We start from the raw sequence: 72,089 nt of genomic DNA, 5'->3' as shown, positions 1-72,089 counted from the left end.
CACACACACATATACATGTGCACACACTATATTTAGTTTACAGGTTCCTCATAAAAGCTAGTAAAATAATTAAAGATGGAAGTGCTTTTCATGCTGTAAACTATATAAAAATTAAGTTAATTTTAATACTTTGAATTTATGCTCTTATTGTGTTTTCACTAAACTTCTGTAATTCCATTTTGCTTGGGGCATGAGGTACAGGGAAATTTCTATTCATTTTTTTCCCAACAGGGATACTCAATTAACCCATCACCATTTTTATCAATGCCAAGCCCCATCCCACTGTTATGCAATGCTGCCTTTGTATTAAGTCAGGTGATATGTGTCTACAAGTCTGTCTTGGGATTCTGTTTCATTCCATTGATTTGTCTATACCTGTATTGATGCCACATAGCCTTAATTACTAAACCTTGAAAATAATCCTTGACACCTAGTACTGTTAGTCTACTAGATTTGTCCATTTTTTGGATTGCCTTAAAATATCTTCACAATATTCAGTTTATCAACCCCAAAATACGGGGTTTCACTCCATTTATGTATCTTCTTTAATTACTGATGATGATATTTTACAGTTTCCAGAGGGAAAATCTTGCATATTTTTCTTTAGATTTATTCCCACATGTTTTTAAAAAATGTTTTGACAAATATTTTTTTTTATTTAAAACTTTTCTTTTGTTTCTGGTCTATAGAGATACTGTCCATGGGGTTCTCCAGGCAAGAATACTTGAGTAGGTTGCCATTCCATTCTGCAGCGGACCACGTTTTGTCAGAACTCTTCACTGTGACCATTTGTCTTGGGTGGCTGTGCACAGCATGGCTCAGAGCTTCACTGCATGACACAAGCCCCATTGCCTGGAGTGAAATAGTCCATGGAGTCACAAAGAGTCGGACACAACTTAACAATGAACAACAGCAATATAGAGATAGATTAAAAAGTTGTTTGTTTTTTGTATTGACCTTGAACCCAGTACTCGGGTAAATTCACTAATTTTAGCACTTTGTTTGAAAATTCTTTGGATTTTATGTGCATATTTATATCTTGTATTAATAATTTTAGTTTCTTCATTTTTAATTCTTTTGACTTTTGTTTCTTATTCATGCCTTTCTGCACTGCCTAAAACAGATGGTTTATTCTGAACAGAAATAGTGACAGCGGATGTCCTTCCTTCCTTCTTGGTATCAAGGGTGATGTTATAATATTTGATTAATGAATATTGTATTTTCTTAGGTTTTTGATATATATCATTTATCAGATTTAGGAAGTTCCACTGTGTTCCTAGTGTGCTGAGATTAAAAAAAAAACAAAAAACAAAAACACCTACTCATCTTTTTAGAAAGTCTCATAAATCTTAAATAACACAACAGCCAAAGAACATCAGGTATATATATGGGGAGAGTTTGCAATGTAAAAGAAATAGACAGGCAGATAAAAACCGTAAATAAACAACATGCATTTCCAGACTGAAAAGATCCACCACTGACTTGCACAGTGTGTGAAAAGGAACCCATACTAATTCATGTTATTGTGAAATTTCAGAGTGCCAGTGACAAGGAAGATTCTAAAAATTTAGGGGGAGGGAGGGCTGAAGGGAGGGAGGGAGGGGTAAAGGAAGGAGGGAAGGAAGGGAAGAAGGAAGAAAGAAAGAAATAAAGACAAAGAAAGAAAGAAAAGATGAGCCAGAGGCATATATAAGCCCAGAATCAGAGTCTTTAGATTCTTTAAGCCCAATAGTGGAAATAAAAAGACTGAATAAATAAATAGAGCTATCACTTCAAAATCCTAAAGGAGAACTGTTTTCTCCTTGAATTCTATGCCTAGACAAACTATCAAGAAAGCTTGATGGTAGAATAGAGCGATTGTCAGACATTCAACAACTTCAAGAATTCATTCAATCCCATGGACTTTTCCGATGTCACTCCTCCATCCTGCCACTGTAGCTATCATCCTTCTTCCCTTCCTCCAAAATTATTACAATCGTCTTTCATAACATTTCAGCATCTCAATGCATTTCAGCATCTCAATGCATTTCAGCATTCCTGTGTGCAATACAATTAAAGATGTATTACTAGAAACAACAAAAAAGCCCAAATTTATTTGATTTAACAGACATTAAATCATATTTCAATAAAAATGGTCTGAACAAACCTAAGGAAAAAGGAATTTTAAAATCTGTATATGTTCACCATTAAAAATAGGTGTTCAGTTCAGTCCAGTTCAGTTCAGTTCAGTCGCTCAGTCATGTCCGACTCTTTGCATGGATTGCAGCACGCCAGGCCTCCCTGTCCGTCACCAACTCTTAGAGTTCACTTAAACTCATGTCTGTTGAGTCAGTGATGCCATCCAACCATCTCATCCTCTGTTGTCCCCTTCTCCTCCTTCCTTCAAACTTTCCCAGCATCAAGGTCTTTTCAAATGAGTCAGCTCTTTGTATCAGGTGGCCAAAGTATTGGAGTTTCAGCTTCAACATCAGTCGTTCCAATGAATATTCAGGACTGATTTCCTTTAGGATGATCTGGTTGAATCTCTTTGCCTTCATTACACTGGATAATTTTAGTTGCTCCACTTTTGTAACTTAAAAAATGTTAATAGCAAAACAGTGATTCCCTCTTTTAGAGACTTATATACATATATAATAGTTTAAGAAACAAAGTTTTTATCAATACTTAATGTTTTCAATGTCACAAATGTGCTTACTTATGCTTACTAATCTATCCATTCTGGGTTAGATTAATGACAACAGTATCCTAGGGTATATTTTGTGTTAATTACATTTGTTGGAGTAAAGATAGCCTTCAGAAATATGTGAATAAAAGGAAGAAGAGATTTCAAAGCAATTCTGACAAGCTAAGGATACTCCCTTATACCATTTATTTAAAATGAAGTATATGATGTTATATTTTTAACATTCATTTTAATTTTTAGTAATCGCTAGTTCCAAAAATCTGTCCTATAACGTTTCAGTTAAACTTAAGTTGTCTGTCAATGAAAGAAAGATTCCACATCCTTAATTAGATCAGATCAGTCACCAGTCATGTCCGACCCTTTGCGTTAACTAGTCTATTTTTGGAGAGATATATACATATACACATACATACGCGTGTATATATATATACACATATACATACATACATGTGTATATATATAAACATGTATATGTATATCAGTTCAGTTCAGTTCAGTTCAGTCTCTCAGTCGTGTCCGACGCTTTGCGACCCCATGAATCGCAGCACGCCAGGCCTCCCTGTCCATCACCATCTCCCAGAGTTCACTCAGACTAACATCCATTGAGTCCGTGATGCCATCCAGCCATCTCATCCTCGGTCGTCCCCTTCTCCTCCTGCCCCCAATACCTCCCATCATCCAAGTCTTTTCCAATGAGTCAACTCTTCGCATGAGGTGTCCAAACTACTGGGGCTTCAGCTTTAGCATCATTCCTTCCAAAGAAATCCCAGGGCTGATCTCCTTCAGAATGGACTGGTTGGATCTCCTTGCAGTCCAAGGGACCTTCAAGAGTCTTCTCCAACACCACAGTTCAAACGCATCAATTCTTCGGTGCTCAGCCTTCTTCACAGTCCAACTCTCACATCCATACATGACCACAGGAAAAACCGTAGCCTTGACTAGACGGACCTTAGTCGGCAAAGTAATGTCTCTGCTTTTGAATATACTATGTAGGTTGGTCATAACTTTTCTTCCAAGGACTAAGCGTCTTTTAATTTCATGGCTGCAGTCACCATCTGCAGTGATTTTGGACCCCAAAAAAATAAAGTCTGACACTGTTTCTACTGTTCCCCATCTATTTCCCATGAAGTGATGGGACCAGATGCCATGATCTTCGTTTTCTGAATGTTGAGCTTTAAGCCAACTTTTTCACTCTCCTCTTTCACTTTCATCAAGAGGCTTTTTAGTTCCTCTTCACTTTCTGCCATAAGGGTGGTGTCATCTGCATATCTGAGGTTATTGATATTTCTCCCGGCAATCTTGACTCCAGCTTGTGTTTCTTCCAGTGCTCTGCATATAAGTGCTCTGCATATAAGTTAAATAAGCAGGGTGACAATATACAGCCTTGACGTACTCCTTTTCCTATTTGGAACCAGTCTGTTGTTCCATGTCCACTTCTAACTGTTGCTTCCTGGCCTGCATACAGATTTCTCAAGAGGCAGGTCAGGTGGTCTGGTATTCCCATCTCTTTCAGAATTTTCCACAGTTTATTGTGATCCACACAGTCAAAGGCTTTGGCATAGTCAATAACGCAGAAATAGATGTTTTTCTGGAACTCTCTTGCTTTTTCCATGATCCAGTGGATGTTGGCAATTTGATCTCTGGTTCCTCTGCCTTTTCTAAAATCAGCTTGAACATCAGGGAGTTCACGGTTCATGTATTGCTGAAGCCTGGCTTGGAGAATTTTGAGCATTACTTTACTAGCTTGTGAGATGAGTGCAGTTGTGCGGTAGTTTGAGCATTCTTTGGCATTGCCTTTCTTTGAAGTTGGAACGAAAATTGACCTTCTGCAGTCCTGTGGCTACTGCTGAGTTTTCCAAATTTGCTGGCATATTGAGTGCAGCACTTTCACAGCATCATCTTTCAGGATTTAAAACAGCTCAACTGGTATTCCATCACCTCCACTAGCTTTGTTCGCAGTGATGCTTTCTAAGGCCCACTTGACTTCACATTCCAAGATGTCTGGCTCTAGATTAGTGATCACACCATCATGATTATCTGGGTCGTGAAGATCTTTTTTGTACAGTTCTTCTGTGTATTCTTGCCACCTCTTCTTAATATCTTCTGCTTCTGTTAGGTCCAGACCATTTCTGTCCTTTATCAAGCCCATTTTTGCATGAAATGTTCCCTTGGTATCTCTAATTTTCTTGAAGAGATCGCTAGTCTTTCCCATTCTGTTCTTTTCCTCTATTTCTTTGCATTGATTGCTGAAGAAGGCTTTCTTATCTCTTCTTGCTATTCTTTGGAACTCTGCATTCAGATGCTTATATCTTTCCTTTTCTCCTTTGCTTTTTGCCTCTCTTCTTTTCACAGCTCTTTGTAAGGCCTCCCCAGACAGCCATTTTGCTTTTTTGCATTTCTTTTCCATGAGGATTGTATATATATATATACATGTATATATGTAGTGGTAAAGAACTTTCCTGCCAAGACAGGAGACATAAAACACGTGGGTTGGATCCCTGGGTCAGGAAGATCCCCTGGAAGAGGGCAGGGCAACCCACTCCAGTATTATTTTCTTCCCTGAAGAATCTCATGGACAGAGGAACCTGGAGTGCTACAGTACCTAGGATCGCAAAGAGTTGGACATGACTGAAGTAACTTAGCACACGTGCACACATGGGCGTGCACACACACACACACATATATGGTAAAAATATTTTAACAAATTTATGAACAAAAATGTTCAGTGATAACTATTTCCAAATGTGCAAGATCAAGATTATCTCCTACTTCACTGACAATTGTGTTAAATTATAAAATAGAAGACTCTTGAGAATCCCTTGGACTGCAAGGACATCAAACCAGCCAATCCTAACGAACATCAACCCTGAAAACTCTTTAGAAGGACTTATGCTAAAGCTGATGCTCCAATACTTTGGCCAATTGATGCAAAGAACTGACTCATTGGAAAAGACCCTGATGCTGGGCAGGATGAGAAGGTGGCAACAGAGGAAGAGACGGTTGGATGGTATCACTGACTCAATGAATACGAGTTTGAATAAACTCAGAGACATAGTGAAGGACAAGGAAGCCTGGTATGCTGCAGTCCTTGGAGTTGCAAGGAGTCAGACATGACCAATTGAGTGAACAACAACAACAGCATGCATCAACTTGAAGTAAAAACTACTTGCTATGTTACTCTTTCCATACATCTCACCCTCTCCTCCTGTCTCCCCATCCAAAACTCTATTCTTTATGTCTGAGTAACTTGGAAACTTGTATTACCATATGTAAAATAGATAGCCAACAGGAATTTGCTGTATGGCTCAGGAAACTCAAACAGGGGCTCTCTATCAACCTAGAGTGGTGGGATGGGGAGGGAGATGGGAGTGAGGTTCAAAAGGGAGGGGATATATGTACACCTATGGATGATCCATGTTGAGGTTTGACAGAAAACAACAAAATTCTGTAAAGCAATTACCCTTCAATAAAAAATAAAAGAAGCAAAACAAAACTAATTGCTAACTTGATTTGTTCTAATGTTGGATTTGTATACTATGGATGTCCCAGTTCCTGAATATGGTGCATTGTCGTGAAACAGTAAAGTGATCCTTGATCTACCTTCTTCACATAACATTTACTTTCAAATATATTTCTTTGCACCTTTGCATGTAAACAAACTTCGTTGTTGAGAATGTTATTACTTCATTAGTCAGTGTATCTGTGCACCTTGCTTCTTGTGCTTTTCTCCATCTAGTCATTACTTAAAAAGAACAAACAACACATACTTATGACTGAACTAGTCTTCATTTCTTAGGAATTTCTTCCCTCTTATCTCTTGGATGACTTCCACTGCCATATTCAGAAAAGCTGTGGCTATTCTCAACAAGATATCTAATGAAACTTATTTTATCACTGAAAACAATAAAAAGTTTACCACCCATACTTAAGTGATAAGCTGTAGATTTAGAAAAGGCTTATTGCAATTAAAATTATTGCAAAGTAACAACTTAATACTCACTTTTTTCAGATTGGTTTGTACTTTTGGCTTACCTTGATAACTTAGAATGTTATTCCATGTGACACAGTCTTACTGCATCTGTCTCTTAGGTGTGTTACCATTTTGTTCAGTGGTATCTGAATAGGTCTATAGCTGGGTTAAAAGTGAATGGAGTATGAATTTCAAATTATTATCAATGCTCCCTAGTGATATTTGTTCTTATCACAAACTGTGGATGATAATCTGTGAATTAGAAGTGGTTTGCAGACTTCACTGAACATTAGAGGATGTATGCTGCAACAGCACAAAAAACAAAGACACACGAAGATCCAGAATAAATGAAGCTACAGGGAACAGCTGAGCAGCAGGCATAAACTGGACTTCCAAACTGGACAGGGACAGAGGACTCAGGGAAGAAGTTGAAAGTTGAAAAAGAAAAACAGTTGTATTGCTGGCTTACTGAAGCTTTTGACCATGTGACAGCGAGTATTCAAGCATCTTTTTAATGCACTTGGAGAGCCTGGGAAGCATTAATGGTAATGACAGAAAATCATGAAAGCAAATTAAAAAGATACAATTATTAGCAGCAGGAAAAACAAAAGTCAGTCATGCTTAAAATGATCCTAATAAAAGTATGATATAATTGCAGTGGAGGATATAAAGAAAGGGATGCAGGGCATAAGGGATGTAAGAATGTGTCTTGTTTTCCAATAGGGAGTCACTAGATAATATCTAAGAATTATAAATCAAGAGACAACAGGAAAAATTATTATTGGGAATTCTGGAGTTGGATGAAAGAGTGAACTGTGATAAGAATTGTCAGTAGTTACTTCTGGAGAGCAGAATGCAGAATAGAAGTAGAGGAGGAGAATTCTGAGTTCAGAATAAGGTTTGTAAAATGATTTGACTGTGAAGCTCTATACATACATAAAATAATTTGACGGAAGATACTCTTCCAATTTAGTATTTTTATTCTTAACTGTACAAAAATTTTGATCTCCTAAAAGATCTCTTTCATAAAGTTTGTTCTAAATATGTGTGTATGTCAATGATATTAGAATATTAGATATAACCATGATTAACTGCTTAAAATTACTCAGTTATAATGACTATATCTAATATTCTATAATCATTTTAAGCCATTCTTAAAAGTTTAAAAATTTAACCTGAAAATAAATTCTCATTCCATGAAACTTTGTGCTTAAAGCTCAAGAATTTTCATGTTTTAAAGGTTAAATATGGATTATTTTGTTTTGTGCTTATGATGAAAAGTGTCTCAGAAGACTTCAGATTATCTTTTTAGAAACTTTTCTCACCTCTGAGCAGAGAAACCCATGTCCCTTAGAGGGAAAGCATTTGTACTAATTTTAAGCAAAAAGAAATGAGGTTAGAGTGGAAAGTATTTGGCAATGATAATATTTAGCCCTTGCCAGAATTACAATTATTGTGCTCTAAGTTTGTGAAATTTCATATTTTCATGCTTAACATAAACTATAATGATATTTGAATTTCATTTTGTTATTTAGTCGCTAAGTGAAACCCCGAGGCCTGTAGCCCGTCAGGCTCCTCTGTCCATAGAATTCTCCAATTCTGGAGAATTTTCCAGGTAAAATACTGGAGTCAGTTGCCATTTCCTTCTCCAGGAAATCTTCCAAATCCAGGAACTGAACCTGCATCTCCTGTGTGTATTGCCGGCAGAGGGTGGCCCATTCTTTGAATACATATGTTAAATTTCATATTAAAGCAAGTAGAAACATAGATAAACTTGGCTTCATTAACTTGCTAACAAATTCTGACAAAATCTTCACTGAGAATTTTTTCATTATTATTTTCATTACGAAGATAAGAAAAGCTTGAGACAAAGAGCTTAAACCTGGAATAAATTCCATTCTGTTTAATGACCTGAAACATTTTCTTGGGAAATTCCTACTTCAGCCACATGATCCTTGCTTGTTCTTTAGTTCTCCGTAAACCATGACCCTTCAGGGATTCCTATCCTAATGAAAAGTTACTCTCTGGTTGCCATTTAGGATCTCTGAAACACCCATTGGAAATGTTACTTGAGGTGTAGACAGAGGGGTGCCTGGAAAAAAAATTCACCAAAAAAAATCCCCTTGAGTTGTTCAGGAGCAAAATAATACCTGTGTTTAAAATGGAAAAGAGTTCATTTTCCTCCACAATGGTAATGTTCCAGGTAAATCATGTCCTCTGCCTGAAGAATCATTGTAGGGTTCTCACTGACCTGGAAGCAATTCAATCTATAGGGATCAAGGCTAGGGAGAGGGTGTGGGTGGGTTGAGAAATATGTCATAAAAGCCGATTTATGACACTAGTTATCCATTCCCGAAATGACTGTGCAGTTGCAATCAGGTTAATATGAATACCAGGATCACAGAGTAGCATAAGGAGGCCATATGGAAGTCAAGAGACAGAGCATCCTGTTTTGCCAGGATCTTATCATGGCAGGTAGATGTTAGTATTAGCCCAATTTGGCAATATACAGTGAAAATGAAAACTTCTTTTCTACTGGCCACCTTCCCAAACCACTGTCTCCCTCCTCAACACATTACCCAACCCCTTGTTTCTGTGGAGTTCCTGAAGCCTCTGGGTTCAGGTTCACCAATTCAGTCCCTACATCCTGTTATGATGAGCCACAGGGAGCAAACCAAGAAAGAAGTTAAAGATTCTTCTAATCCCTCTTAATTCCCAGTCTCTCCCAGAGTTACTCTAACCAATAGCTGATCTCATTCTATTCCACCCCAATGCAAATATCAGACAAAATTCTTCAGTACAATATTCTCAAAACCAAACTCACTTTTCTCTCTAAGATCTGCTTTATTTCCTATTCCTTTAGTATGTGAAATCAAATTCTGACAAATTATGCAAAATAAAATCTTAAGATTTTCTTTGAGTCCTCATTTTTCTTTTCCATTTTTGAAAATATCTATTTATTTGTCTTAGTTGTGGGTCAGGTCTTAGCTGCTGCATGCAGCAGGACCTTCGATGCGTCATGTGAGATTTTTCGTTGTGGCTCTGGGGCTAAATAGTCCTGGTAGGCAGGCTTAGGATGTAATTACCTGTGTCACCCCTGCCTAAACCTCTTCAAAAATTGCCTTTGACCTACAAGAGACTGATGTACGTGTTTTTCAATATCTCCATTATGATTTGATCCCCACCTTTCTTTCCTCTCTTATCTCTTGCATCCTCTATCTTTCACATAATCAGCATCCATGCTAAACCATTTCTAATTGTCATGCCCCACGTGATGCTTTTTGCATCAATGCTTCACCTGACATTAATGGCTCTCCTTGGAATTCTCGATTATCACCTGTATAAAAGTTGTTCAGTCGCCAATCATGTCTGACTCTTCATGACCCCAGGGACTGCAGCATGCCAGGCTTCCCTGTCCCTCACCATCTCCTGGAGTTTGCCCAAGTTTAAGTCCATTGAATCAATGATGTCATCCAACCATCTTAAGTTCTACTTGTCCTTAAAGACTCAGGAAACTTTCTGCCTCTCACTTTTACCTCAAGTCCTATAGCATTTACATACAGATTTAATTATTTTCTTCCTTGCTCCATGTTCTTCTTCCCCATGGAAGACTTGTTACTTCTACCTGTGGCCCAGGTCTATCCCGCTTTCACCGTGATCTGGTCTCGGAAATTATTCCTTACTTTATGCATCAACATGATGGCCAACTCCATTGGGCATTTCCCTTTAGCCTCCAAATGTGATCTCCTCTTTAAAAAAATGTTAGTCTTTCCTTTGTCTCACTTGCATCTTCTTTCTCTCTTTTATCATCACAAATTTTGGAAGGATAAGCAGTAATTTCTGCTTCAATTCTCTCACCTCCTACTTATTCCTCAGCCCTCTGTAGTCATTTCAAATGGCAAATACAGTTAAAACTGTGGTCTCAAAGTCACCAATTATCTGCTGATTTTAAAACCAAAGATTACATTTGTGTTTTTATCCTATCCAATCCCCTTGAAATAATCAAGTTTAATGCATATCTCTGGAATTCTCTTTAGTGTGGTTCAATGACAGTCCACCATTCGGTGTCTACTCCTGTGTACACCATTAGTCCCAGTTTTACTTTTTCACTTGTTTCTCTCCTGCTTGTCCCATGTACAGGAACCCTTCCCACCAAGTAACTGTCCCTCTCCTTTTCTTGTTCTTTTCTTACAATGTAGCTGCAAACTTCACTTCTCTACAAATAAACCCCCAAAACATATTGGTTCACTTTCCTTGTTCTTTCTCTTCTGCATTTCAATTCTATGTCTCAAATTGCTTTTTGAGACTCTCCCAAATTCAATAAATATAAAAAGGACTTAATCAATTCTCATCTTGTTCTTTCCTGGAATGACCTTGTGCTCCTGCGTCCCCCATAGCAACTAGGCTTTGGAGCCTTAAGTTTATCTTTAGAATAGACTTTTTTCTTTGCCCTCTGCATCTAGATGACCCACTAGAGATGTCAATTCTATCCCGCAGTGGCTCCTAAATCATTTTTATCCCTTTCATTCTTGTTGCCATGACATTGGTTAACAGTCTCTATTTTAAGTCCTTTAAAAGATGCCTGATTGGTATCCTTTCTTGCCAGTCCATTCTGTACATGGAGTGTACAGTCCATTCCCCAAACCTTTCTAAAAGCCAAGATCTGTCCACATCACCTGCAAATGTGCTTTGCTTTCTTCTTGCTAACAAAATAAGTTTAAGATACAATTTAATAGAAAAACCCATTGAGGGGTAACAACTGTCATCATCTGAATCAATAGTTTTCCAGCCTTAATTTTTCCAACTATATCTCAGAACTCTTAGAAAACCAGTTGTTTCAGAACTTGATAGACACACTTCCATTTTATTTCTCTATTTATAAATAATAGTGAGACACTTGCTATATATCAGATATCATGCTGTGTCCCAAAGAAACAAAATGATTGAGAAAAAAACGTTCCATACTATTCATAGAGATCTTAGTCCTGGTGCAGAAAAAATTAAAATATTATACACTAGTGAGTAAGTAAAATGAAAGTGTGCTACATGTTATGCTAGAGAAAGTGTAAGATTCTGAAGTGTACATAGTAAGGCACCTTACCTCATACTCTTGGTGGTAATAGTGGGCTTATGTTGGGCAGGAAAGTTGGCTGCAAAAGTAGGCAGTCTTTAAACTGAGAGGGAGCATAGTTGAGTGGGCTGATTCCTGGCAAGAGAAAATGGCCACATGCAATATAAAAATTAAAAAATATTCAGTACAATATCACCCAGAATATAAGGAGGAGAATGCTGACTATGATGGAGCTGGTAGAGTAAGAAACACCTGATAATAAAATTACTTGTAAACCAGAACAGGAGCTTTGGACCTTATGCAGTAATCAGCTGGAAGTCTGATAGGATCATATTTATATTGGAAAAAATCAATCATTCTGGCTGCAGTATGAAGAATTAGAAAGAAAAGATTAGAGAAAGTGAGAGTATTTAGTAGCTGTTGCTGAAATTCTTGGGAGCAGTCACATTGGTTTTCATTAGTTCTCTGTTATATGGACGGAGTAAGGCGGATTGGTTTAAAAAAGGTTACATGCAGTCATGCTAAGTCGTTTCAGTTGTGTCTGACTCCGTGAAACCCAATGGACTGTAGCTTGCCAGGCTCCTCTGTACTTGGGATTCTCCAAGCCAGAATACTGAAGTGGGTTGCCATGCTCTCCTCCAGGGTATATCCCCAACCCAGGGATTGAACCTGCATCTCCTGTATTGGCAAGTGGCTTCTTTACCACTGAGTCATCAGGGAAGCCCCCAAGAACTGTTAAGAGGAATGGAAATCAGGGTTTAGTGACTTCATTATTGTCGGTGGTGGCTCAAACTGTAAATAATCTGTCTGCAATGTGGGAGACCTGGGTTCCATCCCTGCATTTGGAAGATTCCCTGGAAAAAGGAACAATTACCTACTCCAGTATTCTGGCCTGGAGTCTTTTCCAATGAGTCAACTCTTCACATGAGGTGGCCAAAGTATTGGAGTTTCAGCTTTAGCATCAGTCCTTCCAAAGAACACCCAGGACTGATCTCCTTTAGAATGGACTGGTTGGATCTCCTTGCAGTCCTAGGGACTCTCAAGAGTCTTCTCCAACACCACAGTTCAAAAGCATCAATTCTTCAGCGCTCAGCTTTCTTCACAGTCCAACTCTCACATCCATACACGACCACTGGAAAAACCATAGCCTTGACTAGATGGACACCACTAGAATACAGGTTTAGCTAAAACTATGGAAGTAGATGAAATTGCTCAGGGCAATTGCATAAAATGTGTATAGAACCTGAGAGGACCTGTGGGGATTCCAACCTTTCAGGAAAGGAAAAAAGGAAGACAAGGGTGGTCCTAGGAACAACAGAGACATTCATTCATTAAGAAAGAAGTCAGAAATGTCAAACACAGCCCGCAGGAGAATTAAGGTTACTTTCTGAGGGGGAGGGAGTATTGAGTGTGAAGCGTATCAGTGGTGAGTTGATGAAAGCGCTTTCGATGGAGGTGTTGAGGGAGGTGACATTGTTCTCTTCATTTAACCTGCCCACATGCCCATCTCTTGAGTGGGCCAACTTGGCTGCAGCTCTGACCTTGCTCTGGGTGGTGGTTGTAGAGTGGAGAAGAGATCACAAGCCATTATTTCTCCACATTATTTCTCTTTTGGAGCACAGGTGCAAGTCAATTGTGACATTTCTGTCTACTGGAATCCCGGATACACTATGAAAGATAGCAACAGCAAAGCCTCCTTTCAAGTGTGATTATCCCGGGCTTCCTGTTACAGCTGGTGGTCCCCAATCCCACACTTTTGTAGGTGCCATCTCTTCTCTGCTGAAACTCTGTTCAATTTCAAGAAACAGATCAAATATCACTTTCTCCTAACAACATCCTCATTTCATAAGGATATTATTGCTCTTCGGTATTCCCAGAGCATTTTGTATATAAAGTCCAAGTGTTTAAAACATTCTGCTTCGTAACAGAGTAATAAGGTATTTAGCTCTTGTTTATGGAATTGAATTGAAATGTATATATAACATTGTGTGTCTGATTACAATGAATTATTTTAAAAGTCCAGACAGATTTTTTTACGATGGTGAATCCATTTTTGTAGATAAAACAAAATTATAAGATATTTGAAATTGGCTTCACTCCTTTCTCACACTGTCTCTTTGCCACCCTATGGATTTTAGCCCACCAGGCTCTTCTGTCCATGGGATTCTCTAGGCAAGAATACTGGAGAGGGTTACCATGGCTTCCTTCAGGGGATCTTCCCAACTCAGGGATCAAATCAGTGTCTCTTATGTCTCCTGCATTGGCAGGCAGGTTCTTTACCAATAGCACCACCTGGGAAGCCCCTTTCTCACACTAGGAAAGAACAGTACTGAATCAAGTAGAGTTCTGCTTGAGCTGGTGTCTGAGTTAGGCTTAGCTAAAACTTTCTTGATTCAGAGGAGAGACACAGACTCCATACACAATACTTAGAGACTATAATCTGTGAGCAGCATTACAAAAATATACGATAATTTTGGGTCCACCTATAAACTGGGTTTACTTTGAATAGGCAGATTACATCTTATGACAAATAAGAGAGTCGCTACTGGGAGCAATGGTCTAATTTCACCAACTTCACCTAAGCAAAGAAATTCTAATCTAGTGCTTACATGAGTTTTATGTTTCCTGCGAATCTGTCTTTAAAAGGTATATTTTTATCACTGTAGTCTGAGATCTAAAAAAGTTATGTTTAGTACTTTAAGTTGATTATTTCCAGGGTAATGTCGGATTTGTAATATGGTTTCATCTCTGCAGTAAGTTAACATTTGAAATAGATATACATTTTCAAGTGTCAAATGATTTCTCAGTGTTCATGAATATCATAAAGCTTGAATAGCAACTAAAATTTTATAACTTCATAATGTAGCCAATAGCCTTAAAGAAATTGTGAATTTCAGGATTATTTTTCTTTCTACCCAAAATGTTGCCTATCTGTGAGCAAACTGATACTTGGCTGAAGACTTGGTGAGAATAACTAATACTGGAAAGTGTTAAGAATTCTTGAAATGTGCCCACGCTTTAACTGCCATTTGACCCTATTCCTCTTCCCACCAGACAGAGCATAGAGCAAATCATATGATGGATGGCCAATGTGGATTCATAATTCATCACAGTTAGAAAAACTTGTAATGGTGTATTTTCAAACTCAATGAAAATGCCTAAACAGTTCAACATCCCATTCAATAGAGTCAGTGATAATATAATGGAATATTTTCTTCAGTATATTCAGTGAAGCATGGTAAGGGCTAAGGTCCAATCATTTCTTATGGTGATGGAGGTGGGAGCATCATCACAGATGGAAAAGAGGACATGAATCAGATTTCTGTTCTCTCCAATAGAATGTGTGTGTGTGCGCATCTGAGGGGGCAGTGATTCTAGGGAAAAATCTATCTTTAGGTATTAAAAATGGTTCAAAGTCCCCTGGTACCCAAAGGAAGAAGTGTCATCAGAAAGTCAACACTGCTTTATGTTAGGGTTATGATAATGCCTTTAATAAATAAGTTCCCTGTTATTGATACTTTAAGCAGACTATTAAGCAAAAATCTAATAAAGTGGAATCATTTCTTTAGGGAGGAGGGCATGGCAACCCACTCCAGTATTCTTGCCTGGAGAATTCCATGGACAGAGGAGCCTGGTGGGCTATAGTCCATGGGGTTGCACATGACTAAAGCTACTTAGCACACACACACACACACACACACACATTTCTTTTTAAGACTAACAGTGAAACTTTGCTTATATTGGTTTACAATTGAAAATAACGACAAATGTTTTAGACATTTTTTGAAAACTGTTCATTAAGAGTTTTTCAAGAATATATATATTTTTTCATGTGTTTAAATTCACTGCCAAAATATCTGGGACTGGACACCTGGGGTACTTGCTTCCTTCTTGGGCACAAACTTCCTTCTCATTTCACATAGTGTTGACCCAATCAGTTCCATCGGTTATAGCCATAACCCGAATGTGGCCAAATTCAAAGAGAAGAAGCTTGGCATCATTGTCCACAGCTTCACTTCCTGCTTCATTGACCTCACTCCCTGGTGCCCCTCTAAAGCTCCATTGTTTCAAGGAGCTCAAGCATTCCTGATCTCCTCTGTCATTCTTCGAGAAGTTGCTAGTAGTATTCAGTCATTTAGGGCTCATTGTGAATTTTATTTTACAGGTACTTTTCCAATGTCTTTGCATTTTACCCAAGCTCTGAGTGAAGCATGAATGGCCCTGCCTTCCATTATGGGATTTCCAGGCATCAGTGTTCAGGTAAGAATGTAATGGTACTTTCCTGGCCCTCAGAAATCATATAGAAATAGGCCTGTCCTACCTCTTAATCTTTCTAGGAACATTCAGGGCTATGTGACCTAGGATTCTCAGTGGCTATTGTCTGCTTTAACTTTTAGCCCTTCTATATTTCTTAAGTTAACTGAAGCTATCAACAGATAGCTTCTCTGTTGTCTATACATTATATAAAAAACTATGCTTTTCTGTTTATAGCTATATCCATACATATTTGGGGGGAAGATCTAAGCTTTGCTTGTAATGAACCTTCCCTTTGAGTCTATTTGTTCCCATTATTCCAACTTAGCTGCGTTTTAAGGGACGAAACCAACCATTAGATCCAACATGGACCTGATTACAGGGTCTTTTCTCCTGTTTTTAAAAATATGTGCACAGAATTTTTATGAGCTTCACCCCTGTGACTACTGGGCTCACGATTCTGCTGAAGCCACAGTTATTTTGCAAGTCAGCGAGGACTTCTCCAGCCCTGGGTTGGAGTTGTGCTTGTAACTTTGCTCTAAATTCCCAATTTAATGGAAAAAAACATGGATGGAAGACAGAGGAATATAAATCTTGCAAGTTGCTTTTCAGAGACTAGCCAGAACTAGCCCTAGACGAAGACAGTGTATGCTGCTGGCAGCTGTATTCACTTCAATCTGATTTCAGCAAGTAGCCGCTAGCCAGGGGAGCATTAGAAGGTAAAAGGGGATCAACCAGTTGTTAATCCAGTTGTGACTTTGGTTTTGGGTTCCTTTCTTCAAACGGCCAAGCTGTGCGTTGTTTTGTGATTGACTGCCTTTGTCCTGACAGAGCTTCTCGTTTTGTACCTTTCACCATTGTTTTTGGCCACAGACCAAGCCTCACATCTTCTGGTCATAGAATTCCTTTCTACAGGCTCCACTGCAGGCCAAGGCCTCCGGGTAACCCGAGACGCCTCGATTTCCCTGCAGACAGCACATTAAAGGGAGGTCTGTTGGCCAGCTGCGGGAACAGGTGTTTTTCTCCTTTCATTCACACCCGCCCCCGTTTATTTGTCTGAAGAATTCCCTTTCTGGGGTTGTTCACAAATGCTGAAGGAATTGGACAAACTGTATAGGCGTTAGAGTCTGAGATTAAAATACTTCACCTGCTTGGCAGCAGAGCCGCTAAACAATGCTACCAGATGCAGTACACCGTGATTCTGTTGTTTAGCTTGCTGCTTGCTAATGAGCAAGAGGGGACCTGGGCACCTTGGAGGCCCACTGCACCATGTGTTTACCGACTCAGATTCCATCTCTGCTCTTTGGAGAAGGCTGGTTCATGCTGCTTTCTGAGAAACTGGAGAAGTAAAGTAAATGCTATGATTATTGTCTTTTTTTTTTTTTTTAATACGCAGAGCAGAGCCATGAAAACCTGAACTGGTTTAGTCCTCTTAAATTTAATGTTGGTCAGGTAATCCAGATCACTTTTTTATAACTCTGTTGTATAGATGGGGAGGGTCAAATATCACAGTGTATACTACAGACTGCACTTACTTCAAATATGTCCTTGGAGATTGTTGTGATTTTCTCTGGAGAATGAGCTTATAGGTTGAGGGAGCTGTGGATATGTGGTCTTTCTAGTACAGATCACCATGACCCATTATTACCTCACTCAATGGTAAATCAAAGTTTCAGGAGTTCGTTTCTCTTCCTTATCTGAAATTTGGCTGTAAAAAATCCCTCTTTGAATTGCCTTAGCACTTTTTCACAAGCCACATCTCACATATAACTCTCTGTGTCTTTTCACAGACCCCAAAACTAGGTTTGAGTCACTCTAGTTTTTCTCTCCATTGCAGGATTTAGGGTAAATAAAAATACTTTTCAGAATTAAATATTTTTTAATATAAATGAATATTATAAATAATTAGCATTTTTTTTAAATTTCAGGAATATATTAATAGTAAATGCTATGCAACTATGAGGCTACCAGGCTGACTGTAAGTTCATTTAATTCCTCCCTGTCATTCAGAATTCTCTCTTTTAAGTTGTTTGGAATGGGGTAAGGGCCACGTAGAGGAGAATATCCCTTTCCCCATCTTCTAAAATCCCGGGAAGCTGCTCCTTAAAGAAAATGGTACATTCTTCATTTAAATGCCCTCAGATTGTTGCCATCTCTGGACTTTCCCTTCCTTTCTTTAGGCAGGGAATCAAATAAGCCAAGCTTATGAAGCCAAGACTTCATAAATGGATTCCCACCATACTGTTGCTTTTGGCCTTTTGAAAGCACCTGTCTTTACTGTGCTTGCAAACCCCACAGGCTGTCACAGAATGCCCTGTGTTTCAGCCATAAATTGCCAGGCATGTTCTGAGCAAGCTGAGTTCTTCAAGGCCTCGGTGATTTTGCACATGTCCTTTCTCACACGTGGGCTTCTTCCTCATGCTCTCTCTTCCATTATTTCACTTGGTGAATTCCCACTTTTCTTGTAGCCCTAAAATCAAGCCTCTTCTCATTTGAGGAAACTTCCCGACATTTCTTAAGCAGAGCTAGACACTTCCTTCTCTCTTGCTCTCTTTCCCACACCTCATTTGGTCATGTGCCATATGATTTTTGTGACCCTGAACTGGACTCTGAGTTCCTTGATGGACTGTATCTTATTCTTAATCGTATCTTAATCTTATCTTAATCTTTGTGGACCTAAGTCTTTCTTTACACCCTTCCCTCTGATTGCCCATGCTACTGCCTGGCAAAGTCCAGGTGCTTTTGCTCTTATTTTGAGCAAAAGAGGTGCTCAATTAATATCGATGAAATGAATGCGTAAACATAGCTAAACTTATAATTGATCTTGAGAAGTTTGGGGGGATGAATGCAACCTCTAAAACTAGGAAGTGAAGTGAAGTGAAGTGGCTCAGTCGTGTCCGACTCTTTGCGACCGCATGGACTGTAGTCTACCAGGCTTCTCCCTCCATGGGATTCTGCAGGCAAGAGTACTGGAGTGGGTTGCCATTTCCTTCTCCAGGGGAGGAATCAAACCCGGGTCTCCCACATTCCAGGCAGACGCTTTAACCTCTGAGCCACCAGGAAACTGCTAACTTCAGTTGCTTATGTTCTGGGACTTAGTACCAATTGGCTAAAATGAACTAAGTCATACATTTCATCCAATTCTTTTCTTTTCCATCTATTTACTGCTTCTCTGTTCAGGAGGGGCACATGATAAGCAAGGCAATGTGAGAAATTCAGTGTGTATCCTTCCCTACCCACCCCTCCAAACAGCTGTGATCATGATCATTGTCCATTTTATTTTGCTGTTTCCTATTTACAAGTATTTAAAAAGACTGATCTTTGCTTTAAAATAAAATTAGAATTAATATATTGGTGCACCATATATAAATATCAATGAGCACAGTCTTTTTCTTTTCTTTTTTTTTTTACGGTGTGAAAAGTAATTTCTTATCCCATGATCTTCTTCTTGTGCTGATGGATAGACCATCTTTCTCATTTTAAAATTTCAAATCATTTCATAGAGTTACAGGCAAAGAGTTCCAGACAAGGTTCTGAGTACTTTTAAAAAAAATCCTCAAAGCAATCATACAATGGAGCACAGCAGAAGAAAAAGAGATTCAGAGTGGTTGAGTAACTTGCCCAAAGACCCCACAGCTGGTAAGTGACAAACGTAGAATTCAAGCCCACTCAGGCTGGGTCCAGAATCAAAGCATGATAAACTATCTCCTCTTCAGAAGTTAACTCTATTGCTGTATGAAGGAAAAACTATTTCAGGGAAGGAAACAGAACGGCTAGAAGAGTCTCTTACAAATGTCCCAGAAAAGAATAAAGAGAACAGAAAAATAATAATATGACTTGTAGTGCCAGACTCTTGATAAACTTTTGAATATTTATGCAGTTTTTGCCTTAAGACTAAATAATTCAATATTTCCTGAAATAAAGAACTATTTTTGTAACTTGGTGGTAATCTGATTCCTTAACCCATGTAGAAGACCATGGTATATGGCCTAACTGCCTGAGAGTTTTAAATCAAGATATATAATAAAAATATTTTTGTTATTGCTGTTTTACCTTTCCTTCTTGCATGGAAAAAATTATAATTTCAAGCTATTTATAAAGTGCATTTTCCCTAGAATCAGAGGTCACAAGGTAAATATTAACTGTCAGAATAGCCACAAATGAAGGTGACATTCTTTTATTATGGTATCTGAGAAGAAAATCTATCAGGTTGAAAGCCAATAATCCAGAATTTTTTATTGCAAGTCTACTGAGATGTTCAAACTTGAATGTGGCCCTTGATTTCTGAAAGGTAGCTCTGTTTCATAGAGGATCTGGACTAAGATCTAGCAGAAATTTCCATTCATGTTGAGTGGAAAACCCAAAAGGGAGTGTTCCATGGAGCTCAGAATCTGGCAATGAAACATTTACTTTGTATGAGGAAGACTGGAGTGTCTTTCCCATTGCTGATTTATTAATTGGTTTATTAAGAAAGTCCTACATTGTTAATATTTCAGCACTCAGTTGAATATAGTTATAAATTCCTAGATAGAGAACATACAAATTAAATATGGACACCCCAATATCCATCAAATAGTGTTGAACATCTGTCTAGTCATTTACTCGGAGAAGGCAATGGCAATCCACTCCAATACTCTTGCCTGGAAAATCCCATGGGCAGAGGAGCCTGGTGGGTTGCAGTCCATGGTGTTGTGAAGAGTCGGACACAACTGAACGACTTCACTTTCACGTTTCACTTTCAAGCATTGGAGAAGGAAATGGCAACCTACTCCAGTGTTCTTGCCTGGAGAATCCCAGGGACGGGGAGCCTGGTGGGCTGTCGTCTGTGGGGTCACACAGAGTCAGACACAACTGAAGTGACTTAGCAGCAGCAGCAGTCATTTCCTAGGAAATTGTATTGTGCCTAATTTGAGTAAAACACTGTGTTTTTATTTTATTTTTAAATTTACAAATTTCTAAGATGATAAAGTATGAATTTACAGGGAAAATATTATACTTCTTTTTGAAATAAGCTTGTCAAAATCTATGGCATGAAATGTTCCCACTTATGACAGGATTACTTTAGTAGTATTCACTCATTGATGAGATTTATTAGCACCATCACATAACTGAATTAATTACTCTCCATGCATAGCCTAATATCTTATAGTCATAACTCTTAAATATTTTTCAGATCTTTTGGTAAGATTATCGAGTGCAATATTTTGCTAATGGATAGAATTTTACCTGAACTGTCTGAAAAGTATCACTTTTCATAGGAAAAGAGAGAAAAGCTATAGCAATGAAAAGCATCTATTATGTAACACCCTACGGGTGGATCCCTCTCCTGTAAACTAACTCAAATTTTCAGGAAGCTTAAATTCCTCCAATTCCATTTTAATGCCATTTTTTCCCCCTCATTCTGTTTCAGTGGCAATGAAGAACAGCTGGCCACCATTCTCTGTGATAATAACCTTCGTACAGTCAAAACTGGAATGGTTTTGGACATGGTACTTATAAGAACATCTTCTTGCAAATGATGTAGCCTTTTTGGTATTTTATCCTGTAAATAGCTAGATTCTTTATAGCCAACCCTTCCACTGACTATCAAATTTTAGCTCTGTTTAGTAGAATGCAAGCATTTTCTGCCTCATCTATTCAGGAATGTCTTCTGAGAAGTTTTCACAATAAAATTTATTGTTTTTAATTTCTGACATACAATGTAAGAATGGAATGCTTTTCTGTTAGGATTTGCATTGATAATGACAGGTTACCATAGTGCTTGTCTACTTTTTTTTAACCAAATTTGCCAGATTCTGAAATGAATATCAATAGGAAGGCTGAAAATTTTTTTGCTGCAACAGATTGAGACCAATATCTGGTGGTGAAGAACTATCACTGTTGGCTGGACCCTACTTCTAATTGGGAAGAAGGCAGATGCTAGCTTCTAGTGATATCAATCATTCCAAGTCATAGCCACACCCCAAGAAAGCTGAGGAAGTGATTCAGTCTTTCTGAGGTCATCTTTCCTATTAGTAGCCGGGGAGCCAAGAGTCTGAAAACACTCACATTTTGCTCTCTTTAGGAAAAAACAACATTGATTTTAGAGGCTTTTGTTATGGAGGCCAGGGGGATTTTCCCAGTGAGGCACAGAGGAAGCTGGTTTGGGTTGGGAAGCCAGACATTTCTTGGCCTGAGTTTCTCACTTGAATGGGATTCCAGTGTGCCCCCTCCTCACCTCTCCAACCCCTAAGCAGCTTCAAGCTCCTCCTCCTCCCTTGGACCATATGGGGAAGCTGGCTCAGTGGCTGTTATTCTACTGCTCCAAGTTCACGCAGCTGTTCATTCCCTGCTTAATGTACCGGTAATTACAACAATGCGTGCTTCTCTTTTTCCAATCATGTAACATTTCCTAATGGAAAATTATTTGTTTTCAAGAACATCCATGCATTCTACTCTTTAATAAGAAAGGGGGTCTTCTGGAATTGAGCGATTAAATTCTCTACAAAAAACAAAAGTTTCTGTATCACTTTCCAGCTCCATAGGAGGGCTCAGTGGGACAAGCTGAAATTGAGGCGGGGGCACTTAAGTGAGTGTAACTAACTTGATATGAATAGGTCGGCTGGGAAACAAAGCAAACTCATAGCCTTCTGCACATGGAGGTGGTGAAAGAACATTTTTTTAAAAATGAGAAACTGGGAAAAATCAAAAGTAGAAATTGAGCTCTGCTTTCATGACCCAAATTCAATATGCTCTCAAAGGATTTTTAAAACAAATATTTGAAGAGTTTTTCCACTTATCTTGGTTCTATCTTTCCGAGCTTGCAAATTTTTTGCTTTTATATCTGGGATTGGGTGGGGACTTCAAATGACAGCAAGGAGAGCTTCTTTCCTTCCACCTATGCCAAGTTCACGGGCATAGATCAAGCATCTGTTTGCTCACACTGTCATTTGTGGATGAAATAATTCAGCCTTGGAATCTCTGCCCTCGTGTCTCCTTAAATGGCACAGGGAATCACCATACACCCACAAAAACCATTAATTTTTTCAAAGCAATAATTTTTCTACTCATTAGAAGATTTTGTTAGGGGACTTTTATTTTAAAAACTTAGTTAAGAAGTAGTTGTAACAAAGAACACCAAGTCAAATCCTTGTGTGTGGATAAAGACCCTAGTTCTATACAACAGATAGAGCTGATCAAATCACAAAGATGATAGCAAAATGAAAGTTTCTTTTATATGCAAATTCAAAATTTGATTGAGTTGAGAGGACCACAGACTATGATTGCAAATTGATGCCTCATTTGACATTTTAAGAGTCTGAATCATTTGAGATTTAGCTACATCAAAAATTATAAGACATATATTCTGAGCCCCAAATCTTCTAGTGCTAAAATGTGTTGATATTTCCAAAGGGCTCTAATTTTATTACTTGAGTATTAGCTTTATGCTAGGGCTTCCTTGGTGGCTCAGCTGGTAAAGAATTCACCTGCATTGTGAGAGACCTGGGTTCTATCCTTGGGTTGGAAAGATGCCCTGGCCAAGGGAATGGCTATCCACTTCAGTATTCTGGCCTGGAGAATTCCCTGGACTGTATAATCCATGGAATTGCAATGAGTGGGACATGACTGAGTGACTTTCACTTTCAGCTTTATGCTAATTATGATTAGTAGCGAGATGGTTGCCGGAAATCAGCTATCTTCTCCTCTATTATTCTAAACTAGCCCATCCACCAACTCCTTACAAAAATCTTTTGTTTTCTCCTTAGAGATTTTTTTCCAGAAAGCACACAAAAGTGAAGAAATTTGACATTTTCAAATTGAAATTTAGAACTATATAATTTCTTAATTTGTACTAACTTTGGCAAAGCAGTTGCTTTCCTTCAAGACCACAATAGCCACAGTAGCAGCATGACAGCATTCTTGTTCCTCTCAAGTCTGGCTAGAAGCTCTAGGTGTGACAAACAACAATGAGAAAGACCTGCTCCTCCTTCCTTATGAACACAGCATGTGAATCTGCATTCGACTGCACCCCGTAGGAAATCATGGCTTTCTGTTTTATGAAAAGTGAACATGCAATTTAATATATTCAAGCAAACGAAGAACAAGGGTCTACAGAACTTGTAACACGACTCTAATCTAGGTGTCTATCCTAGCTCATAATCTCTTTCTTTTGATGTGCATCAGTGTCTTCAAAAAGGATGGTTTTAAAAGCTTTGAATCATTTTGATATACGTTAGACCGTCAAAGCTATACATGTGATCTGATGAATGTCAAAATAAGTAGTTGTATGATGAGTGACTGATCACACTCCTCATTATGCTCATTCATTCAGCAAATACTTTATTTTTTCCAGCTGTATTGAAGAATAATTAACAAATAAAATGCTATATGTTTAAAGTGTATTCAATCAGCCAATGCTTATATAATTTTAGTTTTCCAGCTGTGTTGAGGAATAACTGACAAATTTCTATATATTTATGTTGTATGACGTGATGATTTGATATTTGTATGCACTCTAAAATAATTACCTCTATGAAATTCATGAACACATCCATTTAAAAAGAAATTGTGTGTATTTGTGTGTGTGTGTGTGTGTGTGTGTGTATGGTAAGAATGCTTAAGATCTGTTTCAACAAATGTCAACCATACAACACAGTATTACTGACTATAGTCTCCATGCTGTATATTGGAATCCTAGAACTTACTCATTTTATTACTGCAACTTTGTGCCCTTTGATCAACATCTCTCCACTTCTTCTGCATACCACCCACCCTTACCCCCAGCCCTGGAAACCATCATTTTACTCTTTTCTATGACTTATTTATTTTTTTAATTTATTTTTTAGATTCCACATATTATGAGAGATCATACAGCATTTGTCTTTCCTCTATCCAGCTTATTTTATTTACCATAATGTCCTCTGGATTCATAATCTTGTCACAAATGGCAGGATTTTCTTCTTTTTATGGCTGAATAATATTCCATTGTTTATACAATCAATCTTTATCCATTCATCCATTGATAGACTCTTACATTTCTGTATCTTGGCTATTGTGAATAATATTGCATAAAGATAACAGTACAGATATTTCTGAGATACTGATATCATTTCTTTTGGATAAATGTCCAGGATTGGAATTGTCAGGTCATATGGTAGTTTATTTTTAATTTTTGTAGAATCTCGATACTGTTTTTCTTTGTGACTGTACCAATTTATATTTACATTGACAGTGCACAATAATTCCTTTTTTCCACATCCTCACCAGCATTTGCTACCTCTTGTCTTCTTGATACTAGTCATTTGAACAGGTGTGAGGTGATATCTCATTGTGGTATTGATTTGCATTTCCCTGATAGTGATGCTGAGCACATTTCCATGTATATTGTTCATTTGTGTATCTTTGTAAAAATGGCTATGCAGGCTCTTTGCCCATTCTAAAATCAGATTATCTGTTTTTGTTGTTGTTGTTACTGAATTTTGTGAGTTCCTCATATATTTATATTAACCTCTTACCAGATATATAGCTTGTAAATATTTTCTCCTGCTCTATAGGTTGCCTTTCATTTTGTTGATTGTTTCCTTTGAACATTTTGTATATGCCCAGCATTTTCCAGGACCAAAGATTTAACAGTGAGTGAACAAAAGAAATAAAAGTCTCCATCTCATGTAAGCTACCATTTAGAGTTTAGTAAGAGAAGATAGATAAATAAATCAGTAAGAAAAGATATATATATTGAAAAGCAATAACAGGTGAGGAGAAAAAACAAAACACTAGCTGTGTAAAGAATGTTTTTTTTTTTAAGTGATTGCAAGGGTAGAATTTTTCATGAGGAAGCAGAGAAGACCTACTAATGGTGACCTTTGAGCATATATTTGAAGGGAATGAGATATGAGCCAGATGGACCTCTGAGTGGAGAACTATCTAGGCAAAGGGAATACGAAGTGCAAAGGTCCAGTGGAGATGTGGATTTAATGTGTTCAGAGCACAAGGAGGCCAGTGTGATTGGACTAATGAGAATGATTGGATGGATGTTAGGGGATAAGGTCGGAGAGGTAAGAGGGAGCCAGATCATGCAAAATCACAGTTTATTATAAGAACTTTGGCTTTTACTTTGAGATGTGGGAAGTCATTAGAGATTTTTAAACAGAAAAATGACAGAATCTGACTTACCTTTTAACAAGATCACTCTGGCTGTTATGTTGAAAGTCAACCCAAGGGCAGTACGGGAGGAAGTGGAAACTAGTTAGGAAACTAATATAATAAGCTGGGCAAGAGGCGAAGAGGGAAAAGTAGAGATAGTAAATATTAAGCAAGTTCTGACTATACTTGGCACTCCTCTAGGTTTTCTAGATACAACAGGAGGGAAATAGAGGCTATTTCTCATAGGATTTACATTCTACTAAGAGGAAACAATCAACAAATAAAGCAATATAAAATATCAAGTGGTGATAATTTCTATTAAGAGAAATCCAAAAGACTCTCTCTGGACCATGTTTCCAGCAGTAATTCAGTTCATAATGACGCATTTCTAGAAATAAATACATGTCTATATAGAGGGTACTAGAGGGGTAAATTCTGGCACATTCAATCAGGGAAATAAAAATGAGTGACTGCAATTATTGTAGATGGATCTTAGCAATATGAATGTGAGAAAAATATAACACATAGATGTTTTAAAAATCAGTATTTCTATATAAAGTAAAATACACATACAACAAAAATGTATGATTTTAAAAGACTACACATAGAAGTGTTAAATAAACATTAAATAAAGGTTTAGAAATTGTTAATACAAAATTTGCAATAGTAGTTACCTTGGATAAGGAGAAGCTTGGAGTGATCATGTAGGTTTCTACGTGTGTTCTAGCTTTCATGCTGGATGTTGAAATCATGGATTTAATTACATTCTTTTGAAGGAGAAAATGAAGGAAAAAAGAAAAGATGGATGAAGGGAAGGAAGAAAGGAGGGAGAGAGAAAAAGAGGGAGAGAGGAAACAGGAAAGAAAAAAGAGCCCTTTGTGAACTAATATTGAGTGTATGTTGTGAACCAAGGATTATGATCTAATTTTCTGCTCCTGGGGTCGGGGATTGCACAGAGTTATGAGGGAGTTGTTTTTAGTTTGTTTGCTTGCTTTTTGATAGAGTTGTCAGGGAAGTCCTCTCTGAAGCAATGATGTTAAGGCAGAGATAAGATGGACTGAGAGAGGCTGCAGTCCATGGGGTCACTAAGAGTCGGACACGACTGAGCGACCTCACTTTCACTTTTCACTGTCATGCATTGGAGAAGGAAATGGCAACCCACTCCAGTGTTCTTGCCTGGAGAATCCCAGGGACAGGGGAACCTGGTGGGCTGCCATCTATGGGGTCGCACAGAGTCGGACACGACTGAAGCGACTTAGCAGCAGCAGCAGCAGCAGCAGCAGAGAGAGGAAGCAGAAAAATAAGGAGATGCTGTGGCTGGGATGTAATAATTGAGGGACCAAACAAGAGGTAAGGTCAGGGGATTAGCAGGAGCAGGTCATCCTGGGCTTCACAGGCCATGAGAAACCCTTGGCCATTTACTTCAAGGGAAACTGGAAACCACTGGAAGCCTCTGAGTGGGAGTAACATTATCTGTCATATATTTTGAAAGGAACATTCCTGCTGCGATGTGGGAATATACTAGCATTTCTCAGCACAATTGACCTTTAGGCTGGATCTTTCTTTGCTGTGGAGGGTTTTTGTTTTTTTTCTTGTGTGTGTGTGTGTGTGTGTGTGTGTGCATTGCAGGGCATTTAGCTGCAAGCTTGGCCTCTGCCTTATGGAACTATATCACTCCACATGCAGTTGTTACCACCCAAATCATGTTCCGGCATTGTCAAGTGTCTCTCAAGGGCAAAATCAGCCCTGGTTAACAATCACTCGAAGGCAGTGAAGGAGACAAAATACAGAATAAAGGAGAGACGGTAGGAGAACGTTGCTGTGTCCACTGGGACAGTGGCTGGGGTGAGGGTAGAAGTGTTTGGTGTCTCCTCTTTCATTTCTTTTTCCTTTTTAACATGTATCTTTATTTTATTTTTTATTTTTCAGCTTTATTGAGCTATAACTGAAATTGTAAGATATTTAAAGTGCACATCATGATGATGATATATGTGTACATTATGAAAAGATTCCTTCCATCTAGTTAATTAACCTACCCATCACTTTCACATATTTATCTTTTGTGTGTGTGTGTGTGTGTGTGTGTGTGTGTGTGTGTGTGTGATAGCAGGTACATTTTACTCTCATATAATAGCAAATTTCTATTATACAACACAGTGTTAGCAATTTTAGTCACCATGGTATACTCCATTTAAAAAAATTTTTTTTGCTATGAACCACTTTTAATGTCTTTATTGAATTTGTTAAAATACTACTTCTGTGGTTTACATTCTGGTTTTTGGTATGTGAGATTTTAGTTCCCCAAGCAGGAACTGAATCCATTTCCCTGCATTGGAAGGTGAAGTCTTAACCACTGGACCACCAGGGTAGTCTCTTTAGTCACCTAAAGACCTGAAGTTTCTTTAGATCCTCAGACCTTATTCATAGTGTGTCTTCCTCTTTTCTAAAAACTGTATTTTCATAGCTTGAGTCTATACTCACATGTCTGGAATCTCTACAGTTTTAGGATATCTTCGAAGTCCCCAAAGATGAGACATCAAATATTCATTCACACTCAAGACAAATATTTTCCAGGTGCTATAGAAAAAGAGTATACTTGAGCATGAAATCATTTACATGGTTATCCTGTAAGGACTGGTTTTATACCACCCACTTCTTTTTCTTTTGTTTTCTAGCAAGTCCTACAATTCATTTTCTGACTTCCATCCAGATGAGTTCCCGAGACCAATGACTTCCTTTATGCTTTAACATTAAGATAGTCTGAGAGACAATATTTTGAACATACAATACTGTTTAAAAACATCACAGGCACACTACTTATCCATAAAATATTCACTTCTGAGGGCAAAAGGTACAGGAGGCTGTGACTGTGATCCAGAGAATCAGCCTTGCTCCTCAAACACTATGGGGCAGGGAGGTCAGTTTGGCATTTTGTTCTGTGCAGGATGCTGAGCTAAAAGGCAGGATCCATTACATCAGTTGGGTTTCCCTCATAGCTCAGTTGGTAAAGAAACTGCCTGCAATGCAGGAGATCCAGGTTGGATTCCTGGGTTGGGAAGATCCCTTGGAGAAGGAAATGGCAACCCACTCCAGTATTCTTACCTGGAGAATTTCATAGGCAGAAGAGCCTGACAGGCTACAGTCCATGGTGTCACAAGAGTTAGACAAGACTTAGCAACTAAGCCACCGCTATTACATCAGTCATCCAGGAATTGCGGAATATTGTAGAACAGGCAACAGCAGAATCTAAGAGCAGAGTTGACAGCAGGAACCTTGAATGCTTTCCCCTGAGGACTCTGTTCCGTTTTTATAAAAGCCTCTCTGAAGATCAGCTATGAAAGGTGGGAAGGCAAACACAAGGACACTGAGTGGTCTTTTGACAGACAGTGAGCCCCATAGATTCCTATGTAAACTGTTTCTAGGATTCCAGAGTGGTATTGTTTCATAGGAGAAGTACATCCTCCAACTGCAGAAAATCCAACTCCTCTGACAAGGAGATTGTAATTAAACCCTTCAGGACCCAGAGGCTTGGCATCCTCTGCTGCTGAGGGACTAAGTTCATGAATATTGCTCATTCTTTATCAGATGCTATTCTTTTCCAGGTTTGCTGTATTAAGGGAGTCCTACCTTTAAGAAGGCCACGGTGCACATAGGGGAAAGGAGATGGACAGGACTGTGCATTTATTTAACTCTTCATCTTTCATATTCATACCTGAGATCAGAAGCCCACAGCTTCTTTGGCTTTTCTAAAATAATAACCCTAATATAACACCAAAAAGGGCTGTGTTGACTCACTTTGAGAAGTAGGAGGGGCATACATTCTACTAATAAGGTAAGAAAATGGAGTAATAGTATTAAATATTATTTTCACCAGACAGAGAGTAGTTCCATGGGATGAACTGATTTGAACACAGCTCATGATGTGATCAAAATGCAGTTTTACTTTATTCATCTAATTATTTGGTTGTTAAATGTGAAAATTCATTTTTACAAAGGCGAGATATGCATGCTTCACTGGCTCAATTGACATGAACTTGAGCAAACTCTGGGAGATAACGGAGGACAGGGAAGCCTAGCATGCTGTAGTCCATGGGGTCACAAAGAGTCTGACATGACTTAGTGCTGAACAACAACAAAATGCATACTACATATAGTGATGCTGACAATAACAACTCAGTCTCAAGACTGAGTTTGCGTATGTGGGGTGGGATAGGGCAGAATATGTCCCTTTATGTCAGAGGCTAGTCAATGTCACTGAAAGGGTTTCTGTTTACTGTAAAAACTTTAAAAACTCTAACCCTTTGTATTTTATTTAACAAGACAAAGTCAGGGAAATTAATGTTTCCATAAATGATTATTTCAAACCCTCAGCTAGTAGTGAAATTATAGCAAATAAATGGGGTTATAATGGTATATATTTTAAAAATTGGCATGTTTAAAAAATTGGCATGGACCTTTTGAATCCCTCCAATGTCACTGTAAATTCTAGCACTAGTAACTCTGAAAATTTGACAACCACTGGTCAATTTTTATTGAAGAAAACATTATAAACTCACTTGGATCGAGCTGTTAATTTTTGATTTTAAGGTTCATGGTTGACATTAGTTTTTCTCAACCTTCCAGGATAACATTTGCATCTTATACTCGTAAAAAATCTCAAATGTCCTTAAACCGAAAAGACATGGTTAGACAAACATTTGGGAAACCATATGGAAGTCAGCTAGGATGATTTTTTAAAAAGAGGATTACAAGTAATAGACAATCCCAGAACCCCCATTAAAGTTCATTGTTGGTCCTTGGAGACATTGACAGTAGAGAAAGTATCTGTGGAAAAGTGAAAACTGAGATTATTTGAAGGACAGATTTTGGCTGTATCATCTCTTTAAGCAGCACTGTATTTTGGCCAATAGAGATCACGTACTGAGGATTTAAATACTTAAGCATCCTTTCCTGAATATATGACATTGAATTTTTAAGACATGATTTTTTAGCCTTGAGTCTATTTGCTATTTTGAGAAATTAGCTCATGATGTGTTGCTGAACGGGGGACAAAAATGTTAAAAACTGGGAAACAATTGGTCAAGAATGGCCAAGAACTGATAAAACTCCATCTGGTTCAGGCCTTCAGATGCTGCCCCTCCCTAGAAAAAGTTCCAAGATGAACTCTCCTCTCCTTATCCTCCTCTCTCACCACATTGCTAAAATGTATGGTGTCAGGTAAAGATTCTGATTTTCAGTGCCTCGACAAACCAGCAAAAGGAATAAGGTACACCTTTATCTATCTTATCAAAATATCCTACCATGATTTGAGCCAAACAGAAAAAGTTAATACAAGCTCCACAATCAAAACAATGACTCTATATAAAGCTCCACATTGCCCAATCTGTTTGTTCATCATTGTCAGCCCTTGTAAACCAACCCAGTGGTGGAGGCCAAAGCCCCAGAATCCAGGGCTGATTGGAAACGACTGTTTCATTGCCCAATAATGTAGGGTCATAAAATAAACAACAGCAGCCTGTCTTAATTTAACATTCTGATATTTCATTCAACGTGAATTTATCAGAAAACATTGCAATAACTGTAATGGTATTATTTATCTTTTAAAATTCATTTTTATTGGAGTATAGTTGCTTTAAAATATTGTGTTAGTTTCTACTGTACAGCAAAATGAATCAGGCATATATATGCATATACCCCCTCCCTTTTGGACTTCCCATTCAAGTCGCCACAGTGAATTAAATAGAGTTTCTTGTGCTACACAGTAGTTTCTCTTTAGTTATTTATACGTAGTATCAACAGAATATATGCATAGATCTCAATCTCCTAATTACTCCCACCACCCTCCTTTTCTCCTTGGTATCATAGCAGCACTAGTTACAATAGCCAAGACATGGAAACAACCTAATGTCCATCAACAGAGGGATGGATAAAGAAATATTATTTATCTTGATTCCTTAGTTTTTTGAAGGCTGCTTCTCTTGCATCTGAAGCAAGTATGTCAGTTGCCTCATTTTACTTCTGGATCCTGGTTTGTTGCAATCTATATCTAGATCTGTGAAAAACAAGCAAATGAACAATCAAAATCATCAAAACATGCCTTCAGAGCCAAAGGGTGTCCCTCAGTGGACATTTCATGATGAGTCTATAGATGATGATGCTTTGTCTTGCTCAAGGAACAATACACATTTTGTAATGAATGAGAACTCTCGTTCCTTCTGAACTAGACTTAGTGATCAGAAAATGGGCAGAAGAAACTGAAAGCAAATGGCAAGAATGGCTATAAAGGCAATTTACAACATTTTAATGAGTACTTCTCTGTGTGTCTGCAATTTTTTTTAGACAGACTTTTGTCATTTTTTGAGAATGATTTTTAGAGAAGAGTAAAGAGTGAGGGTAATTTTATATCTCTGATCCTAATTTAGGACTTTTCAACTTGCCTTTCTTAGCTTCTGGTGCCAAGCAGGCCGATTAATATTTTACACTGAACACCAGCCGGATTTCCTAAACTGTGCATGTAATTATGCTCCAAATGAAAAAAAAAAAAAAGATAGATTAAAATGTTACATGGTAAATTGAGCATCAGGTTGGGTGAAAACTCTTCCTGAATAAATGATGTACAGTATAATAATGCTCAGAAGTGAGATCCACCATATAGAGAATTCAGAATCCATTGGTGTCCTCAAGCAATATTTTTGAACAGGCAAGGTTGTTTTCTAGGATGAGGATATAAAAAATGAGGGCTTCCCTTGTGGCTCAATGGTGAAGAATCCACCTGCCAATGCAGGAGATGTAGATTCAATCCCTGGATCAGGAAGATTCCCTCAAGAAGGAAACGGCAACATACTCTACCATTCTAGCCTGGGAAATCCCATGGATAGAGGAACCTGGTGGGCTACAGTCCATGGGGTTGCAAAAGAGTTAGACATGAGTTAACAACTAAACAACAACAAAATTTTAAAAAGGGGCGTTGATACAATAAAATCCATTTATGTTGTCATGCTCATCTTTTATTAATATATTATCCAGGAAGTAAATTAAACTTTTACTACAACTATTTCTGTTTTCAATAAACTTAGTTTGACTACATCTATAATCTTCCATTTAAATGTTTTTTAAAGTTTTGAATATGATTGATTTTTTAAAATTGTAGTAAAGAACATAACATAAAATTTACTATTAAAACTACATTTTTATTTTTTCTTCATCATTTTTTAAATTTTATTTTTATTTATTTATTTTTACTTTACAACATTGTATTGGTTTTGCCATACATCAACATGAATCCGCCACAGGTGTACATAAGTTCCCACTCCTGAACCCCTCTCCCATCTCCCTCCCCATACCATCCCTCTGGGTTATCCCAGTGCACCAGCCCCAAGCATCCTGTATCTTGCATCAAACATAGACTGGCGATTCGTTTCTTATATGATATTATACATGTTTCAATGCCATTCTCCCAAATCATCCTGCCCTCTCCCTCTCCCACAGAGTCCAAAAGTCTGTTCTGTACATCTTTGTCTCTTTTGCTGTCTTGCATACAGGGTCATCATTACCATCTTTCTAAATTCCATATATATGTGTTAGTATACTGTATTGCTGTTTTTCTTTCTGGCTTACTTCACTCTGTATAATCGGCTCCAGTTTCATCCACCTCATTAGAACTGATTTAAATGTATTCTTTTTGATGGCTGAGTAATTCTCCATTGTGTATATGTACCACAGCTTTCTTCTCCATTCATCTGCTGATGGGCATCTAGGTTGCTTCCATGTCCTGGCTATTATAAACAGTGCTCTGATGAACATTGGGGTACATGTGTCTCTTTCACTTCTGGTTTCCTCAGTGTGTATGCCCAGCAGTGGAATTGCTGGGTCATAAGGCAGTTCTATTTCCAGTTTTTATTTTTTAAATATACTATTCAATAGCATCAAGTACATTCACATTGTCATATAATCAGTCTCTACAACTTTTTCATCTTCTACAACCAAAACTTTATACCCATTCAAAACAAATCCCATTTCCCTCTCCCCAAGTCCTTGCCAACCACCAATTTCTGTGTCTTTCAGTAAAAATACTCTAGATATTTTACATTAAATATGGGTGGAATCATACAGTACTCTATTTAACTTTTTGTGTCTGACTTATTTCACTTAGTACAATGTACTCAAGGTTCTATCCATGTTGTAATAAGTGTCAGAATTTCCTTCCTTTTTGAAGCTAACTAATATTTCGTTGTATGTATACACCACATTTTGTTTATCAGATTATCCATTGACAGACCCTTGTGTTGTATCTGCTTCTTGGCAATTGTGAATACTGTTGCTAGGAATATGCCTGAGCAGATATCTCTTCAAAATTCTGCCAATTCTGTTGGATATATACACAAAAAGTGGGATCTCTAGATCATATGGTTGATAATTTTTAATTTTTGAGAAACCTCTGTACTGGTTTCCATGGTGGCTGCAGCATTTTATATTTCTGCCAATAATGCACAGGTTTCCAATTTCTCCTCACTGTCACTAATATAGACCTCCCGGTCCCATCACTTCATGGCAAACAGATGGGGAAACAGTGGAAACAGTGGCTGACTTTATTTTTCTGGGCTCCAAAATCACTGCAGATGGAAACTGCAGCCATGAAATTAAAAGACACTTACTCCTTGGAAGGAAAGTTATGACCAACCTAGATAGCATATTCAAAAGCAGAGACATTACTTTGCTGACAAATGTCCATCTAGTAAAGGCTATGGTTTTTCCAGTGGTCATGTATGGATATGAGAGTTGAACTATAAAGAAAGCTGAACACCGAAGAATTGATGCTTTTGAACTGTGGTATTGGAGAAGACTCTTGAGAGTCCCTTGGACTGCAAAGAGATCTAACCAGTCCATCCTAAAGGAGATCAGTTCTGGATGTTCATTGGACGGACTGATGTTCAAGCTGAAACTCCAATACTTTGGCCACCTGTTGTGAAGAGCTAACTCTTTGGAAAAGACCCTGATGCTGGGAAAGATTGAGGGCAGGAAGAGAAGGGGACAACAGAGGATGAGATGGTTGGATGGCATCACTGACTCGATGGACATGGGTTTGGGTGGCCTCTGGGAGTTGGTGATGGATAGGGAGGCCTGGCGTGCTGTGGTTCATGGGGTCTCAAAGAGTTGGACATGACTGAGCAACTGAACTGAATGAGTGTGAAGTGATATTGTGATTCTGATTTGCATTTCTCTAATGTTTACTGATGTTGAGCATTAAACACTTATCCAGTCAAAGTGTCAATAAAGCTGAGGTTGAAAAATCAGCTTTTAAAATATGAGACACTAAAAGACAAGAATTATGTCCTACATAAATTTGTTTGACATCTGGAACATAGTTGGCTGAAAATAAATATTAATGGATGAAAAAGATAACAAATTTGTCAAAAGGAAGGTGTTGCACTTAATAATCAATAAGGCACTGTTCAGTTCTAATTCAGGTATTTAATGCAGACCTATATACCTACTGGGGCTTCATTGGTGATTCAGAGATAAAGAATCTGCCTGCCAATGCAGGAGACTTGGGTTTGATCCCTGGGTCTGGAAGATCCCCTGGAGAAGGAAATGGCAACCCACTCCAGTATTATTGCCAGGGAAATCCCATGGACAGAGGAACCTGGTGAGCTACAGTTCATGGGGCCGCAGAGAGTCAGACATGACTTAGCAACTAAACAACAACAACAAAAAACAATACCAACTGTGACCAAGGCCCTGCTATTACTTGCCCCTTAACTGTGAGATTCCATAGTGAGAAATTAGCACTTATATAAAAAAAAGACTCAGATATACATGGAGTAGATTACAAAGCAAAGAGTTTAGGTGGATATTATTAGAAAATAGCAAGAAAGCATAAGTAATAAGGTAGAGTTTTACAAATATAAGAAATAGGTGGAAAAATGATAATCTCACACTTCAAGAATTTACCATCTACAAAGGAAATATAACTTGTACAAAGTTCTGGAATGGAAGAGTTTTATTACAACATATTTTGGCTAATAGCCCTACAAATCATAAGAAGGAGATACAGTTTTATGCTAATGAATCTGATGATGAAAATCACTCTTACCAAATTCTTTGTGCTTATAGAAAAACAGACAAAGACTGTGTATGATTCCTTATTTTACCCCAGTACTATGCTCAGATTTCTTGATGTCTAACTTGTGAACACAAAACTCACATGAGTTCAAAGATAATAGCATTGCTCCTCCCATTTGCTTTCCCTGTCTACCCCGTAAGGCACCCTGCTTGCTCTTGCTGTGGGAATGAGAAATAAAAGCACTACACAAAGGGTAATCGCTTCAAACTGATATTATCTCTCTTTCATGGACTTTCAGAAAACAGGCAGCCAAGATACTCTTCTGAACTTGCTCCCTGAGAAACAGAAAATAGATGTTCTGACAGTATGAGTAAGGAATTGCTTGATGTAATAGAACTAAAAGCTTTTAGAAGTAGTTAGTGGCCTGCAAGGACACTTCTTGGAACTAAGAGGTCTCACAAGACCAAACTTCTTTCTTTTTTTTTTAGCTTTAACAACAGTGTTACCTCAGAAATTCTTTACCCTGCTCCATCTTCAGGAGATTTTGAAAAGAATTTTTTTTTTCTCCCTACCTTCCTGGATTCAGATCTGAAGCTCAAACCTGGGGACAAGGTGAGCAGAAGAGAGTCAGAGATTCTAGTAGAGGAAAGAGAGAACCCAGGCTATTATAAGCAGATCTTTATCCAGACTCAGTGCGTATAAGTAAAACGCTGATGAGGAAAGCTGCCTTTGGAACAACACACTTTAAAAAAAAAAAAAAAGAATAAGACATATTATTATGAATGGAAGAGTTTAGGATTCACCTGTACTAAGCTAAGGCAATAAGACAATATGTCCTAGAAATTCTGCAAATGCTCAGGGTTAAGTATTCTCCTCTGATCCTGTGGACTGATGGATCCTTATAAGGACTCAATACAGCAGCCATGAGACTCAACTAGGCATTTTTCCCTTAACCAATCACCACTAAATACCACCAAGGCAATTCTCTAAGTATATGTAGACCTCCAGCCATGGGAGGGTTTTACCTTAAATGTCACTGAAAACACAGGTTCAAATTCCAAGTGTATAGAACTGATTTCAAATTCGGAAAGGAGTATGTCAAGACTGTATATTGTGACCATGCTTATTTCACTTACATGCAGAGTACGTCATGAGAAGTGCCTGGCTGGATGAAGCACAAGCTGGAATCAAGAGTGCCGGAAGAAATATCAATAACCTCAGATATGCAGATGACACCACCATTATGGCAGAAAGCTAAGAAAAACTAAAGAGTCTCTTGATGAAAGTGCAAGAGGAGAGTGAAAAAAGTTGGGTTAAAATTCAACATTCAAAAAACTAAGATCATGGCATCTAGTCCCATCACTTCATGGCAAATAGATGGGGAAACAATGGAAACAGTGAGAGATTTTATTTTTTTTGGGGGGGGGGGAGTGCTAAAATCACAACAGATGGTGACTGCAGCCATGAAATTAAAAGATGCTGGCTTCTTGGAAGAAAAGCTATGACCAACCTAGACAGAATATCAAAAAGCAGAGACATTACATTGCCAACAAAAGTCCATCTAGTCAAGGCTATGGTTTTTCCAGTAGTCATGTATAGATGTAAGAGTGGGACTATAAAAAATTGCAAATAGAACAGCCTTATGACCCGGCAATACCACTGCTGGGCATACACACTGAGGAAAACAGAATAGAAAGAGACACACGTACCCCAATATTCATCGCAGCACTGTTTATAATAGCCAGAACATGGAAACAACCTAGATGTCCATCAGCAGATGAATGGAGAAGAAAGCTGTGGTACATATACACAATGGGGTATTATGCAGCCATCAAAAAGAATACATTTGGCATGTACACCCGTGGTGGATTCATGTCAATGTATGGCAAAACCAATACAGTATTGTAAAGTAAAATAAAGTAAAAATAAAAATAAAATAAAATAAAGCCAATTAGCAATGTGACAGAAAAAAAAAAAGAATACATTTGAATCAGTTCTAATGAGATGGATGAAACTGGAGTCAATTATACAGAGTGAAGTAAGCCAGAAAGAAAAACACCAATACAGTATACTAACACATATATATGGAATTCAGAAAGATGGTAATGATGACCCTGTATGTGAGACAGCAAAAGAGACAGAGATGTGTAGAGCAGACTTTTGGACTCTGATGGAGAGGGAGAGGGTGGGATGATTTGGGAGAATGGCATTGAAACATGTATACTATCATGTAAGAAACAAATCGCCAGTCTATGTTTGATGCAGTATACAGGATGCTTGGGGCTGGTGCACTGGGATGACCCAGAGAGATGGTATGGGGAGGGAGGTAGGAGGGGGGTTCATGTTTGGGAACTCATGTACATCCATGGTGGATTCATGTCAATGTACGGCGAAACCAATACAATATTGTAAAATAAAATAAAGTAAAAATTAAAATTTAAAAAAAATTGAATTAAATTAAAAAAAAGAAAAAAAAAGAAACCTGAGCTCCAAGAACTGATGCTTTTGAACTTTGGTGTTGAGAAGACTCTTGAGAGTCACTTGAACTGCAAGGAGATCCAACCAGTTCATCCTAAAGAAAATCAGTCCTGATATTCATTGGAAGAACCGATGCTGAAGCTGAAACTCCAATACTTTGGCCACCTGATGAGACGAATCGACACATTGGAAAAGACCCTGATGCAGGGAATAATTGAAGACAGGAAGAGAAGGTGACAACAGAGGACGAGATAGTTGGAAGGCATCACTGAATCAATGGACGTGAGTTTGAGCAAGCTCCAGGAGTTGGTAATGGACAGGGAAGCCTGGCGTGCTGCAGTCCATGGGGTCACAGAGTTGGACACAACAGAGCATGAACGGTTTTATGAAGACCTACAAGACCTTTTAGAACTAACACCAAAAAAAGATGTCCTTTTCATTATAGGGGACTGGAATGCAAAAGTAGGAAGTCAAGAAACACCTGGAGTAACAGGCAAATTTGGCCTTGGAATGCAGAATGAAGCAGGGCAAAGACTAATAGAGTTTTGCCAAGAAAATGCACTGGTCATAGCAAACACCCTCTTCCAACAACACAAGAGAAGACTCTACACATGGACATCACCAGATGGTCAACACCGAAATCAGACTGATTGTATTCTCTGCAGCCAAGATGGAGAAGCTGTATACAGTCAACAAAAACAAGATCAGGAGCTGACTGTGGCTCAGATCATGAACTCCTTATTACCAAATTCAGACTCAAATTGAAGAAAGCAGGAAAAACTGCTAGACCATTCAGGTATGACCTAAATCAAATCCCTTATGATTATACAGTGGAAGTGAGAAACAGATTTAAGGACCTAGATCTGATAGTTAGAGTGCCTGATGAACTATGGAATGAGGTTCGTGACATTGTACAGGAGACAGGGATCAAGACCATCCCCATGGAAAACAAATGCAAAAAAGCAAAATGGCTGTCTGGGGAGGCCTTACAAATAGCTGTGAAAAGAAGAGAGGCACAAAGCAAAGGAGAAAAAGAAAGATATAAGCATCTGAATTCAGAGTTCCAAAGAATAGCAAGAAGAAATAAGAAAGCCTTCTTCAGCAATCAATGCAAAGAAATAGAGGAAAACAACAGGATGGGAAAGACTAGAGATCTCTTCAAGAAAATTAGAGATACCAAGGGAACATTTCATGCAAAGATGGACTCGATAAAGGACAGAAATGGTATGGACCTAACATAAGCAGAAGATATTAAGAAGAGGTGGCAAGAATACACAGAAGAACTGTACAAAAAAGATCTTCACGACCCAGATAATCATGATGATGTGATCACTAATCTAGAGCCAGACATCTTGGAATGTGAAGTCAAGTGGGCCTTAGAAAGCATCACTATGAACAAAGCTAGTTGAGGTGATGGAATTCCAGTTGAGCTGTTTCAAATCCTGAAAGATGATGCTGTGAAAGTGCTGCACTCAAGATGCCAGCAAATTTGGAAAACTCAGCAGTGGCCACAGGACTGCAAAAGGTCAGCTTTCATTTCAATTCCAAAGAAAGGCAAGGCCAAAGAATGCTCAAACTACTGCACAATTGCACTCATCTCACATGCTAGTAAAGTAATGCTCAAAATTCTCCAAGCCAGGCTTCAGCAATACGTGAACCGTGAACTCCCTGATGTTCAAGCTGATTTTAGAGAAGGCAGAGGAACCAGAGATCAAATTGCCAACATCCGCTGGTTGTTGTGATCATGGAAAAATCAAGAGAGTTCCAGAAAAACATGTATTTCTGCTTTATTGACTATGCCAAAGCCTTTGACTGTGTGGATCACAATAAACTGTGGAAAATTCTGAAAGAGATGGGAATACCAGACCACCTGACCTGCCTCTTGAGAAATCTGTATGCAGGCCAGGAAGCAACAGTTAGAACTGGACATGGAACAACAGACTGGTTCCAAATAGGAAAAGGAGTGCATCAAGGCTGTATATTGTCATCCTGTTTATTTAACTTCTATGCAGAGTACATCATGAGAAACGCTGGCCTGGAAGAAGCACAAGCTGGAATCAAGATTGCTGGGGAGAAATATCAATAACCTCAGATACGCAGTTGACCCCACCCTTATGGCAGAAAGTTAAGAGGAGCTAAAAAGCCTCTTGAAGAAAGTGAAAGAGGAGAGTAAAAAAGTTCGCTCAAAGCTCAACATTCAGAAAATGAAGATCATGGCATCTGGTCCCATCACTTCATGGGAAATAGATGGGGAAACAGTGGAAATGGTGTCAGACTTTATTTTGGGGGGTTCCAAAATCACTGCAGATGGTGACTGCAGGCATGGAATTAAAAGACGCTTACTCCTTGGAAGAAAAGTTATGACCAACCTAGACAGCATATTCAAAAGCAGAGACATTACTTTGCCAACAAAGGTCCGTCAATTCAAGGCTATGGTTTTTCCTGTGGTCATGTATGGATGTGAGAGTTGGACTGTGAAGAAGGCTGAGCGCCAAAGAATTGGTGCTTTTGAACTGTGGTGTTGGATAAGCCTCTTGAGAGTCCCTTGGACTGCAAGGAGATTCAATCAGTCCATTCTAAAGGAGATCAATCCTGGGATCTTTGAAAGGAATGATGCTAAAGCTGAAACTTCAGTACTTTGGCCACCTCATGAGAAGAGTTGACTCATTGGAAAAGACTCTGATGCTGGGAGGGATTAGGGGGCAGGAGGAGAAGGGGACGACTGAGGATGAGATGGCTTGATGGCATCACTGACTCGATGGACCTGAGTCTGAGTGAACTCCGGGAGTTGGTGATGGACAGGGAGGCCTGGCGTGCTGCGATTCATGGGGTTGCAAAGAGTCAGACATGACTGAGCTACTGAACTGAACCGAACTGAACTGAACCGAACATTCACAGTCTCAACCATGACATTTTCATGTCATGAAACCATTTAGAACAAACCATTCTGAGAAATCCATTCAATATATATCATTGTTATCAGATTTAACAATATTATTTTGTAGAGTTTTTGAAACGGTGTTTTATTTTTAGTTTTCTTGGTAAAACATTCTTATAAATAAAAGAAACTAACAATTCTAAATAAAGACAGTAATAATAAAAAGAGATCATCTTGTAGCCTATGTAGGGCCACAGAGACTTATATATGCATCTAATAAAAATATTTTTATGGCAATGATTTACGTATATTTATAATTGTGTCTTTCACATCAATGACAACTTTATGAAACAGTAGAAATCAGTAACAGAAAGAAAAAAGGGAAAAGCACAAATAAGTAGATAATAATTTGCCAACAAAGATCTGTCTAGTTAAGGCTATGGTTTTTCCAGTGGTCATGTATGGATGTGAGAGTTGGACTATAAAGAAAGCTGAGCACAGAAGAACTGATGCTTTTGAACTGTGGTGTTGGAGAAGACTCTTGTAAGGAGATCCAACCAGTCCATCCTAAAGGAGATCAGTCTTGGGTGTTCGTTGGAAGGAATGATGGTGAAGCTGAAACTCCAATACTTTGGCCACCTCATGCAATAAGTTCACTCATTGGAAAAGACCCTGATGCTGGGAGGGATTGGGGGCAGGAGGAGAAGGGGAGGACACAGGATGAGATGGCTGGATGGCATCACCAACTTGATGGGCATGAGTTTGAATGAACTCCAGGAATTGGTGATGGACAGGGAGGCCTGGTGTGTTGTGATTCATGGGGTCGCAGAGTTGGACATTACTGAGCGACTGAACTGAACTGAACTGAAACAGCATGCTATTAAAAAACTAATGAGTCTATGAAGAAATCAAAGAGGAAATAACAGAAAATAACTTAGTTCAGTTCAGTTCAGTCCCTTCTCCTCCCGCCTTCAATCTTGCCCGGAATCAGGGTCTTTTCCAATGAGTCAGTTCTGTGCACCAGGTGGCCAAAGTATTGGAGTTTCAGCTTCAGCATCAGTCCTTCCAATGAATAGTCAGGATGATTTCCTTTAGGATGGAGTGGCTGTATCTCCTTGCAGTCCAAGGGACTCTCAAGAGTCTTCTCCAACACCACAGTTCAAAAGCATCAATTCTTCAGCACTTAGCTTTCTTTATAGTCCAACTCTAACATCCATACATGGCTACTGGAAAAACCATAGCTTTGACCTGATGGACCTTTGTTGGCAAAGTAATGTCTCTGCTTTTTAATATGTTGTCTAGGTTTGTCATAGCTTTCCTTTCAAGGAGCAAGCATCTTTTAATTTCATGGCTACAGTCTTTATCTGCAGTGATTTTGGAGACAAAGAAAAAAAAATCTGTCACTGTTTCCAAGTTTTCCCTTTCTTTTTGTCATGAAGTGATGGAACTGGATCCCATGACCTTAGTATTTTGAATGTTCAAGCTAATTTTTTCAAAATCCTCTTTCAACCTCAAGAGGCTCTTAACTCCTCTTCACTTTCAGCCATCAGAGTGGTATTATCTGCTCATCTGAGATTGTTGATATTTCTCTCCACAATCTTGATTCCAGACTGTGATTCATCCAGTCTGGTATTTTGCTTGATGTACTCTGCATATAATTTAAATAAGCAGTGTGAAAATTTGCAGCCTTGGTGTACTCCTTTTCCAATTTTGAAGCAATCCATTGTTCCATGTCTGGTTCTAACTGTTGCTTCTTGGCTCACATACAGGTTTCTAAGGAGACAGGTAAGGTGGTATGGTTCTCATCTGTAAGAATTTTCTAGTTTTTGTGATCCACACAGTTAAAGGCTTTCCCTTAATAATATTTCTAATTATAATTTAACCTTACAAAGCAATTTAGATTCTAACTCTCCTACTAGAGAATCTATTCGGCCAAAGATTTTTCTCGGCAATTTATGTCTGTATCCTGAATGCTTTCTCAGTGCCTGGTGTACTTACTATAAATACACAATAAATATTTGCTAAATAAATGAGAAGATGGCCAAACTAGCGAATATGTGACATAGTTTAATAATGCTGAGATGCAGTTAATACATTCCAGGGCCAATGATACAGTGCCTCTTTTAAATTATTTTCAACTATCAGACATTTAAGTCTTTCAGTTTGAAAAACATAATCACAAATTATATACTATTAACATTCATGAATTGATAGTCTCATTAAATTAGGTGACTGGTTTACACAAAATCTCACAAGTTATATTTGAAACCTTGGTGTCTATTTGGATGGAAAGGAATAAGGTGTAGTGGGGTAAGTATCTAATATCTAGTAAGACTATACAGGGTCTGTATGAAGCTGGTTGTAGCCTGACTCTAAGAAAAATAGTTTACGTTGAGCAGATCTAGACAGAGACATACAGAAAGACAGCTTTAGCCAGAAATTGATGGTAGTCTTAGAATTAACCATAAATATCGTGGAAGAGAACATCACTGTTGGGTAAACAAACACAAAAGCCTAGATGGCATTTAGCAGGCCAGTGTTCAGTGTTCATTAGGATAAAGTAAAAGAAACAGCAGCATAATCAGTGTGGGTCTTCTGTTGCAATCTTGAAACTGGTAGAAATAGAATCAGATGGTTCTTTCAAAAGTAGGCTGTCAAATTTGGAGTTTTTAAGCACCTACTTCTCTCCTCACATGATCAGAGATTGGGTCCAACATGAGTGTCATGTGGAAGAACTTATTTCCAATCTAATTCCTTGGGCTCATCATACAGTTTCAGCAGTCCTAGGTCTTACCATGGTATAATCAGTGTGCTGGAAATAAGCCTTATGGATATAATTCACATGATCTAGTGGATGGATAAGCTAGTTCACCATCTCAGAAATCTCCCAGGATTGAGTGTCTTAACATGTGATCCTAAATGGCACCTTATGTGTAGCTAATATGCAAGAAATCATTCCTTTCTTCTCAATTCTTAGTTTATGCTCAACATCCTTCAAACTAGGATTCAGCAGTATGTGAACTGTGAACCAAGAACTTCCAGACGTGCAAGCTGGGTTTTGAAATGGAAGAGGAACCAGACATCAAATTGTCAACATATGCTGGATCATGGAGGAAGCAAAGGAATTCCAGAGAAACAGCCTCTTCTGCTTCATTGACTATGCCAAACCCTTTGACTGTGTGGATCACAACAAACTGTGTAAAATTCTTAGAAGGGAATACGAGATCACAGGCTGGAATCAAGATTGTAGGGAGAAATATCAACAACCTCAGATATGCATATGACACAACTCTAAAAGCAGAAAGTGAAGAAGAAAGAGCCTCTTGATGAGAGCTTCTTGATGAGAGTGAAAAGACTGGCTTGAAACTTAACATGCAAAAAACTAATATCATGGCATCTGGTCCAATCATTTCATGTCAAATAGAAGGGGAAACATGGGAGTGGTTACAGATTTTCTTTTCTTGAGCTTCAAAATCTGTGGATTGTGGCTACAGCTATGAAATTTAAAGATGCTTGCTCCTCGGAAGGAAAGCTATGACAAACCTAGACAGCATATCAAAAAACAGAGACATCACTTTGGCAACAAATGTCCGTATAATCAAAATTATGGTTTTTCATGTACAGATATGAAAATTGGGCCATAAGAAGCCTGAGTGCTGAAGAACTGATGCTTTCAAATTGCATACTGAAGAAGACTATTAAGGTTCCCTTGGGCTGCCAGGAGATCAAACCAGCCAGTCCTAAAGGAAATAAACCCTGGAGTTTCTTTGAGGGCTGATGCTGGAGCTGAAGCGCCAATGCTTTGGCCCCCTGATGTGAAGAGCCAACTCATTGGAAAAGACCTTCATAATGGGAAAGATAGAGGGTGGGAGGAGAAGAGGCAACTGAGGACAAGATGGTGGGATAGCATCACCAACTAAATGGACATGAATCTGAACAAACTCCAGGACAGAGTGAAGGACAGCAAAGCCTGGCATACTGCAGTTTGTGGGGTCACATAGAGTCGGACACAGTGTAGCAACTGAACAACAGCAATAACAAATATGCAAGAAATCGTTCTTTTCCTCTCAACTCTTGCTCATCAATATCCATGTGATTCCTCTTCTTCCTGGACATATAATTAGGCTTTATTTCTCAGAATCTATGAGGTTATGTGGGGCCATATTACTGAGTTTTGGCCTATAAAGTATGGCCAGAGGTGTTGTATATGCCATTTCTTGGTCTGATTTGTAAAACTCTTGGCCATTCTTTCACCTTTCTTTATTGTCTACTGAGAATTTTGAAGCCTTAAAATTAAAGGAGCCATACGCTTGTAGGAGTCTGGTCTTGGAATGCCGATAGAAGCTAAGTATCTTGCTAATGTTCACTGGGCTTGATATAAGCAAAAAGCAAACCTGAGACTTTTTAAAGCATTGATATTTAAGGAATGGTATACTCAAATTTCCCTGCTTGTTTAACTTATATGCAGAGTACCACATGAGAAACGCTGGACTGGAAGAAGCACAAGCTGGAATCAACATTGCTGGGAGAAATATCAATAACCTCAGATATGCAGATGCACCACCCTTATTGCAGAAAGTGAAGAGGAACTAAAGAGCCTCTTGATGAAAGTGAAAGAAGAGAGTGAAAAAGTTTGCCTAAAGCTCAATATTCAGAAAACTAAGATCATGGCATTTGGTCCCATCACTTCATGGGAAATAGATGGGGAAACAGTGGAAACAGTGTCAGACTTTATTTTCTTGGGCTGCTAAATCACTGCAGATGGGGATTGCAGCCATGAAATTAAAAGACGCTTACTCCTTGGAAGGAAAGTTATGAGCAACCTAGATAGCATATTCAAAAGCAGAGACATTACTTTGGCAACAAAAGTCCGTCTAGTCAAGGCTATGGTTTTTCCAGTGGTCATGTATGGATGTGAGTGTTGGACTGTGAAGAAAGCTGAGCGCTGAAGAATTGACGTTTTTGAGCTGTGGTGCTGGAGAAGACTTCTTAGACCTTTGCATATAAATCAAATGCTTTTCTATCATAGGCCTGATTCTATGCTAGTTTTAGAAATCAATTTAATTGTTGGGTTTGTGGCCAATTATCTGTGTCTAGTTCTGGGTTACCTTGGTAAATTTCTCTATTACAAGACTCTAACTGGTTGGCCCTGAGAAAATTTACCTAAAAAAAAAAAATTATAGGCATATTCAGGTCACTGTGATATTACTAGATGAGATCCCCTCACCAGACCAATTAATAATGCCTGCTCTGACTCTGGCCATAAATTTGAACTTTTTTCTATTACTCAGGCTCAATCAGAGCAACAGGAAAAGTTTCAGCAAAGGAGGAAAAAATCTCCCAGAATTATGGGATGGATTTATATAGATAACACCAGGCTATGGTAATTTAGGTTTAAAGTCTCCTCTGTGTGGTAGCTCAGATGGTAAAGCGTCTGCCTACAATGCGGAAGACACGGGTTCAATCCCTGGGTTGGGAAGATCCTCTGGAGAAGGAAATTGCAACCCATTCCAGTACTCTTGCCTGGAAAATCCCATGGATGGAGGAGCATGGTAGGCTACAGTCCATGGGGTTGCACAAAGTTGGACACGACTGAGTGAAGTCACTTTCACTTTCTGTGTTGGAAACAATTAAATCATACTAAGGATAATCAGCTAGTAACACTAGAAAACTGGGCTATGTGCCTTATAGATGGTGGTGCCAGTATATAATTTCCCTGGAAGATAAAGATTCTACAGAGCTGACCAAGTCAGATGACCTGAGATATACTGGGCTATATCTAATGGAAGCTCTTAACTTCAGTCTTACTTGTGACTTTGCTAGTACTGCTGGCTATGTTATTTGTATTTCACCTGTTTTACAGAATTATTGTTTCTTACACCACCAAATGTGCGTGTGAGGCCCCTAATAGAATAATATATAGTCCCATATGAGATTGATGATGGTAACAGTGTAACTCTACATATGGGCAGAAGCAACAAGAGGGAATATTTTCCTGGACCAAGAGGCTAGTAAGACAGGTGGTCCAGAGAATTTTGGATACTGTTTTATGGCCTAATCCAGTAACAGCACATTGAGTGCCTGTCAACAAAATCTTTGCCAAACCTGAGAATGGACATTCTCAGCACCATGGGATAAAATGGTCATGAAATGCCCCCCTCGAAATCATGGTCAAGTTTATGAGCAAAAAGGGGCTCTGCCAACTGAAGACTGACACTTGCCATCTACATCTACAAAGATTAAATCATGGCCGCTGCAACTGCTGACTTTCAACGCCCCTGAAAGGAGTTCAGGGTGAAAATCAGGAATGAGGCACTCTTGCTCTGGGAAAAACTGGCAGACAGGCCTTCAGATAGTTAGATCTTTTCAGGAGATTTTATGAGTCCCAATTCTTGCATCTTCTCACACCTAGAGAAACACTGACATCATTAATGGTGAAATCTGCTTTGGCTATTAAGGAAAAGTTTACAATTAAATGTCAAAATAGAGTAGCTATGGTTCAGACATCATGGGAAATAACTAGGTGATGCTATGGGTGTAGTTTCAGATTAGACCTTGTATCACTAAACACTTGAGTTTTCTGAGTCGTGTCAGGCTTGGATGCCACCATTCTCAAAACAATGTCTTTTGGAAGCTAGTAAGCTTAGTTTTTATAAAACTAGGCAACTGGCTACCTGGCTACAAGTCTCCCTGAAGTGCCAGGTCCAGAATGGGTTTCAGGCCTATTCTTCTAAAAAGAAATGAGATTTATTTTGTCTACTAAATTCCAGTTATCACTCCTCCAAGTACTTCTAACTGGGTCTGTTACACCAAAATGGCAGACCAAGGGATTGAGATTTTAATCATACAAGACTCAGACCTAGAACTTGAAACTCAGAAATACTTCCAATTCAGTGTCTCTACTCCAAGCTGAGACAGTCCTATGCTCCATTTAGACAGGAAGTTATCACAGTCATAGTTGCCTAGTTCCCTAAATTAAAACTGAGTAGAACTCTGTGGGGCTCTGGAGTAGAGATCAGTTCTGTGTTCTCCATTTCTTGTCTGTAGGATATAGGCTTCATTCAGCCTCCTTGACCTTCCTTGACTTCCAAAGGGTGGATTCAAACAATTGCTAATCAGGGAAGGGAGGGGATACAGAAACAGGAGAAACAATCAAAGGTTGGTACAGCCTCCAGACAGGGTTCTAGTTCCTACTCAAATAAATATGCTTAACAATGTCTTTGAGCCCCCACCCAGGTGGAGGATGGTAACTTCAGACTGAGCACAAGATTCCTGGAGCACAGCTCTGTTGCCTCACCACCAACCAATCAAAAAGGGTCACAAACCCTGCAACCCTCTCCCCAAATGTTGCCTTCTGTTTCTGGGGACAAGAGATGACCATCCTGTTAGGTCTCCTGTTTGGCCCCTCTCTATTTCATCTCTGAGAGGGGCCAACAGTTTCAAACTAAATTGCTGTCATTATAAGGGTGAATGCTGGTTTCAGGCAAAAAAAATACCTTGACTTAGATCAGGTAGAGAGAGACTTCTGCTCTGCTAGGCAGGCCTATGCCCTTCAACAGCAGGATGAAGTTACAGAAGAAAGAGAGCTCCGCCCCAATTCCCAAGAAGCATCTTGAATATGAAGTCTCTCAGTGGGGAGTTGTTAGGGGAAGCACACTGATTGAAACCGCCCACCCTGGCCAGGCACCATAGTAACCATTTTCATGAGTTGTTTTATGACAGGAGATCCTGATAAGGAATACGGAACTAATAAGCCACCTCCAACAGGAAGAGTTCAGGAAAGGTTAAAAGGAGACACCACGTGTCCATCCACTTCCCAGAATCCCTCTTGCTAGCATCCATCTTGGCTGAGTGATGCGTGCGCAACCGGGAAAGACTCTGAATTAGAATGATTGGCCAAAGACCACCTGGAAACTAATCCCACCACCATAAAACCCAAGACTGTGAGCCACGGGGCAGAGCAGTTCTCCTGGGTTCCCTTACCCTACTGCTCTCCACCCGGGTACCTTTTCTCAATAAAACCTCTTGCTTTGTCAGCACATGTGTCTCTTCGGACAATTCATTTCCGAGTGTTAGACAAGAGCCCAGTTTCGGGCCCTGGAAGGCGTCCACCTTCCTGCAACAGAAGCAGCAGAGAGATTTTGGTCTCTTAGTTCCTTGATTTTATTTCTCACCAGTTTGTCTTTCATGTTATCTCAGCCAAACATTTCCACGTTTCTACCTCAAACTTCTCTCAAGCCATTTCTAGACTCTCTGCAGCAAACCATTCACTTTCTGATCATCACCTCCTGTCCCTCCAGCTCACCTACTCAAATGCTTTGACCTCAGCAATTCGTCATCTTCAAAGGTTGAAAATCTTAGCTCAGTGTTAGCTTTTCTCGTTATCAATCACCTCTCTCACTTCCTTAGTAAGCCAACTTAGATTTTACCATCTATTATTAGTCTCAGTGGTGGGGCCTTTACTATATTTATTTATTCTAGGTGACCTCATTTATTCCTTTTGTTTTGAATGGCATCTAAATACTTATTAGTGTGTAATGCGGGGTTTCCCTGGTGGCTCAGTGGTAAAGCATCTGCTCTGCAATGCAGGAGATGTCAGTTTAATCCCTGGGTTATGACGGTCTCCTGGAGAAGGATATGGCAACCCACTCCAGTATTATTGCCTGAGAAATCCTATGGACAGAGGAGCCTGGTGGGTTACAGTTGGACATGACTTAGCGACTGAACCACACCACCAGTCTGCAATCCATAGATACCACTCCAATTTCCCAGAGGCTCAAACTTACATATGCATTTAATATCTCCTAAATCTAAGTGTTTTGCTTAATCCTTCTCATTTTCTCCTTACCCGCATCTAGTGATTAACAAGATTTATCTATTCCATCTTAAAAATATATTTCAAATCTGAACATCTCTCTCCATCTCAATGATTACTACCATACTAATCCATCCAATTCATCTTCTTGCCACTATTTTGCATCAGAATTGCCACAATGTTCATTTCAGAATATAAATTGTCCTGTCATTTCCTACTCAAAACTCAGTGAATTCCTCTTCAATTTAAGATACAGTTCACATTCTTGGGTGAAATTTGTAAAGTCCCAAAGTTATGGTCTTTGAGGGCAGGAGGAGAAGGGGGTAACAGAGGATGAGATGGTTGGATGGCATCACTGACTCAATGGACATGAGTTTGAGTAAGCTCCGGGAGACAGTGAAGGACAGGGAAACCTGGCATGCTGCTGTCCACAGAGTGGCAAAGACAGCAACTGAACAACAGCTGTCTTTTCTCTGCTTTCCTCTCTGACATGTTAGTGTTTACTTCAGTCTCCACACTCTGCCTGTGGCGCCTTTCCCACTGTTCCTCAAGCATGACAAGTTTGTTTCTGCTTTAGGATCTTCACAAAGCTATTCCCCTCCTCCCCGACCCCCAAGAACACTGTTCCTAAGACTCTTGTCTCCCTCCATTTACTCAGGAATCAAATTAAAAGTAACCTTCTATTTGATGTCTTTCCTGACTCCAGCTCTCTTACAGAAAGCCATCTAGTTAATCTCAATTTCACCACTCTATTTTAATTTTTACATAGAATTTACCACTTAAGGGTGTGAATGTGTGTGTTTGTTTATTTGTTTTCTCCTTGACCTAGAATACTAACTACTTCACTATTACAAGCTTTCCTGTCTTTTCCTTTCAGTATCCCTAGTGTGTAGAATACTGTCTGGTGATACACAATAAACATTTGTTGAGTAAATAAATGAAACTAAGTCAGTGAACTTTGTTCCTACTCAGCTGACAGTGGAGATCTGACATCAGGCTGAGGAATTTGGACTTTATCCTGTGGATGGTAGGAGTTCAAAAGAGTTATAATCCAGGGAGTGACATGATAAGAGTTGCATTTTAAAAATTCACTCTGGAGCAAAACAAAAGATAGATTGCAGAAAGCAAAGCTGGAGGCATGGTAACTAGTTTGGTGATGATAATAATAACCTAGACATAAGGCTAAACAATGACAATATCTGTGAGAGCAGAAAGACATGGGAAGCAACGAAAGTGACTGAGTAAGGAGAAATAATGAGTCTAGAGGTTTTATTTGACATGGTGAGTAATGGAGGAAAAAGAAGGTGTTGAGGTCCTTTAATGGACCAGAACCTGGTGGTCCAGAGTCGACCGATAAGAAAGTAAAGGAGAGAGAAAGAGGCTGATATTCCTTGGTTTACACAGAAAGCCAATAAAGCCCCATGCCATGGGGCTTGCTCTGTTCACAGAAGCCTCAGGCGCCCTCTCGATGGGGTGAAGGCACAGAGCGCCTTCTCCAGAGGGTTTTAGAAGCCCGGGGCAGGCTCAGAGAGCCTCTGCACTCGAGGGGATCAGCCTGAAAAAGAGAGAGAGAGAAAGAAAGACACGGGGACCGGATGGAGCAAAGGTGTTTTAATCAACATGGTGTGGGCATATATACTGTAGTTATTATCAGCATAGATAAAGATTAAAATTCCAGACTTACAAAACATAGGCGATCCATATTAAAGAGAGAGAGAGTTGTAAACAATCACTTTACCATATGGTTCACAAGAAGGAAGAGGGTACTTATCACCGTATAGAAAAACTAATGAAGGAAATGTCTGGTTTCCTTAGCCTCAGGAGAGGCTTCCCTCTCCTCTTAATTCCTGAATATTCAGCAATTAATAAGGAACAGAGAATTCCTGACAGATCCAAAACAACACACAGGAAGCCTCCTTTAAATATTCCTGACAAGAAGGTAAAATGGACCCCAGGATTTTGCTTGGACAATTATGGACATATGAATATTGAATGATAAGCAGTTTAGAAAGAATAACTTAATAAATTAAACTTGAAGAGTTTGATTTAAAAATGCTGGTGGGATTTATGTTTGAGGCAGCAAGAAACAGTTAGATACATGGAGTTGGAACTGAGGAAATAGTTAAGTACTGTTGGTAAACATTTGTGAGCCTTCTGAGTGCAGGTGGTAGTGACAAACTAACTGGGCAAGCATAATGTCACCCCTAAGGAGTAAAAGGAGAAGGAAATGGCAACCCACTCCAGTGTTCTTGCCTGGAGAATCCCAGGGACGGGGGAGCCTGGTGGGCTGCAGTCTATGGGGTCTCACAGAGTCGGACATGACTGAAGTGACACAGCAGCAGCAGCAGCAGCAAGGAGTAAAAACCTTGACCAAGAAGGATGACATATTAAAAACACCAGAGGGAATATTTAAAAGCAGACATATCACCCTCCCCTAAGTTAGCTTTGCAAATATAATATTACTGCTGCATATTGGGATACTGAGTGTGCTGGGCTTCCAACATACTTGAAAAACAGTCGGCTAGGAATGATGCTTGATGATTAAGGAAGAAACCTTGGAAAACAAGTTTAAAGGGTTGACCCAACACTATGGAGTGTCATGGCACTTGGATTCAGTTCAGTTCAGTTCAGTCGCTCAGTCGTGTCCGACTCTCTGCAACCCCATGAATTGCAACATGCCAGGCCTCCCTGTCCATCATCAACTCCCGGAGTTCACTCAAACTCATGTCCATCGAGTCGGTAATGCCATGCAGCCATCTCATCCTCTGTCGTCCCCTTTTCCTCCTGCCCCTAATCCCTCCCAGCATCAGAGTCTTTTCCAATGAGTCAACTCTTCACATGAGGTGGCCAAAGTATTGGAGTTTCAGCTTCAGCATCATTCTTTCCAAAGAACACCCAGGGCTGATCTCCTTTAGAATGGACTGATTGGTTCTTGCAGTCCAGGGGACTCTTAAGAGTCTTCTCCAACACCACAGTTCAAAAGCATCAATTTTTCAGTGCTCAGCTTTCTTCATAGTCCAACTCTCACATCCATACATGAACACTGGAAAAACCATAGCCTTGACAAGACGGACCTTTGATGGCAAAGTAGCGTCTCTGCTTTTCAATATGCTATCTAGGTTGGTCATAACTTTCCTTCCAAGGAGTAAGCGTCTTTAAATTTCATGGCTGCAATCACCATCTGCAGTGATTTTGGAGGCCCCAAAACAAAGTCTGACACTGTTTCCCATCTATTTACTATGAAGTGATGGGACCAGATGACATGCTCTTCATTTTCTGAATGTTGAGCTTTAAGCTAACATTTTCACTCTCCTCTTTCACTTTCATCAAGAGGCTTTTTAGTTTCTCTTCAATTTCTGCCATAAGGGTCGTGTCATCTGCATATCTGAGGTTATTGATATTTCTCCTGGCAATCTTGATTCCAGCTTGTGCTTCTTCCAGTCCAGCGTTTCTCATGATGTACTCTGCATATGAGTTAAATAAGCAGGGTGACAGTATACAGCCTTGACGTACTCCTTTTCCTATTTGGAACCAGTCTGTTGTTCCATGTCCAGTTCTAACTATTGCTTCCTGACCTGCATATAGGTTTCTCAAGAGACAGGTCAGGTGGTCTGGTATTCCCATCTCTTTCAGAATTTTCCAGAGTTTATTGTGATCCACACAGTCAAAGGCTTTGGCATACTCAATAAAGCAGAAATAGATGTTTTTCTGGAACTCTCTTGCATTTTTGATGATCCAGCAGATGTTGGCAATTTGATCTCTGGTTCCTCTGCCTTTTCTAAAACCAGCTTGAACATCTGAAAGTTCACGGTTCATGTACTGCTGAAGCCTGGCTTGGAGAATTTTGAGCATTACTCTACTAACATGTGAGATGAGTGCAATTGTACAGTAGTTTGAGCATTCTTTGGCATTGCCTTTCTTTGGAATTGGAAAAAAAACTGTCCTTTTCCACTCCTGTGGCCACTGCTGAGTTTTCCAAATTTGCTGGCATATTGAGTGCAGCACTTTCACAGCATCATCTTTCAGGATTTGAAATAGCTCAAGTGGAATTCCATCATCTCCACTAGCTTTGTTCATAGTGATGCTTTCTAAGGCCCACTTGACTTCACATTCCAGGATGTCTGGCTCTAGGTGAGTGATCATACCATCGTGATTATCTTGATTGTGAAGATCTTTTTTGTACAGTTCTGTGTATTCTTGCCACTTCTTCTTACTATCTTCTACTTCTGTTAGGTCCATACCATTTCTGTCCTTTATCGAGACGATCTTTGCCTGACAGAGTGAAGGGATGGAGCCAAAGCAAAAACAAAACCCAGCTGTGGATGTGACTGGTAATAGAAGCAAGGTCCGATGCTGTAAAGAGCAATATTGCATAGGAACCTGGAATGTTATGTCTATGAACCAAAGAAAATTGGAAGAGGTCAAACAGGAGATGGCAAGAGTGAACATCGACATTCTAGGAATCAGTGAACTAAAATGGACTGGAATGGGTGAATTTAACTCAGATGACCATTATATCTACTACTGCGGGCAGGAATCCCTCAGAAGAAATGGAGTAGCCATCATGGTCAACAAAAGAGTCCGAAATGCAGTACTTGGATGTAATCTCAAAAACGACAGAATCATCTCCTTTTGTCTCCAAGGCAAACCTTTCAATATCTCAGTAATCCAAGTCTATGCCCCAACCAGTAACACTGAAGAAGCTGAAGCTGAATGGTTCTATGAAGACCTACAAGACCTTTTAAAACTAACACCCAAAAAAGATGTCCTTTTCATTATAGGGGACTGGATTTCAAAAGTAGGAAGTCAAGAAAAACCTGGAGTGACAGGCAGATTTGCCCTTGGAGTACAAAATGAAGCAGGGTAAAGGCTAATAGAGTTTTGCTAAAAGAACACACTGGTCATAGCAAACACCCTCTTCCAACAACACAAGACAAGACTCTACACATGGACATCACCAGATGGTCAACACCAAAATCAGATTGATTATATTCTTTGTAGCCGAAGATGGAGAAGCTCTATACAGTCAGCAAAAACAAGACTGGGAGCTGACTGTGGCTCAGATCATGAACTCCTTATTGCCAAATTCAGACTTAAATTGAAGAAAGTAGGGAAAACCGCTAGACCATTCAGGTATGACCTAAATCAAATCCCCTATGATTATACAGTGGAAGTGAGAAATAGATTTAAGGGCCTAGATCTGATAGACAGAGTGCCTGATGAACTATGGACTGAGGTTCATGACATTGTATGGGAGACAGGGATCAAGACCATCCCTATGGAAAAGAAATGCAAAAAAGCAAGGTGGCTGTCTGGGGAGGCCTTACAAGTAGCTGTGAAAAGAAGAGAGGTGAAAAGCAAAGGAGGAAAGAAAAGATATAAGCATCTGAATGCAGAGTTCCAAAGAATTGCAAGTGAGATAAGAATATCTTCCTCAGTGATCAGTGCAAAGAAATAGAGGAAAACAACAGAATGGGAAAGGCTAGAGATCTCTTCAAGAATATTAGAGATACCAAGGGAACATTTCATGCAAAGATGGGCACTTGGATCAGCTAAACACAAATAGAATGCAAAACCTAGCTCTAACTAGTTTTCTAAGGCTTTTGTAGTGATGTAAGTGAAAAATAATGAACTAGGTCAATGGTATTAAGAAGAGTGAAGGTTGAAGTGAATAAATATTTTAGAATAAAAATCTATATTAGCATTTGATGGATTGGAGATAGAAAGTTACCAGGGGGAAGATGCTTAGAGAACTTCCATGCTTTCAACTTGAGTGATGGGGTTTCTGATGCTACCATTAATCAAGTAAGAAATAACAGAAGAGCTAAATTGGAAGAAAAATAATTCAAGTTGATATAAGCTAAAATTGTGGCTCTAAAGATGTTTTCAGGTAACTATTCAAGGAGGTGTGTGGAAGGAATCAATAGAGAGAGCTGGGGTGATATGGATGTCAGCATTTCCTTGGAAACTGGTCTTGGAATAACTCATGGTATCTTAGAAAAGTCATCTAGACTGAAAAGAGAAGCATGTATTAGATTTTTATGAGAGATTTATTTGAAGATAGTCGAAGGAAGAGGCACTTATAAGGAAGACTGGAATTCCATGATCAGAGAAGTACAAAGAAAGATAAGTATTATTAAATTTAATGTTGTTCAGTTGCTAAGTTGTGTCTGACTCTTTCAACCCCATGGACTGCAGTGCACCTGGCTTCCCTGTCCTTCACGTATCCCCCAAAGTTTACTCAAGCTCATGTCCAATGGGTTGATGAAGTTTAAGGCCCAGTGTAACTGACAGAGTTTGTGGTCAGCAAGTATTAATTAAGTTCAATTGATTTGGTGATGTAAAGTGGGATCAAAAGACCAAAAGGATCAAATTAGATATGAGTTTAGAAATGTCCATTTAGCACATTGGCTATCACATGGTGTCTTACTGACCAATCTTTTAAAGTTGTGGTCCATATGAAAACATTTCAGTGGGTCAAAGACTGAAAGGACTGTGTGGAAAATTTAAACCAAAAATGTATCAATCATTTTGGACTTTGTCTAAAACCTTGTGTTTCTCTAACTCTTAGAATATTTAAATAGATTCATAAGTAAGTATTCAGGACTTGAAAGATAACTCAAAAAGACATGAATTTCATGTCTTCCACATTTTTTTTTCTAAAGAATATTCCATAAGTAGATCAGAAGGATGTAGAACAGGGTTTCAGTGTGAGTCTACCATGATGAACTTGTTTAAGTATGCCTTATCCGACACAGCATCACTGGATCACTTTGGAATTATCTTTGAATTTGCTTTTTTGAAAGATAATTTGACAAAAAATATTAAATGTTAATGTTTATCAAGGACTTACTTCTTTCCAGGCATCATACTCAGTATGTTATATAATTGGTTTCCTTTAATTCTCCTATCACTTAACTGGTGAATACTAATACTGTTCTTATATATTATGAAATTAAGCTGCAGAAAAGTAATCTGCCTACTGTGGCTTAGCTGGCAAGTCAGAGAGAGGTTTTGCCAGGTCATCTGGCAAGTGCATCTGTGATCTTAAGCACTATACTTCTCTTTTACACATTCCCTTGTACATATTTTAACACAAGTTACATGTTATAAGAAGTTTTAAAATTGAATACCAAAGAAATTGTTTTGAAAGTAATAATTTTTAAGAAAATAAATTATAAGTAAGTTAAGAAGATAAATAAAATATGCTGCAACTACATCTTTAGTTTTAGTACCCAACATAAGTCAATACAAAATAACTGAGCAATTCATTTTGCTAAAACAAGGTAAGCTTCTGTAAGTCTCTTGTGTTGTTGCAGGCAAAATTTGTTTGTGGTTTTATTGTGAACACTGTTGTGTTAGCATTTTTCAAGCAGATAATTTTATGCATCAAGTCTGATCTCCAAGTGTCTAGAGTAGTTATTTTTCTGAAATTGAATTCTATCAATGTATACAAAAAAACTAGAGATTATTTGAAACATCAGTTTCTCTTGTAGTCATTTTAATTCAAGTTCCAAACTTTTATTCTTATAATATCATAGATGATACCATTTAATATTTTGAATAATCATTTTACCAATAGACCATGCTGCTGCTGCTGCTGCTAAGTCGCTTCAGTCGTGTCCGACTCTGTGCGACCCCATAGATGGCAGCCTACTAGGCTCCTCTGTCCCTGGGATTCTCCAAGCAAGAATAGTGGAGTGGGTTGCCATTTTCTTCTCCAATGCATGAAAGTAAAAAGTGAGAGTGAAGTTGCTCAGTCGTGCCTGACTCTTAACGACCCCACGGACTGCAGCCTACCAGGCTCCTCCATCCATGGGATTTTCCAGGCAAGAGAACTGGAGTGGGGTGCCATTATGGTAAATTCTTTGCAGGGGAAAGAAAACAAACAAACAAACAGAAAGAGTTGAAAATATTTTTACTAAAATGTGGATTTTTGTCTTAAGTCTCTCCAGTTCTTACTTCACTACATAATTTGCCTTATCTGTCTATCTATATCTACCTATCTTTCTATCTATCTATCATCTATCTAATGCTTTCAGATTCATACTGTACAAGGAAAAGCTAGAGACACCAGATACTACGGAAGTTGGATGGTTCCAGTTCTATCTATCTATTGAGAAACAAAACTGATACAGCATCATTACTATTCCCACTGTGTGATAGAATTGATAACTGTAAATGATTTATTAGAGAATCAAGTGACCGGCTCAGGTTTCACACAGTCATTACTACAGCCACTGTAGTTCACAGCAGGAGCTGCTACTGATAAGTCACACTTCTGATGGTCTTAACCATCATCTCACCGCTCTCAGTCAATATCAAGAGAATACTAGACATTTTTGTTCTTGAGTAATACTGTAATTTCAAAGTCAGAGGTGATTGCTAATATAATCTATCTAGACCTGACTAGTGATGCTTTCTAAGGCCCACTTGACTTCACATTCCAGGTTGTCTGGCTCTAGGTGAGTGAATACACCATTGTGATTATCTGGGTCAAGAAGCTCTTTTTTGTACAGTTCTTCTGTGTATTCTTGCCACCTCTTCTTAATATCTTCTGCTTCTGTTAGGTCCATACCATTTTTGTCCTTTATCAAGCCCATCTTTGCATGAAATGTTCCCTTGGTAGCTTTAATTTTCTTGAAGAGATCTTTGATCTTTCCCATTCTGTTGTTTAACCACTAGCTATGAACAAAGCTAGTGGAGGTGATGGAATACCAGTTGAGCTATTTCAAATTCTGAAAGATGATGCTTTAAAGTGCTGCACTCAATACGCCAGCAAATTTGGAAAACTCAGCAGTGGCCACAGGACTGGAAAAGGTCAGTTTTCATTCCAATTCCAAAGAAAGGCAATGCCAAAGAATGCTCAAACTACCGCACAATTGCACTCATCTCACATGCTAGCAAAGGAATGCTCAAAATTCTCCAAGCCAGGCTTCAGCAGTACATGAACCATGAATATCCAGGTGTTCAAGCTGGAAGTTCTCCGACATAGAAAAGGCAGAGGAATCAGAGATCAAATTGCCAACATCCGTTGGATCATCAAAAAAGCAAGAAAGTTCCAGAAAAACATCTATTTCTGCGTTATTGACTATGCCAAAGCCTTTGACTGTGTGGATCACAATAAACTGTGGAAATTTCTGAAACTGTTGGGAATACCAGACCATCTGACCTGCCTCTTGAGAAATCTGTATGCAGGTCAGGAAGCAACAGTTAGAACTGGACATGGAACAACAGACTGGTTCCAAATAGGAAAAGGAGTATGTCAAGGCTGTATATTGTCACCCTGCTTATTTAACTTATATACAGAGTACATCATGAGAAACGCAGGGCTGGAAGAAGCACAAGCTGGAATCAAGATTGCCTGGAGAAATATCAATAACCTCAGATATGCAGATGACACGACCCTTATGGCAGAAAGTGAAGAAGAACTAAAAAGTCTCTTGATGAAAGTGAAAGAGGAGAGTGAAAAAGTTGGCTTAAAGCTCAACATTCGAAAACTAAGATCATGGCATCATGGCATCTGGTCCCATCAGTTCATGGGAAATAGATGGGGAAACAGTGGAAACAGTGTCAGAGTTTATTTTTTGGGGCTCCCAAATCACTGCAGATGGTGACTGCAGCCATGAAATTAAAAGACACTTACTCGTTGGAAGAAAAGTTATGACCAACCTAGATAACATACTGAAAAACAGAGACATTACTTTGCCAACAAAGGTCTGTCTAGTCAAGGCTAGAAAACTTTTTCCATTGGTCATGCATGGATGTGAGAGTTGGACTGTGAAGAAAGCCGAGCACTGAAGAATTGATGCTTTTGAACTGTGGTGTTGGAGAAGACTCTTGAGAGTCCCTTGGACTGTAAGGAGATCAAACCATTCCATTCTGAAGGAGATCAGCCCTGGGTGTTCATTGGAAGGACTGATGTTGAAGCTGAAACTCCAATACTTTGGTCACCTCATGCAAAGAGTTGACTCATTGGAAAAGACTCTGATGCAGGGAGGGATTGGTGGCAGGAGGAGAAGGGGACGACAGAGGATGAGATGGCTGGTTGGCATCACTGACTCGATGGACATGAATTTTGGTGAACTCCGGGAGTTGGTGATGGACAGGGAGGCCTGGCGTGCTGGGATTCATGGGGTCGCAGAGTCAGACACGACTGAACTGAACTGAACTGAACTGAGTGTAATTTAATTCTGGCTATCTTTTTTGAAAATAAACATGTGCTTGGTTAAAGGGAAATGAAATAAAAGAATTAAGGGAAATGCCAACTATTGTGCCAGAGCTATTAAATTCATTTCTAGAAGAATAAAGAGGTGATATTTCAAGATTTAACCTATGATAATTGTGCATGAAAGTGGCCACAGACAATATGCAAATAACAATGTGTAAATAAATGAGGATAGGCAATATGTAAGTATAGATGATATGTAAATAAGCATGGCTATGCCAAAAAAAACTATTTATGAAGCCAGAGAGTTTATTTTCTACATTTCATTAAATACTATTATTCTTTAGATTTTTTTCAAACTCTTAAAATGAAGAAAATATCCTTAGCTCACATGTAAAAACAGGAGGTGGGCCTCTTTGGCCCATAGGTTATGGATTGTCCACCCCATGGCTTAAAATGCATGTCCAGTCTTTAGATGTTTCTTGGTCTCCCAGTAGACCAAAAAGTCATGACCTTTTTTTCATATGTGATTTTCATTTTTTTGTTAATCAGTGAGTCATTTGAAATTAGTTTATTTATAGTATTAAAATTTAAGTTCAGCTTCCAATTCTATATTTTTGCTGACTCAGAAGTTGACTTTTTAATTTTCATTTTTAATTTTATTACGAGAGAATAAGAGAGAAGTACAGATCACTGAGCTTTATTAATTGGAAGGAATGTTAGTTATTGTCAGACATATAACATTAGAATCAACTTATACGATGGATATCAGGAATTCTTAGTTGTTTTTCACTGCTTTAGAACCATGACTCAGAAGAGAATTAACCCAAATATTGAAAGTTGTGTTGAAAAAAATGTGCAAAACTAGGGGAAATGTCAAGAGGATATTAATTATTAGTGTTGGTTGCTAAGCATCTGAGTAAGGCACAAAACCACAGAAATACTTTTTGTGTGAGTTCAAAAATGGAACTTTTTTGGGGGTAGATGTTTGATGAAATGGCAAGGGAATATTTTACGGGTCACAGCTACTTTTATTACAACATCCCCAAAATACAATTTTGAAAAGCATGTTGTTGTTTTAGTTACTAAGCATAATCTGCCTTAAATAGGATCATTGGGAATAATTTCACCAACAGAATTTCCCTAATAATCTCTCCTGTCTTTTGCTTTTCAGGGATAGAGAAGCAACTGTTACAAACTTAACCTCTAAAGCAAAAACCACACTGGTAAACAAGGGTAGAGTTCAAATTTCAAAAGATCCCTGGTTTAAAAAAAAAAACAAAATGAAAAAAAGTAGCTTTTGAAACGGACAAACAGAAATATCTTTTTCCTAGGTTAAATTTACCTTTGGATTTAAAAACAGAAAATGCAGGCAAAGCACAACTGAATATCCAATCAAAGAAGTTATTGTTTTACAAGCTGGGAAGCCCACATTCTTGACATTCCTCTCTAAAATACACAAGACCCTTGAGACATCTTTCTTTTGCCTCCCACTTTTTATGTGTTTTAAATAAAACCTGAGATCTCTTTGAAGCACACTCCTAGAATATTTACATATAAGCAAATAACATTTTCAGATTTATGTTCTTTATATACAGATATGATTGGGAATAGATTTTTCTGGTAAAATTTTCAGTAAAAATTTCTTTAAAAAATTTTTTCAATTCTCAAAAGCTACTTTACATTTATTGTTTCAAAATACTGTCTGTACTTTCCATGTTGCACAATACATCCTTGAGCCTATCTTATGCCCAATAATTTGTGCTCTCACTCCTCCACTCCTATTTTCCCCACCCCTTCAGCTGTTAATCACTAGCTTGTTCTCTATGTCTGTGGGTCTGTTTCTTTTCTTGTGATGTTGACTAGTTTGTTGTATTTTTTAAACTCCACAGATAAGTGACATCATACAGTATTTGATTCTCTGCCTGACTTTTTTCACTTAGCATAATGCCCTCCAAGTCTATCCACATGGTTGCAAAGAGCAAAATTTTGTTCTTTTTATTGCTAAGTAGTATCCTATTCTACATGTATATGCCATACTTTCTTTATCCTTTCATCTTTTGATGGACACTTAGGTTATGTACATATCTTAACAAGTGTAAATAATACTGCTATGAATATTGTATGCACGTATCTTTTTGAATCATTTCTCTAATGCTTAGTGATGTTGAGCATCTTTTCATGTTCCCATTGGTTATCTGCATGTCCTTTATAGAAAAAAAAAAAAAGTCTATTAAACTTCTCTGCCCATTTTTAAATCAGTTTGTTTCTTTGATATCGAGTTGCATGAGTTGTTTATATATCTTAAACATATTAATCCCTTATCAGTCATATCATTTGCAAATCTTTTCTCACATTCAGTAGCATGTGTTTTCATTTTGTAGATGGCTTCTTTTGCTGTGCCAAAGCTTTTAAGTTTAATTAGATCCTATCTGCTTATTTTTGCTTTTATTTTCTTTACAAGACAAATACAAAAACATATTTCCATGATTTATGGGAAAGAGTATTCCACCTATGTTTTCCTCTAGAAGTTTTATGGTATCCAATCTTACATTTAGTTCTTTAATCCATCTTGAATTTATTTTTGTATATTGTGCTAAAGAATGTTCTAATTTGATTCTTTACTTGGAGCTGTGCAGTTTTCATAGCACAACATATTGAAGAAACTGTCTCTTTTCCATTATATATTCTTGCCTCCTTTGTTGTAGATTAATTGCCTAAAGGTGTGGGTTTATTTCTGGGCACTCTTTTCTGTTCTGTTGATCTGTGTGTTTGTTTTCAAGTAGATTCACACTGTTTTGATTACTGTAGCTTGGTAGTACAGTTGGAAACCAGGAAGTGTGACTTCTCCAGCTCTGTTTTTCTTTCTTAAAATTGTTTGGATAGTTAGGGTCCTTTGTGCTTTCATATATGTTTTAAACTTTTTGTTCTAGTTCTGTGAAAAATGCCATTGGCATTTTGATAGGGATTGTATTGACTCTATAGGTTCCCTTGGGTAGTAGAGTCATTTTCATAATATTGATTCTTCAAGTCCAAGTACATAGAATATCTTTCCATTAGCTTATGTCATCTTCAATTTCTTTCATCAGTGTCTTATAGTTTTCAGAGGACAGCTCTTTTACCTGTATGGGTAAGTTTATTCCTAGGTATTTTATTCCATTCTACCTCATGAACAATATGAAAAAGCAAAAAGATATGACACTGAAAGATGAACTCCCCAATTCAGATGTTTTCCAATATTCTACTAGAGAAAAGTGGAGAAATACCTCCAAAAATAATGAAGAGGCTGAGCCAAAGTGAAAACAGCACCCAGTTGTGGCTGTGAATGGTGATGGAAGTAACTCTGATGCTCTAAAGAACAATTTTGCATAGGAACCTTGAATGTTAGAGTCATGAATCAAGGTAAATTAGAAGTGGTCAAACAGGAGATGGCAAGAGTGAACATCAACATTTTAGGAATCAGTGAACTAAAATGGAATGGAATGGGAGAATTTAATTCAGATGACCACTACACCTACTACTGTGGGCAAGAATCCCTTAGAAGAAATGGAGTAGTCCTCCAGTCAGCAAAAGAGTTCAAAATGCAGTATTTGAGTGCAATCTCAAAAACGACAGAATGATCTTTTTTTGTTCCCAGGGCAACATTCATTATCACAGTAATCCAAGTCTATGCCCAAACCATTAATGTGGAAGAAGCTGAAATTGAATGGTTCTATGAAGAACTACAAGAACTTCTAGAACCAATGGAAAAAAGAAGCCCTTTTCAATCAGGGGACTGAAATGCACAAGTAGGAAGTCAAGAGATAGCTGGAGTAGCAGGCAAGTTTGGCCTTGGAGTACAAAATGAAGCAAGGCAAAGGCTAACAGAGTTTTGCCTAGAGAATGCACTGGTCATGGCAAGCACCTTCTTGCAACAGCACAAGAGAAGACTCTCCACATGGACAACCAGATAGTCAATATCAAAATCAGATTGATTATATTCTTTGCAGCTGAAGATGGAGGAGCTCTATACAGTCAGCAAAAACAAGACTGGGAGCTGACTGTGGCTCAGATCATGAACTCCTTATTACCAAATTCAGACTCAAATTGAAGAAAGTAGGGAAAACCGCTAGACCATTCAGGTATGACCTAAATCAAATCCCTTATGATTTATACAGTGGAAATGACAAATAGATTCAGGGGATGAGATCTGATAGAGTGTCTGAAGAACTATGGGCAGAGGTTCATGATGTTGAACAGAAGGCTGTGATCAAAACCATTCCCAAGAAAAATGCAAAAAGGCAAAATGGTTGTCAAGGAGGCTGTACAAAAGCTGAGAAAAGAAGAGAAACTAAAGGCAAAGGAGAAAAGGAAAGATACAGCCATCTGAATGCAGAGTTCCAAAGAATAGCAAGGAGAAATAGGAAAGGCTTCCTCAGTGATCAAGCAAAGAAATAGAGGAAAACAATAGAATGGGAAAGACAGAGACCTCTTCAAGAAAATGAGAAATACCAAGAGAATATTTCATAGAAAAATGGGCACAATAAAAGACAGAAATTGTATGGACCTAACAGAAGCAGAAGATATTAAAAAGAGGTGGCAATAATACACAGAAGAACTATACAAAAAAGTCTTAATGACCCAGATAACCACAATGGTGTGACCTAGGGCCAGATATCTTAGAGTGTGAAGTCAAGTGGGCCTTAGGAAAAATCACTATGAACAAAGCCAGTGGAGGTGATGAAATTCCAGTTGAGCTATTTCAAATCCTAAAAGATGATGTTGTGAAAGTGCTGCACTCAATATGCTAGCAAATTTGAAAAACTCAGCACTGGAAAGGTACTGGAAAATGTCAGTTTTCATTCCAATCCCAAAGAGAGGTAATGCCAAAGAGTGTTCAAACCACCACTAAATTGTACTCATCTCACATGCTAGCAAAGTGATGCTCAAAATTCTCCAAACCAGGCTTCAACAGTACGTGAACTAAGAACTTTCAGATGTTCAAGCTGGATTTAGAAAAGGCAGAGGAAAGAAAGATAAAATTGCCAACATCTATTGGATCATAGAAAAACCAAGAGAATTCCAGAAAAAACATTTGCTTCATTGACTATGCTAAAGCTTTTGGCTGTGTGGATCACAATAAACTGTGGAAAATTATTAAAGAGATGGAAATATCAGACCGCCTTACCCACCTCCTGAGAAGTCTGTATGAAGGTCAGGAAGCAACAGTTAGAACTCGACATGAAACAGTGGACTGGTTCCAATTTGGGAAAAGAGAACATCAAGGTTGCATATTGTCACCATGCTTATTTAACTTATATTCAGAGTACATAATGAGAAATGTCGGGCTGGATGAAGCACAAGCTGGAATCAAGATTGCCAGGAGAAATATCAATAACCTCAGTTATGCAGATGACAGCACTCTTATGGCAGAAAGGTAACAAGAACTAAAGAGCTTCTTGATGAAAGTGAAAGAGGACAGTGAAAGAGCTGGCTTAAATTTCAACATTCTAAAAAAGTAAGATCAACATTCAAAAAAGTAAGATCGTGGCATCTGGTCCCATCAGTTCAGTTCAATTCAGTCACTCAGTCGTGTCCTATTCTTTGTGACCCCGAGAACCGCAGCATGACAGGCCTGCCTGTCCATCACCAACTCCCGGAATTCACCCAAACCCATGTCCATCGAGTCGATGATGCCATCCATCCATCTCATCCTCTGTCATCCCTTCTCCCCCTGCCCTCAATCTTTCCCAGCATCAGGGTCTTTTCAAATGAGTCAGCTCTTCGCTTCAGGTGGCCAAAGTATTGGAGTCTCAGCTTCAACATCAGTCCTTCCAATGAACACCCAGGACTGACCTCCTTTAAGGATGGACTAGTTGGATCTCCTTGCAGTCCAGGGGACTCTCAAGACTCTTCTCCAACACCACAGTTCAAAAGCACCAATTCTTCAGTGCTCAGCCTTCTCTCAAATCCATATATGACTACTGGAAAAACCATAGCCTTGACAAGACGGACCTTTGATGGCTAAGACCTTTAATGTCTCTGCTTTTTAATATGATGTCTAGGTTGGTCATGACTTTCCTTCCAAGGAGTAATCATCGTTTAATTTCATGGCTGCAGTCACCATCTGCAGTGATTTTGGAGCCCAGAAAAATAAAGTCAGCCACAGTTTCCACTGTTTCCCCACCTATTTCCCATGAAGTGATGGGACCAGATGACATGATCTTAGTTTTCTGAATATTGAGCTTTAAGCAAATGATTTCACTCTCCTCTTTTACTTTCATCAGGAGGATCTTTAGTTCTTCTGCACTTTCTGCCATAAGGGTGGGGTCATATGCATAACAGAGGGTATTGATATTTCTCCCGGCAATCTTGATTCCAGCTTGGGCTTCCTCCAGCCCAGCATTTCTCATGATATACTCTGCATATAAGTTAAATAAGCAGGGTGACAATATACAGCCTTGATGTACTCCTTTTCCTATTGGAACCAGTCTGTTGTTCCATGTCCAGTTCTAACTGTTGCTTCCTTACGAATAGAGGTTTCTCAAGAGGCAGGTCAGGTGGTCTGGTATTCCCATCTCTTTCAGAATTCTCAACAGTTTATTGTGATCCACACAGTCAAAGGCTTTGGCATAGTCAATAAAGCAGAAATAGATGTTTTTCCGTAACTCTCTTGCTTTTTCCATGACCCAGAGGATGTTGGCAATTTGATCTCTGGTTCCTCTGCCTTTTCTAAAACCAGCTTGAACATCAGGAAGTTCATGGTTCACGTACTGCTGAAGCCTGGCTTGGAGAATTTGTGCATTGCTTTACTAGCGTGTGAGATGAGTGCAATTGTGCGGTAGTTTGAGCATTCTTTTGCATTGCCTTTCTTTGGGATTGGAATGAAAACTGACCTTTTCCAGTCCTGTGGCCACTGCTGAGCTTTCCAAATTTGCTGGCATTTTCACAGCATCATCTTTCAGGATTTGAAATAGTTCCACTGGAATTCCATCACCTCCACTAGCTTTGCTCGCAGTGATGCTTTCTAAGGCCCACTTGACTTCACATTACAGGATGTCTGGCTCTAGTTGAGTGATGACACCATCATGATTATCTGGGTCATTAAGACTTCTTTGTACAGTTCTTCTGTGTATTCTTGCCACCTCTTTTTAATATCTTCTGCTTCTGTTAGGTCCATACCATTTCTGTCCTTTATTGAGCCCATCTTTGCATGAAATGTTCCCTTAGTATCTCTAATTTTCTTGAAGAGATCTCTAGTTTTTCCCATTCTGTTGTTTTCCTTTATTTCTTTGCACTGATCATGGAGGAAGGCTTTCTTATCTCTTCTTGCTATTCTTTGGAACTCTGCCTTCAAACGGGAATATCTTTCCTTTTCTCCTTTGCTTTTCACTTCCCTTCTTTTAACAGCTATTTGTAAGACCTCCTCAGACAGACATTTTGCTTTTTTGCATTTGTTTTTCTGGGGGATGGTCTTTATTCTTGTCTCCTGTACAATGTCACGAACCTCATTCCATAATTCATCAGGCACTCTGTCTGTCAGCTCTAGTCCCTTAAATCTATTTCTCACTTCCACTGTATAATCATAAGGGATTTGATTTAGGTCATACCTGAATGGTCTAGTGGTTTTCCCCACTTTCTTCAATTTGAGTCTGAATTTGGCAATAAGGAGTTCATTATCTGAGCCACAGTCAGTTTCCAGTCTTGGTTTTGCTGACTGTATAGAGCTTCTCCATTGCAAATAGATGTAGAAACAGTGGAAACAGTGTCAGGCTTTATTTCCTTGGGCTCCAAAATCCCTGTAGATGGTGACTGCAGCCATGAAATTAAAAGATGCTTGCTCCTTGGAAGAAAAGTTATGAACAACCTAGATAGCATATTAAAAAGCAGAGACATTACTTTGCCAACAAAGCTCTGTATAGTCAAAGTTATGATTTTCCAGTAGTTATGTATGAATATGAGAGTTTGACCTTAAAGAAATTGATGAACTGATACTTTTGAACTGTAGTATTGAAGAATACACTTGAGAGTTTCTTGGACTGCAAGGTGATCAAACCAGTCGATCTTAAAGAAAATCAGTCCTGACTATTCATTGGAAGGATTCATGCTGGAGTTGAAGCTCTAATTCTTTGGCCCCCTGATACGAAGAACTGACACACTAGAAAAGACCCTGATGCTGGGAAAGTTTGAAGGGAGGAGAACAGGCCAACAGAGGATGAGATGGTTGGATGGCATCACTGACTCGATGGATATGAGTTTGAGTAAGGAGTTGGTGGTGGACAGGGAAGCCTGGCATGCTCTGTACATGGTGTCACAAAGATTCGGACATGACTGAGAGACTGAATTGAACTGATCCTATTATTTTTGGTATGATGGCAAATAGTGTTGTTTCCTTAATTCCTTTTTCTGATTTTTTTAGCATATATAACTATAACATATTTCTCTTTATTAACTTTGTATCTTCAACTTTACTTAATTCATTAATAAAATCTGATACTTTTGGTAGCATCTTTGCTTGCTTTTGTGTGCAGTAGCATGTCATCTGCAAATAGTAGTAGTTTGTGTTTTCTTTTTCAATTGGGATTTCTTCTATTCCTGTTTCTTCTGGTTGCTATGGACTCCCCAAACTACATTGAATAAATGTGATCAGGGTGGGCATCCTTGTATTATTTCTGATCTTAGAGGAAATATTTTCAGCTTTTCACCACTGAGTAAGATGATAGCTTTGTTTATCATATATTTCATTTATTATGCTGACGTATGTTCTCTTTGGGAGAAGGCAATGGCACCCCACTCTAGTACTCTTGCCTGGAAAATCCCATGGACAGAGGAGCTTAGTAGGCTGCAGTCCATGGGGTCGCTAAGAGTCAGGCACGACTGAGGGCTTCACTTAAGTTTTTCACTTTCATGCATTGGAGAAGGAAATGGCAACCCACTCCAGTGTTCTTGCCTGGAGAATCCCAGGTACGGGGGAGCCTGGTGGGCTGCCGTCTATGGGGTCGCACAGAGTCAGACATGACTGAAGCAACTTAGCAGCAGCATGTTCTCTTTGTGCCTGCTTTCTGGAGAATTTTTTATGATAAATGGGTGTTGAATTTTATCAAAATCCTTTTCTGCATCTATTGGGAGAATTATATGATTTTTTTTTCTGAATTTTGTTAGTGTGGTGTATCACCTTTATTGTTTTGTACATATTGATAAATTTTTGCACCCCTGGGATAAATTCCACTTGATCACAGTGTAAGTAAGATCTTTAATATATTGTGCAAGTTCGTTTGCTAGTATTTTGTTGAAGATTTTGCATCTATGTTCATCAGCAGTATTGGTTTGTAATTTTCCTTTCAGTGATTTCTTAGTCTTGTTATCAGGGTGATGCTGGCCTCATAGATTAAGTTTGAAAGTGTTCCTTCTTCAGAATTTTAGACTAGTTTCAGAAGGATAGATGTTAACTCTTTAGTTGTTTGGTAGAAATCACCTGTGACACCATTTGGTCCTGGATTTTTGTTTGTTGGGAGTTTTAAATTATTGGTTCAATTTCATTACTGGTAACTGGTTTGTTTATATTTTCTGTATCTTCTTGGTTTAGTCTTAGGAAAGTGTACCTTTCTAATAATTTGTCCATTTCTTCTAGGTTGTCCATTTTTTTTAGTGTATAGTTGTTTGTAGAAGTCTCTTATGATTCTTTGTATTTCTAAGGTGTTGACTCTAATTTCTTTTTCATTTCTGATTTTACTGATTTGAGCCTTTTTTTTTTTCTTCATGTGTCTTGCTAAAGGTTTATCAATTTTATTTCATTTTTCAAAGAATCAGCTTTTAGTTTCATTGAACTTCTTATTTCTACCTGTATTTATATCTGAAATGATAAGAAATGTACCTCCAGATTTTTTAAGACCAGAAATTGCCCACAATTTCAAAAAAGAAATTAATAAAAATATAATTTAACATTTACTTAAAGAAAAGATTGAAAAATAGCTATCCCTGTATACTTCAAGGATATACAACTTCATGGTATCCTTTATTTCATTGATAAACACAGAAATAAAGGTTCAAAATTATATACAAATAGAATATGGTAATGATAAGTCAAATAAATGGTATTATAAAGAACAACAGGGATTTAAAGGAGAGAATTAATGTGGGCTACACAGTTAAATGGGCTTCCGTGGCTCAGACGGTAAAGAATCTGGCTGTAATGCAGGAGACCAGGGTTCCATCTCTGAGTCAGGAAGATCCCCTGGAGAAGGGAATGGCAACCCACTCCAGTATTCGTGCCTGGATGAGCCTATGGACAGAAGAGTCTGGTGGGATATAGTTTATGGTGTCACAAAGAGTCAGACACAACTGAGTGACTCACACACACGCACACACACACACACACACACACACACACACACACACACACAAGTTAAATAAAATATTGCTGAATCAATGAATGTGAGCCAGACTGGCTGGGTGGATGGGGTTTAGAATGCACTTGAATGAAATGAATTCAGGCTTTTCAGGCAAGAACAAATCTGAAAGGCAGGGCCTGACTGGGAATCTGACAAAAGCAAATTAGTTGGAGTAGCAGTTTTATGTATCTGAGGAAAGAGACAAAGATCAGCGTAAACTTTATACTGAACATACAGACTCCTGTGATATAGCCACAATTCCATTTAATTTTACATTCTACTATCCCTTTAAAATTCTATAGAGTATTTCTATAGAAATTTCTATAGAAATTTGTCATCTGGCTGAGCTGAGATGACAAAGCTAAAAAATCACATGAAACCTAAAGTCACTGAACAGAATCCTGATACAGAAGTCAGAATGTTCAGAAACATTTAGTACACAAAACTTCAAACTTGATTGAAAGTTAAATCCTCTTTCCTTTCACATTGGGAATTGTAGACAGGAAGTAATGGGAGTGGATGTGGTCCTCATTGCCTCCAGCCTTCCCCATCTTACTAAATGTGTTTTCTGGTTCCAAGCCCTGATCCAGCATCAGAAGTGGGTGGGAACCAGCGGGGAATAGAGACAAGAGATGGGTCTCATCTGATTCACGGTTGCTAGATGAGTCAGGTTATCTTGGCTTAGCAGGTGTTCCAAGATGCCTCTTACCTTGGAAATATCTAAATTATATATTTTTCAATTTCTTTTTTGAAATTGTGGGCAATTTCTGGTCTTAAAAAATCTGGAGATACATTTCTTATCATTTCAGATATAAATACAGGTAGAAATAAAAAGTTCAATGAAACTAAAATTTTGAGCAGAGACTCCCACAGGAAACGTGACTGGTGCCATGTTGCAGACTATTGCTTCTACCTTGATCCTAGTGACTGACCACCCCTCACAGATTCTGGTTACATGTCTGGTTACATCACTCCTCCTGTTGTTCATAGGATACTCATTTTTAGAGTTATCAGTCACTCAGAAAGGTTCATAACTTTGCTTTCACAAGCCTAGGTTTCCATGGACCAAAAAGAGTTCCAGGGATGTGTGTTAAGTGTCTGTTATCAAGTAAGATATGTATTTGGAATATGTCATAATATCTGACATCTTTGGACTTCCCTTATGGCTCAGATGGTGAAGAATCCACTTGAAATGCTGGAGACTTGGGTTTGAACCC

This window comes from Budorcas taxicolor, chromosome 2, assembly GCF_023091745.1.
Source record: "Budorcas taxicolor isolate Tak-1 chromosome 2, Takin1.1, whole genome shotgun sequence".
NCBI lineage: Eukaryota > Metazoa > Chordata > Mammalia > Artiodactyla > Bovidae > Budorcas > Budorcas taxicolor.
The sequence above is the reverse complement of the archived record's forward strand: the minus strand, read 5'-3'. Positions refer to the sequence as shown.